The sequence below is a fragment of the Chenopodium album genome, chromosome 20, assembly GCF_948465745.1.
Source record: "Chenopodium album chromosome 20, dcCheAlbu1.1, whole genome shotgun sequence".
NCBI classification, from domain to species: domain Eukaryota; kingdom Viridiplantae; phylum Streptophyta; class Magnoliopsida; order Caryophyllales; family Amaranthaceae; genus Chenopodium; species Chenopodium album.
In genome coordinates this window covers 40,336,104-40,408,192 of record NC_137853.1, presented here as the reverse complement: position 1 = coordinate 40,408,192, position 72,089 = coordinate 40,336,104, and the positions used below count along the sequence as shown (strand labels likewise).

The following is a 72,089-nucleotide window of genomic DNA, read 5'->3' as shown; positions in this document are numbered from 1 at the left end:
TTTACAAACGAAACCAATTTTATATGACCATATATAATGATAGAATGTATTTATTCCTTTCGTCTCAGAATATAGAGTTGGTAGAACGTATTTTACGCACATGCTATCATTGGTTAACTACTAAAATCTTGTTTTGTTAACGATTTTGGTGAGCAAATAAGGTCGTATTCCATTCGTTTGAATTTTGGAACTAAACTTAGATATTATTACCCAATTTCCTTTTATTGTACGTAGTTCAAATAGATTATCATCACTTCATATTTCATAATCACACATACTCGGATCCGTACTACATGCTACATAAATACCCGTACACATTCATTTATTTAGTACTTATATAATTTGATGTGTACATATTATTTGCATGATTCATGCATTGCTTAACCCGCCGTTGGAGGACTAGTAACGATACCATCCGAATCAACGAATACGAAAACACGATAACAATTGTAGTTCAATGGCCTCCATCCTTTATCCCAAACAATGGGATCGACAAGAGGATTCTCTTGCTTAATTATTTCAGCTGCTTCTTCTCCATTCTTTCCGACCAATTCCGGCCAGCTTAGCTTCCCTGCAAAATCATATAATTCGTCATCATGGAGAATACCGTAAAGACTCAATCCAATCCCTAGATATTTACGTATGTTATGTTATGTAACTACGTACGTTATGTTATGTTATATTATATCATAATGAATATTACAACAATTAAATTAAGTCTAGTATAAATCTTACCAGGCGGGCATAAATAATCAGATTCCATCTCTCTCTCTCTTTTTCTAGTTGATATTTTGTTGGTAAATTGTTTGATTGCTTGTGTTGGTACAACGACGAAAACAGTGAACTTTATAGACGAGTCACATTTCATTAGTTCCGTACCAGAAAATTCAATATTACAACATTATTTACAAGTACATTGCATAAACAAGGCCATCATTTTCTCGTGCGTTCCTCGCGATCCCAAGCCTAAAAATATAAAATGTAGCATAAACGTGGGATAAGAATTTTGTGGTTGAGGTTGCGAGTATGTTTATTTATTTTATATTATAAAGGACAAATAATAATTTATTTTTTTGAAAATGGACGAATAATAATTACTCTAACTATTTAGCCTTATTATGCTTATCATCACTCATACACCCGTCCGTCCATATCATGCTCGTCGTTTTATTATAACAATTTTTTGGTGGAAAATTCGTCAATCCTTTCATTTCTAAAAAGATTGCTTAATTGCAAATTATCGGCTCAAATTTTTGAACCTTTGGCTATAGATTTCACTTTATTTACAGAATATAGAAATTAATATAGTAACACATACAAAAATAAAGATGTTTATAGTTTAAGACATGTCTTATATATATATGGACTGAAAAAATACACTGGCTTAATAGAAAGACATGATAATTAATCTACGTTTTTGTTTTTGAATCATTAGTATAAAAATGTATGATCATACATTCATACAGTACAGATATAATAATTAACCCGTCATAGGAGGACGAACAACGAGTCCATTGCAATCGACCCAAATCCAAACCCGATCACACCTAAAATTTTCAATAACAGCAGTTCCATCTGGTAAAACTGTTGCTTCAATAACATTTGGATTTTCTTTCTTTATAATTTCAGCAGCTTCATTCCCATTTTTTCCAACTAATTCAGGCCACACATTTTTCCCTACAAAATTACATGTATTAAACTTCGTTACATTATTGTTCATTAACAATATTGTACGTACGTACGTAAAACATTTGAAATACAATTTTGCAAATTAGGATTATAAATTGATCAATCGAAAAGTTGGATTATTACCTGGGCATTCAGAAGACATCTTTCTCGATCTAATTATATTTTCTTCTTTGATAATATGTTAGTATCCTTGCTTAATTAAATTCTCGAGTTTAATTAAGATGGTATATATAGACTTGATTATGCGCATGGATAATGCAAAATAAAGTTGCGTGGAGTAAAGGAAATGATGATGTGCTGCCTTAATTAGCTGCCATTGTCAAAGTTTGATCATAATTTTTTTGGTCAACGATCTTACGTACTTGCAGTTATTTAATCATCGATCTATTAGCATATTACCAACTATGATATATACAAGAAATTTATTAAGTTGATTTGTTAGTGGTTCTAATTATCATATCATCGAAGATTTTGATTAATCTGTTTTTAAATTAATGTTATGAGTGACTTGTAGATAGAGAATTTCAATTTGATACCAAAGTCCTAATTACTAGCTTACTCATATAATAGAGATCGAATAAATTGCATTTTCTTGTTGCTATGAATGATTGTAAGCTTTTGCCTAATTTTAAGATCAATTACGTATTGAATTCATTTTTCTATAATTTATATGTCAACGACTTTCTTGTTTATCAATATGCATGCATGAAATTTATTTAGACAATCAAAATGTTTGGGATATATACTTATAATGAATTATATATTACCGGGGTATTTTAGTGACATTTGATCTGTTGGAATTATAAACAATAAAGAGATGAAAAAGTGAAAAGAAAAACCTTTTTATGTATTCAATCCATTGAAAAATGTATTGTATATCAATATATACAGTCCAAAACTAAGCTAGAAGTAAGGATATAATCCCATGATCATGCCTAATATAAATCCACTAAACCACTAATATTTTTTTTTTTTGAAACCACTAAACCACTAATATTACGACTCCATAACACAAACTAATGAACTATACTTAAATTAGGATATCATATTCCTACAGATTAAGACGTAACTAACCACTAACAATTTGAAGCAAATTAAATATTACAACATCTTCCTCTTACTTTATGTTCTTCTTCTTTGATAATTAGTTATTACTCTTTCTCAATAATTAAATCGTCGTATTAATTAATTAAGGCGGTATATATTTACTTGATTATGCACGTAGATATAATGCAAAATTAAAGTTGCTTAGAATAATAAAGGAAACGATGTGCTGCCTCGCCTTAGCTGCCACTGTCAAAGTTTGAATTATTAGACACTTCTTAATTTGGTCAACTATCTTACCTAATTGTTTTTGTTAAATGATGTCAATCCTCAGGGCTTGTTCACATTTACTAAACTAAGGTGAACCACTACTAGAAAACAGGTCATTTCCGACGGAACGGTTCCGACGGACACTAAAATCCGTCGGAAAGTACGAAATTTCCGACGAATTTTATTTCAGTCAAAAATCCGTCGGAAATCTCCGACGGAATTGTAATCCGTCGGAAAATTATTCACTTCCGACGGATTTTCCGTCGGAAATGTTATATTTCCGACGAATATAATTTCCGTCGGAAATTTCCGACGGATTTAAATTCCGTCGGAAGCTACCGACGGAATTTACATCCGTTCCGACGGAATTTAAGTTAAAAAAAAAAGAAAAAGAAAACACCCAAAACCCTAATTATCACGGTGCCCCCTTACCCCATATTATTTTTTTAGAGTACGCTCTCTCTCCTCTCTCAGCCTCTCTTCTGCTTCTCTCTCCTCTCATCCTCTCATCTTCTCTTTAGATCTACTCCTCTCATCTCCTCTTCATCTCCTCTCTCTTCCCTCTTTTCTCTTCTTTCCTCATGGATCTCCTCTCTCTTTCCTCTCCTCTCTCTTTCCTCTTCTCTCTTCTTTCCTCACTTGTCTTTCTCATGGATCTCCTCTTTCTTCTGAAATCTGCCACGAGATGGCCGCCGGCGCCGATGGTTCTCTTTCACACGCCTCTCCTCTTTTTCCTTTGCTCATGGTCTTTTTGGTTCATATTAATGGTTTATATGGTTAAATATGACCATGAAATCCCTAGATCTAGAGGTTTCATGGCCGAATTTAGCCGTATGAAACCAAATTCGAGGAGAACTCAAGATCCAAGTTGGTGTTAAGGTATGTTATCCTGATTTTAGTTTTCTTTTTTTTTTTTTTAATTTTTTAGTCGAATTTTGGATTTTTTTTTAAAAAAATTCACTGGTTATTTGTTGGTTGTAATGGTGGTTTTCGGCAGTATTATGTTGTGGTTGTATTTTTTTTTTTTTCTTAATTTTTGGGTGGTCTTTTGGTTAGAACAGTAGATCTGGGTTTGGTTTGGGTGGTTGATGTGGATTTGGGTTGGTTAGGGTTAATTAAGTGGGTGGGTTATGGTGGTGGGTTTGTTTCGGTTAAGGTGGTTGCTGGGTTTTCTGGGTTCTTCGGGCAGTTGGGTAAGGCCGTTAGGGTAATGGGTGGTGGTTGGTGGTGGTGATACGCCGTGCCGGTGGTGCGCGACGTATTTTTTTTTTAATTTCTTAAAAGAAATTTCCGACGGAAATTCCGTCGTAAATTTCCAACGGAAGTGTATCCGTCGGAAATTTACGACGGATTTTTCCGGCACCGGAAATTCCACCTTCGACGGAAAATTCCGTCGGAAATCCGTGGAATTTCCGACGAAAAAGGTGCTTTTTCCTACGAAGCCATTTCCGACAACCAGTTCCGACCGAATTTCCGTCGGAAACGTGTTTTCCGACGGATTTCATGGTTTTTCCGACGGAATTTTTCCGTCGGAATTGGCCTGTTTTCTAGTAGTGAACTGAATTGATTAGAGCTGCACTGAATTAATTGGAGCTGAATTGAACTGAACTGAGCTGACTTGAATATTATATGAGAGAAGGAAATTAGAAGCTGAACTGAACAGAACTGATTGGAGCTGAACTGAACTGAAATTAAGCTGAAGTGAACAGACCCTGAGTAGTTGTAATATTTAATATACGAAGATGTGGCAATTGTGAGGTGATTTTCTATAATCCAATTGCAATGCCATACGTAAATTACTCTCGAGGGGTTCAATATTAGACCAACATGTATGTTCATGTGGATGTTTAGCTACTTGTTTAATTTATCGAATAAAAACCTGTTCACATTCACTTAATTTCAGTTCAGTTCAACTCCAACCAGTTCAGCTCAGTTCAGTTCAGCTCCTAATTTCCCTCTCTCATAAAATATTCATTTTAGCTCAGTTCAGTTCAGCTCCAATCAGTTTAGTTCAGCTCAGTTCAGTAAATGTGAACAGACCTAAGTATATATTGTGGTGGTATCTACAACAGATATACTAGCTACTAGATAGTATTGAATTTGGCTTAGATCATCGGTTTTTGGCTTCTTATAGACCAAAATCGCGTCTACATAACGATACCAACGGCACCAAGAAGGTTGTATAGATCACTAGAAACTTAGTTTTTGCTTAAAACTTGATTTGCATGTAAACATTGACGTTGGGAGATTAGCTGCAAGGTTTGAAGAAGAAGTCCAGCGTCTGAATGTTTAAGTTGTTTTTTTTTACTACTACCTCCGTTTCGTATTAGTTGCAACTTTGGGTATTATTTTTTTTTTTTTTTTGAGGGAACTTTGGGTATTATTTGTGAGATATATAATATTCCAAAGTTGCAACTAATACGAAACGGAGGTAGTATTAACGATTTCTACTAATTGGGTTCCCGACATAGGCGTTTTCAGTCATCCGAATTTGTTTAAGGCCCGAAAACAACATTCAAACATTTTCCGGATTTTTTTTTTGCTTAATTAAACTAACTTCACATTATAAATTAAACTAACTTCACATTATAAATTGATGAGAAAGGTGAATATACAGTAATTAAACTAACTTCACATTCTAGATTAAAACAATAGTACATGCAGCACAAATTAAATCAAAAGTCACTAAAGTTTTTGTTACATAGAAGCCTCAAATTAAAGCAATATAAACTTATTATTATTATTTGGATAACTTTATTGTACATAATTGAATTGAAGTAGCACAAAATGATTAAAAGGATACATCAATAATCGTAGGACAACTTAAATTTGGTACATACACGATATGTTACATATTACAAAGTACTCCGTATTATTTTTATGCAACAACATAAAACAAGTTAACCGATCATAGGAGGGCGAACCACATTGCCATGACAATCAACCCAAATCCAAACTCGATCACACCTGAAGTTAAGGATAACTGGTGTTCCATCTTTTAGAACGGAGGTCTGAGTAACATTTGGATTCTCTTCCCTTATAATTTCAGCAGCTTCCTCACCATTTTTCCCAACTAGTTCTGGCCACACATTCTTCCCTATAAATTAAATCAATAAATTTACAAGTCACTACGTATTAACGTGTATATTAATAAAATTGTATAATTAATGTACTGAATATAAAGTGTACATTTTTGCAATTTTAGATAAAAACTTAATAATTAGGAAGCTAAATTACCTGGGCATTCGGATGACATCTTTCTCGAGTTTTCGCTTTGTTTTGTCTTAATCTTCTGCGATGATGATCGATTAGTATATATGTGCCTTAAACTCCTAGGTTTTGAGGCTCTATATATACATGAAGAACTTGATTAAACACGTACATATTTAATAAAGTAAAGTTGCGTGAAGTAATTAAAAAGATGACTTAAATTAATCAAAGCTTGCTGCTATTGTCAAACTTTGAATTTAGAAACTTGTTCAATCACTCAATGTATAGCTTCCGCTTCTCAAGGATTCAAATAATATATTCTATATGTATATAATCATAATTATGGAAGCTTGTAATTATCTGTACACGTTTGAAGTAGTCATTTTGGTATCGACAATTTGACATTAAATATTAAAGTATAAGTGTCATCATTTTGACTTTTGGCACTGTTTTTTGCAATTACATTTGAGTCTCGTTAGATTTATCTCAAATTTCAAAATATAAATATTTATCAGTATAATTAGCTTTTATAATTACAAAAATAAAAATATTATGGATCAAAATTACACATTTTGATAAATGTGGTCAAAATAAACTAACTTAAAACCCTTCCAAAAAAAAAAAAAAAAAAAAAAGAGAGAAAGTTTTGAGTAAAAGCATAAGTGATTAGGTTAGATTTAAGATATTCCTAATAAAAAAAATAGGGGGTTAGATTATTTAAGATACGGTCAAATATTAGGAATATTTACAAAATATTCCCTAGATCAACATCATCACCATCATCTACCACAATTATTGTGATATTTTTAGATGCTAAGGTGATGTCGGTGATGATGTTAATGTCATAAGTTCATAACTTATAATGCTGATAAACTTTTCAATGAAGTACGGAGTAGTTCGACCACTAATCCGTACTAATTAAATTCCACAATATAAAAGGGTTATCTAAGTTTGATGTGGTAGAAGTAAGAAGTTCTTTGCCTCTTTGGCATCATGTTAGATTTGACTCATCATTCTTTCTTCGACTATAATTTAGTTAAGCAAAGGAAAATGTAATGGGGTTGATGAGTTGCCTAGGAAATAAAAGTTAGATGAAAATACTAGTAAAGGGACAAATCGGCAAGAAAACCGCAAGAACGGCCCTGAGAAAACCGAATTCTCCCCAACCTCGAATTCGGATTTTCGAAGGACGCGACCCCCACCCACGGGGGGAGCACAACCGAGTAGCGAAGCTACGACCTTGTGAGAAACTTCAAATAGGACAGATTTACATTGACTATAATAATTTGGTAGTTACTTTGTGTAGGGGTTAATTTAATCACGATCATGCAACTTTCATACTAAATGGACATCATTTATTTACATTTTTCCAATAATAAAAGGCAAAAGCTAACGAACGCCCCGGGGGCGTTGGATAAGCTAGCTTAAAGTAGAAATATTAAATTAAAATGAACATTAATTACACCGATCGATGCGTGATTTTGTCATGCTTTTACAAATTAATACCACTTTAGGTAATATTTTAAATGCTTATCTAAAGTCCCGGGGCATTCGTTAGCTAGATCCATAATAATATTGTTCATGATTGCAATACTTAATTTATTACTGTTAAATTAAAGGATTATTAAAGAGCTTATAATTTGGACGCAACATGAGCCTTCTCCTCATACCCAATGCAAAATATTACTTGAAAAGAGGAGTGGATGTGATTTGAACACATAACTTTTTTTTTGTTACATTGACTATCGATATCTTATTAAAGGACTAAGGGCCTGTTCTCATTGACTGAACTCAGCTGAATTGCACTGAACTGAACTGAACTCAGCTGAACTGAACTGAACTGAACTGAACTGAACTAAAATGAATATTTTATAAGAGAAGGAAATTAGGTGCTGAACTGAACTGAACTGAGTTAAGCTGAACTGAACTGAACTGAACTGAACTGAACTGAACTCAGCTGAACTAAACTGAACTGAACTGAATTTCAACGTAAGAGAACAGGCCCTAAGTCAACCAAAAACTTAAGCTTATAGTTGAATCTCATGATCGATTTATATAATCTATTAATTAGCTTTCCAAAAAAAAACATGGCCCCCCTCCTTGCATTTTCATGATCCCTCGAAAACTTCAAGCATTTTATAAGATATTATGGTTAAAAAAGTCTCTCATCTTTAGTTTTTTTATCCAAAAATTATACAATTCATTCAATATAGTGAATGTTACTACTTTCATGTTATATTAATCCTTTTGTATATAATCTTTCTCTTTAACACTAATAAGATTGTCACATACTCCATCCAATTTACCCTAGTATTTGACTACTTGTTCACACTCTTAAATGTGTGTCATTTTTTGTTTATGAATGTGAAAAAGATTTGATTTCTTATACGTAATTGGACCTTATGGATCTCTACTCTAATTATTTTTCCATGCATGGTTAAAAGTTGAAAACTCTTTTAGCAACATTGATATACTATATATGGATTTCCATCGTTTCAAAAAAAAAAAAAAAAAAAAAAAAATTATGGATTTCCATTGAATTATGTATAATTTGGCTTAGGGTTGGGACAGTTCGGCTTATTAGTTTTTAGAGCTAGCACATCTTATCATTAATCAAATAAAACATAAACTATATGGAGTTGATCCGAATTAGAATATCACCTAAGTAACCGACCGAGCGAGACATAGAAGCTAAGAAGAAAATTAGGGTGACATCAATAGATCATCATATAATATCTGTTGACAATTCAAAAATTAAACAACAGTACTGTCAAAGCTTTTTCACATTCAACCACGTACAATATAATGCTCTATAACATTATATTTGCATGCGTTTTAATATTATTTTACATAAAAGGCCCTGAGAAATTATTTTATTATACAAACGTATATATAGTACATTAACAAGCTGAAACCCTCGGAGGCTAGATCAAGTATTAGTATGTAGTAGCATGGCTTAACCAATTTTAGGAGTACGGATCACAACATCGTACGAATTGATCCAAACCCAAACCCGATCACACCTAAAGTCTTTTGTAGTAGGAGTGCCATCACGTAAAACGATCGCTTGCACGTAAGGATTCTCACTTTCTATTGTTGCAGCTGCCTCATTCCCATTTTTCCCAACTAGTTCTGGCCACTCATTCTTCCCTACATACAATAATTACAATAACATAAAAAGATCATTAATTGTAATAATAAGAAATTAATACAATGATATAAATTTAAAATTGTAGCTTAAAAGAAATTTAAGCTACATGTAAATGTATTAGATACCTTGGCATTCAGACATCTTTCTTTCTTAACCGGATGTATGTTCTAATTTGCGTTCTTCTTTATTTGATTATTTTTTTCGTGAATATGATCTTTGAATTTTTGGTGAGTTTTTAGGTTAAAGGAGTATATCTATATATAGTTGAGCAAGCTTAAGCTACAATTATTGTCAAACTTTGATTTAATAATATTTTGGTCTTTGTTAGCAACTTTGATACACAATATATACGGAAGCTTAATTAAATTGCCAATGTGAATAATAAAGATCTTTTGAATAAAGTATATAAGATTAACAATGGAGGTTCCCATGTAATTTTGGTCAACTATGGCATGCATTATATAATATTGGTTCATTTTATTGATTTCAATTGACTGTTCATACGTGAATTTTTGCATTCGTTGTTAAGATAATGTTGAGTTGGATTATAATGATGTACAGCTAACTAGCTAGCATTAGACCCGCTCAGATTTTCGTATTTATATATTTTTTGAAAAGAAAATTACACAAGATTAGCGTACATAGTCTTATCTCAACACCAAAATAAATAAATAAATAAATTTACGATTTTAAAAAGGATTTACATTCTGATGGATTTGACAAAAGGTAATGCATACGTAAATTATGTATAGTTGAAGTTGTACGAGTGTGAGAAAGATAGCATGATACGAAAAGTTCACTAATAACAATGAAATATAGATTGCATTGTGTAGTAGCTAAAGATCGATTGATCATGGGTGTGTTCGGTAAGGTAATTGTGTGAGTAGATGTTAATCGTGACTCGTGAGTGAACAATTAGACTGTTAGCTAGTATTTGTTTAGTGAAGTTCTTCAGGCCTCAGCACAACCTAGTTGTTGAAATATTAAATAAATGTTTTTGACAGGGAAATATTAAATATTAGTAATGGCTCTAATTTATTTCTTGTATTCGAGGCATTGGGAGTTCCTTTGTTATTCTGTTTTTTTTTTTTTTTCAATAAAATAACATAAAATAAAGAAGAAGAAGACAGGCCCAACTACCTTAGTTCATTGAAGCCCAAGTTTAAAACTTCTAACTGTGTGGCCATGGCCCAATAACTAAGTATTCAGTTTATATTCGACATAACCCAAAATTTGGAAGCTAAAAGTCTCAGAGACTCAAACCACCCTTCATCCATTCTTAATTTCATTTTATTACTACGTATAAAAAATAATACTTCGTAATACTCTGTATGATCTTTACTCGAGCTTCAAATAGAAAAAATTATAATATAATAAATAATAGTGCGTCTTGTGTGTGACCACTTATAAAAGAACAAAGTAAATCCTGTAACACTTATCCGGTAACTCCTGTATTACTGACCAAATAACCCCTTGTAATACTGACTAACCTTATAACACTTATGAAGTAGGAAAACTTTTGTATACACCCTGTTTTCAGTAATTTACTGTACATCGGGTACACTTTTGTCAGATTTAGTGTCACTTTTGTCAAATTTAGTGTCACTTTTGTCAAATTTATTAATGAAGCATAAATAACTCTTTTGTATGTTTGGGTAACTTTTGTGCGTATTAGTATAACTTTTACACATTTTATTGTCACTTTATAACAGATGTTCAGTAATTTACTGAACATCCGTTTTATGTAGTAAAAGTTTGTGTATGAAGTAACTTCTGTAATATTAAACGAGTAACCCCTATAAAACTAATGAAGTAACCCATGTAAAAGTCGTAATGAATTACCACACCGTGTGACCAACTATCGATAAGATTTTTTCCGTTACACGGATTTATTTATTTATTAAATTTAACGCAGACAGAGGTAAATGGACGGATTAAAAGGCCGAAGTCTTCACAGTTCAAAACTTATTCAGCACAGTTAGCGTGAATCCGAAGCTTAATAATTTTAGAAATAGTTATAGAGTTTTGCTTACTTTTAAAGCTACCTTAACATAACCAATCTCCCATATATATATATATATATATATATATATATATATATATATATATATATATGACGAATATAATTATACAAATCTTTCATATCAATCAATTTTAGAAAAAATTCTCGAGATATTACGGTTAGTTTTCATCCATTAAATTCGATTGTGCACTAATTCAATTATTCTTCTGATTAAATTTTCTTGGTTTATGTATAATTTCTGGCAAAACCCTTTACACAATTTGATTCATGTTCTAAATTCTGTAATGTTACATTATTTAAATGTTCTGCATGTGGGTAATTAGGGGAATATTCTGTTGATGATTTTGACTACTTTTTTTGCTCCAATTTTGCTTAATTGTTGATGTAAAAGTCACTATCAATTTGATTTTATACCCACAAAAAAATAAAATTTCCACTGATAATTTTACTGTTAAATTTCAAATTTTGATTTACTGTTAAATTCCAAATTTTGATTTACTGTTAAATTCCAAATTTTGATATAATAATGGTTTAACTTTTTGTATTTTGTTATAATTCCCTTTTGTATTTACACGTAATTTAAAAAAGTTAATGCATTTGTATGACCTTTGCAGGAGGTTTATATAGAAAGTTAGAAACTAGTTTAGTTCCCGTGCTTTACCTGGATTAGGTAGCTATTATATTCGAAAAAAGTGTAATCATAATCCACTAATTATTTTGAAAGAAGTATTGTTTTTGTTTATTTTTTTTTTTTTTTTTTGAGGAAAGTTTTTGTTTAGTTTTGGAATAGGTGAAAAAAAAAACAGGATATGTCAAAAATAGTTTGGGCGGGAAAATTTTTAATAAGAAATTGACATGTGCCTATTATTTTAGTAATAGTTAATAGATTTTAATGGCGCAATCTTATGTTTTATTATTATTTTTATTTAAAGTTTGTCTTGATTATTAATACAATATGAATTATCATCTTGCAGAAATATTCAATTATGGTGGTACCACCAGCTTTTATTTCACAACCCAACTCAACTCCATTTTCTGGTAAATTTCTTAATGTTTTATTCTCATTCAATTAGTTTGAATGTAAATTGATCCTTGTAATCGATTGTAATGAGCGTGCCGATTTTAGTTTAGTAACAATTTTTAACAAATTCCATAGACTCAAGGGAGGCCTTTAGACACCCTCAACCTGAATTTAAACCTTTTGGCTCGTTTGGTGAAGCATGTCGACATTTTTCTGGTTCACCATTCTCTTTTGATTCAAGCAATGGAGCATTTGGTCGAGTTGAAAGTCCTTTTGGTAAATCAAACACTGAAATTTTCAGCCAAACACCTAGGATATCAAATTCATGGGGTGCATTTGGATCATCAACGGCTGCACTTGGATCAACAGATGCGTCTCCATCTTCTTGTGGAGGTAACTAATATTAGTCTTCAAATCAGTATTCACATGTGTTGTGTTTTGTGTATATAATCATATGTTTGATTCAGAATTTTGATGTTCAAGTTCTTTGACTATAGTATAATTGTAGGTATTTTGATTGTTTAGCCTCTTGTGTTGTTTCCAGTGAAGTTTGATGATCATGGATGTAACTTTGTGTTGTTGGATATACATTAACTGTCCATATTTTGGTGTTCAGCTTGTACTACTGTTCGCAGCTTCAAACAGCAAGGAAGTTGCTCATATCCTTTCACTCCAACAGAGGATAAGCGGGAAAACGATTTTGGAATTTCACCAAAGCTGCTCATGTCAATATCAGCTATGACTGCTAACTGCAACAAGAGCCATGAAGAATTAAGATTAGAGGATTATGAGAAGGGAAACAAAGGTAACCTTTTCCGTTATCATCTTCTTTTCTACATACCTGTGTACTCACCTATATATATTATGTCCTCAGTTCCATTTAAGTACATTATCTAAGTTAACCCTTAAAAAAAAAAATGGGGAAAATGAAAAGGGAAGAAAGAACCAATAAGGTTTAGTTTATAATTTCTGTGACAAGGGAATAATTCTTCATCAAAGTTAATACTCTGTGTATACATTTACCTGTGTTATACTGTTATGTAACTACTAGCAAGTTATTTCATGCAATTATTTGTATTTGGACTGCCTCATGCAGGTAAAATGTCTACAAGCCCGTTTCAGCCTGCATCAAGTCAAGCTCCCTTCTCACTATTTGGGTATCCATCCAGTGAACCACCCCGCTCACCGTTTCAGCCTGCATCAAGTCAAGCTCCCTGCCACTATTTGGGTCTTCATCCAGTGTACTACCCCGCTCACCATTTCAGTCTGCATTCAGTCAAGCTCCTGGCGGCTCACTATTTGGGCCTCCATCCAGTGAACCACCCCGCTTTGGATTTGGGAAAACAACCTCTACATCACAACATGGATTTCAGAGTACAGGTATCATTCAATTTGGATTTATATATACTTGTTAATTTGTTATATTTCAAACAGGCTGTTATATGCCTTGTGTTCAACTATTCATCAAATTATCCAAAAATGTTTGTCTTTGCTTTTATGATTAATATTTTTTGCAACCTTTTTAATACGAGATTTTTCTTATGTGACTCTCTGTTTGAACATATTAGTCACATTATCCCAACCACTCATAGCTAGGACTGTGTTGTTACTCTCTGTTTTACTTAACTAACTTCTATTATAGGTGTCTACTTTCCATTGTTTTCCACAACTTCGGATACATTTGAGTCTGACAATAATGAATGAAAATCTAACCATAATCAATTTTATCTTTGAAGGTATTTCTAGCTCAATACCAGAAGCCGCGTCTGGTGGGGTTAGATGCTGTAATTGCAAATGCAACCAACCTAATGCCTTAGCTCAAATCTACCCAGCTGCCTTTCCAATAGTACATGGCAATACTAGTGAGGCAACTCAAGGCACAAATAATTTTATTAGTTACCCTGCCTTTGTCACTTTCATTCATCCAGCTGCAGCAGCAAATGGTGCTCATTCAACTGCTTTTACATCTATTGCAAGCCCTGGAATCCCAAGTACGAGTTCTTTCACCTTCGGGCCAAATGTAGTTTGTTCAACCCCTCCAAGTACATCAACCAACACAGCAACAGCTTCTTGCTTATTTCCTTCGTTGTCAAGTTGTCCCTCTCTTCGGTCTCCAGCACCATCATTCTTACATAACACACTAGCAGCTAATCAGGGCGTGGCTAGTGAACCTACCGTCTTTGGAAAGGCATGTTCGAACAAGATTAAGGTAGAAGAGACCAATTACTCTTCTCGCGTTCCAAAAGGTCTTGAAATCATCGTAGAAAAGTTGGGTTTCAACCCATGGTCAAAAGGAAAAGGTATTGCTAATGAGCAGGATTCCGAGAGCAAAGATATTCTTCCTTGTGAAGAAGCATATAAAGATGAAGATATTATAGCACTTGCTGAGTTTGCTGTTGAGCAACAAAACGCATTACAAAAGGTCCATAATTTACTCAAAACATTATCCTTTTCTTTACTTTGTGATTTTTATTTTCTGTAAAAACACTAACAAAGATTTACATTTTTAAGCAGATTCAAAAATTAAAGTTTGTAAGTGTGGTTGCTGCATGCTTGGAGGCAGTTGAAGGGGGAAGGTATCACATTGTCCTGGAAGCTACAAAGACTCTCATTAGTTTTACGAGCATGCCGGAAAGGTTCTATGCAGTGGTGTTGCGTAAGGGAACTGAACGTACCAATCAATTGACATTGCTCGAGAAATGGCTTGGTGCTGCACAGTACTTCCCAACATCGTTTTGATGTTAGGGATCCTGTTTTATTTTTTCTGCTTTTGGGCTTTTGCAGTTTATTTTTGCTGATTATATGTAGTAAGAAGCTGTTTGTAATATGTTAGTTTTTAAAATTTTTGTTTTATTTATATTTTTCTTTTAAGGTAAGGTAAACAACATAATAATCCCCCTCCTATAAATATAAGGTGCTTGAACATATATATGATCAACTATTCCATGGAAATCCTTTATTAATTATGTTGTGCCTAATTATGTTTGTAAGTGAGCTCACCATTGATCAACAATGGTGAACATTGCCCTAGTTATCAACTGATATCGCGACTACGAAAGGATAGAATAAGAAACAATGATACTCCATACATGTTTTGTTGATATATATCACATTCCAAAAACTTCAAATATTAGGTTAGGCTATGTTTAGCTTAGCTAATTAAGTTGCTATCAATTTACTTCATAAATAATCAAATCAAATTAGATTAGATCTTCTAATTTGTATGTAACTATCATTGACTATCCTATTATTTTCATAATTAGCTCAAAATTGAAAAGTTAGATCAAATTAGACTAGGTTTCATCATGTGAATTGAACAGGTCACTTTAAATAATCCAACCAAATTCGAGCTGTACATGTTGATGCCAATACTTTCTCCAACTCTTAATTTTATCTTAAGTGTTCGTGGCAAAAACACAACACTAAAAAAAGTTGATATATATATGATGCACAACTTATATTGGCCAAAGTTAATGCCTAGGGCCTGACATACACTTTTAACCAAGTCTAAGTAACATAGATTAATTGAACAAAAGTTGTAAGAAACATAACAAGACGATACCAATAACCATTAGTAATCACTACGATACCAACTTGTCAAGTGCTAATAGAATACTAATATAATGTGCACATTTATTTAGTATGTAGCACGAGGTTGCCTTAATTGAAGCACATACACATTGATCTACGTACTTTATTATATTACACTTGCATGCACGTAGCAATATTGTATGCATTACTACTAACGTAGCCTAGCTAGCCAACCGAGGGAACATAAGCGACGATGTTGTTTGAATCAACAAAAACAAAAACACGATCACATCTCAGATCAAACGGTATTTCTGAATCTTCACTTAGTACAATGGCCTTCACTGATGGGTTTTCATTCTCGATTATTTCTGCTGCCTTTTTCCCATCTTCCCCGAGGAGTTCCGGCCACTCTTGCTTGCCTATAGAAGATTTTTTTTAAAAAAAAAAAAAAAAAAAAAAAAAATTCATAATAAAAATAAAATAAATCAAGTAACATTATTGTTACAAATTTATGTACGGTAGGCTAGCTAATGATAGTACTTAGTAGATAATGAATACGACGAGTATATATTAGGATATTTTTTATATGTGTCGTTATGTTATGGTTACCTGTACGTACGAGTGTCAAGGCTCCCTAAGATGGCGAGCTACATAAAATATATATAGATAGATAGATAAAGCAAAGTAAACGTAAGTTTACCTGGGCATGACATCGATCTCTTGCTCTTGATTTATTTGTGATGGATTCTTCAAGATTTGATAGTGCAAAATAAAAAAGCACTAGATGTGTGTTTATATATAGAACTATAGAAGGAACTATTACAGTTGGAAATAAAAATAAATTAACCTTTCTGCTAACATTACTTAAGGGGCGTGAATTATTAGGAAATGAAGTAGGTATGAGTAGTAAATGCTTTCTTTATTTTACACTAGCAACTAGCTTGTTTTAGGCAAATGGCAAATGCTAAGCAAGGACCCCGGGGAGCTTGCTTTCTCAATTGTTTATTAGCCAAATGCTAACGAGTTTCTCGGAACGATTGCTTTCTCTATTGTATTTTTTATTTTAATTAATTGAAGTTTTCGGAATGAGAGATTCCTCAAGGCTCAAGTAGTTAGAGCTTTCCTCTCGGTTTTAGAAGATTTTGGAATCCAAATGTCTTAACTAGATTGTGTTGAATACACTCAAATATGACATTATGACATGTATCACATTAATACACTACACAATAAGTTTATCTCAATAAGTCATCTTAATAATTAAGTTCCTGACCTATTTATATACAATGCAAATTTTTAAAAAATCTTATTTTAGTGCAGAGGCAGGACTAAAAATGGTAACACTGAAAATGGCCCTGTGCAAATTTGTTAAATTGGGCTCTAAAATCATTTCTATAAGGAAAAATATTTAACTAAAATATAAATTTAATGATAAAATTGAAGAATAGATTATTGATTAACAAGTTCTCTTTACTTTGTACAAGTAAATTTCAAAAACTAGGCCCTTTTATAGTAATTTCACTCAGGGGCCCTGTGCAATCGACCACTCTACATATTCAAAACCATCCATGTCTTAGTGGTAAAAACGCAAATGTTCATCCCAGGACACAAACTAACATTACTATTGATGATTATCGATCACTACATGCATAGACAACATAGTGGTATAGTACTTTATTAGCGCTTACATGTGCACTTCCTAGCGAAGAGCTAGGCAGCTCCGAGTCATTAAAAAATACATGTATACATAGTTACATACGTGCACATTTTAAATCTGGCCGAATTTGAGCTATATTAATGCTTAATTCAATACCCTTTCTCCAAAAGAAGCTAACAAAACACTTTATAGTTTATAAGGGCGAAAGTTAAACAAAAATTTCATAAAGGAATCATGCCTAACACCTTTAGCCGAGTCTAAGTAATTACATAGATTGAAGGATTAAAGGTTTTACTGATCGATAAGAAACACAAAAAACATATACAACATATACCCTTAGCCGAGTCTAAGTAATAACATATGATACGAAGTAAGTACCATTCAATAATCACTACTCCTTAATACAATAAATGTGCACCTTTATTTAGTATTACGAGATCTCCTTAATTAAGTTGCACATCAATACATCATATCGATCTACATACTAATTAAAGTTGCATATAGCAATGTGATATGCATAATATAGCTTAGCCAACAGAAGGAACATCAACGACAATGTTGTTTGAATCAACAAAAACAAAAACACGATCACATCTCAGGTCAAATGGTATATCAGAATCTTCATCTAGTACAACGGCCTTCACCGAGGGGTTTTCTTTCTCGATTATTTCTGCTGCCTTATTTCCATCTTCGCCAACTAGTTCCGGCCACACTAGCTTACCTATTAAAAATGATTCATAACAATGCAAATATTATAGTATGTAACAATTTAACAAAATTTATGCACGAAACAATGATTGTTGTACAATAGATATGTACGCGTATTAGGATATTTTTAATGTATTGCGCTATAGTTATATATAAGTGTCAGGGCTCCCAAAGACGGGCGAGCCACTTAGAATATAAAGATTTAGGGCCTGTTCTGATGAGCTGAACTGAATTTAAGCTGAAGAGAACAGACCCTTAGCTATGTAAAAATAAGTTTACCTTGGCATGACATTTTCTTGCTCCCTTTTGTGATGACTTCTTCAAGCTCTAATACATAAACAAAAATCACATGATGTTGTGTTTATATAGAAGGAATTATCAACGTTGGAAAATTTTTATTTACTCTGCCAACATTTAAGGGGCACAAAGAGTGGGTGAACTATTAAGAAAAGAAGTAGGTGTGAATATTAAATAAGGCTTTTCTCTATTTTATATTATATGGCCAATTGAAGAATAAAGTGGTATGGTCCCTAATCTTAATTGAGTAGTACGTACTCATATTTAGCAATTTAAACTATTATTTGTCATAGGAATATTTATTACTCGCTCTCTCACTCTATTTTTATTTGTTCCATGATTCACTTATTTGTAAGAGCTTTATGAGTCATATAGGCAAAAAAATTAAGAGACAGAGAGAGTACTCCGTAGTTATTACCTACGGACTTTGACAATTACTAATTTTTCAATTTAAAAGAAAAAAATTGGTAATTACTACTTCGAACAATATTTGAAACCACCTACGCTTACCGTTGCAACCTTTATCAGTTTTAATTTCCGGCTATCCTACCAATAATTATACAATAACTTTTGTATACATCCAGTGTGCAATAATTATTTACTGTATATCCAGGGTCGCTTTTATCAAATTTAGGGTCACTTTTACAATTTTTTGGGTAAATTTTTAGGAAAATTTGTCAAAAATAAGTCAACCTTTGCCCGGTTAGCTTAAAATAAGTCAACCTTTTAATTAACTCAGAATAAGTCAAACTTTACTATATGACTAATTTTATTAAGTCACTTGACTGGTAATTAACCGGCTAAAAAAAAGAAAGGAGGTATTTTTACAATTTACTCTCTTTCCCTGCCAAACATTGATTAAGACCCTCCCTTTCACTCTGTCACCCGCCATTACTGAGCTTCAACCACAATAGTACCGCAAACGAAGAAGGAAAAAAAAAATAAAAAATTATGATTATGGTGATGTAGTGGGAAGATTAGACCTTTGTTTCGAAATTGGCTGTAGTACAAAATTGCTATTTGCTCTAATTTTCTATGGATATTAGCACTTTGTATTTGATTTTGGGATTGTAATTTGGCTGAATTGCAAACATGAAATTAGCACTTCGTATTATGATTTATGCATTTTATTATGTTTTGAATTGGGTTGAAAAAGTATGATGATTGTTGTCCTTAATTACTGACATAATTATATGCATTTTTTTGGTTAATGGTAGGGGAGATAGATGGGAGAATTTGATACAATATCTGTATGATTTTGGCATTGTGGAAGTTTTAAAATGTAGCTGATGGGGAATTAGTTTACATGGGCATTGTTCATGTAGATGAGCTTTGTTATTTTGATTTAATTGACTTAGCTAAGAAGTGTAGGGATTATATATTAATTGGTGGAGTTTGAAGATGAATGTTGCCGCATTTTCCTAATATTGAGATTAGATTACAATACAAGGATGTGAGAAGAGAAGGGTTGTAATTTTTCGGAATTTTCTTAGATTTATTCGAAGAACAATAAAGATCAGGGGAAGGGATGAATCGTAAAAAAATAATGAGCAGGGGAGGGAAATTTTTTTTGGATTTAATCGCAAATCAATACAGGGGAGGGAAAGGGGAAAGAGATAAATACAATAAACAAAATAAAAAAAATAATAAAAAAAAATAAAAAAACAGAAAACCTACAAAGGTTACATCCACATCAGCGTTTTACCTGTTGTTGTAGGTAATAAAGTCAAGTGACTTAATAAAATTAGTCGTATAGTAAAGCTTGACTTATTCTTAGTTAATTAAAAGGTCGGCTTATTTTAAGCTAATCGGGCAAAGGTTGGCTTATTTTTGGCAAATTTTCCAAATTTTTATTAATAAAGTATAAGTAATGTGTAACTTTTACTTATATCAAGGTAATTTTTATTCATGTTAGAGTAACTTTTGCTCATTTTAGAGTAACTTTATTTAAAAGTTTGTCATAACTATATCTAAGGAACATGTGGTTTGTAATTTGTAACTTAATACTTAGTAGGCATTGTACCCAGAAGCATTTAATTGAAAATCAGTGTGATAAAAAAAAAAAAACAAAAAAAAAAAATTTAGTACGTAAATTTTAATTGTGGCTTCTAGAGTCCAGACAAAGGACTATTGAATTTTTATTTCAAAAAAAAAAAAAAAAAAAAAAAGACTATTGAATTTATGAAATTATGAGAAGAGGGCCACTCGAACTTTATTTTATTGTATCATATAGAGGTACATACGTACTATGGTTAATTATTGATCTCAATGTTTTAGCTAGGCCCTTTTGAATGCACTCGAATATGACATTTATCCATGCTCTAGAAATATGACATTTATCATTACAAACACATTTGAGATGTTCATCTCAATAAGTATCCACTCCGTTTACAAAAAAAAAAAAAAAAAAAAAAAAAAAAATGGTGTAAGTTACGCAGATGTATGTTCATCCCACGATACAAACTAACATTATTATTGATGATATCGATCACAACATAGTGGTGATTATACTAATACATACAATTTATTAACGTGCACATATTATTTACTACTAGTATCACATATAGTGCACAATTACTAAGCTTGCACATAATACATTGTCTTAACAGCTTATGTAACAACGGGAGTTCGGACTACAATTCCTTTGGAATCAACAAATATCCAAACACGATCACATCTAAAGTCTCTAGTAGTAGGACTACCATCTGGTAAGATGATCGTCTTCACAAACGAGTTTTCAGACTCGATTATTTCTGCTGCCTTTTTTCCATCTTCTCCGACTAGTTCTGGCCAAGCTTGCTTCCCTGGAATAATCAAAATTATCACGTAATCAATAAAAATATAGACAGAGATTAATTAGTCGATGATGAGACTAAATAAATTTTCAATATTACCTGGGCAGGACATCTTTTCTGCTTCTCTTATTCTAGTATGAAGTTTTATTTAATAGTGTGTATGTAGTATGTACATGAGTTTATTATATATAGACTTGTTAAGATGACGTTGTTTGTTTGCAATGATAATTTTGTGGCTATTGTTACTTGCTTGATTGAATTTGTGCGTGCATAATTTGTATGGTTGGAAGCGGGGTCCAAGTAGATTTTTAGTAGGTTGAACATGTTCTAGAATTGAAGTCATTTGTATTTATTCTATGCATGGAAAACACGTGTTGTCCTACGTTTAAAAGCGAAAGAAAATTAAATTATGGAGTACTTTCTAATGATTTATGACTCTTTAGTAGAGTTATTAATTGAGGTATGTGGGTTAGGTTTGGTGAGGTCGAGTATATTTTAAATTTGAGTCATGTTAAATTATTTTGTTCATTTACATCGAAATTTGAATTGAATGTTTTTCGAATTAGATCAGATTAGGTCAATCGGCTCAGTTTTAATACCTCCACACTTTAAAACTTGTAGCCGGTTAGATATACTTTCTTATTAATTAAATGGGTACATCAAAAAAGTCAAAATCCACCAACTCTGCCACCTTAATTAATCAAATCCAATCATTCATACACAATATTTGCATTATCATGAGTCATGACTTTAGCTTCATGCAGCTTGTTCATTGTTTAGAGCTAGCTGCACATTTTTTTTTTTATTATTTTCAATTAGTTTTGTGATTAACTAGAATATTAATTACGCCAACCTTCACATGGTGAATATGCCATAGCATCTCTCCTCTCCAAACTCATCAGGCAACCAAGAGACATATAGTGTAAAAATTAGGAAGGACCTCTCAGATTTTGAGGATTATTTGATTATTTGTTCTTGCCATTTTGTCAATGAAATATGAGGTCTTAAATTTGTAACTTAGTACGTATTGCACCTTGCACCTATTAGTATTAAATTCATCATATGCCATAAAAAAGATTGTATGTATTCAAAATTTTGTTATTAGATAAAAAATAAATTTAGCTTCTTGAGTCTAAACCAAGGACTTATTATCGAATTTATGAAATTATGAGAAAAGGACCGTACCACACCCTCGAATTTTATTGTATTTTACATTCAATTATTGATCCTAATGTCTAAGCTATATGTAATATGTTGTGTTGATACTCTTACATATGTCATGTATCATATTCATACGCCACTCATTTGAAATGTACATTTCAATAATAAGGCTTGTTCTCATTGACTGAACTCAGTTGAACTAAACTGAACTGAATATTTTATAAGAGAAGGAAATTAGAAGTTGAGCTGAACTGAACTGAACTTATTAGAGCTGAACGGAATTGAAAATAATCGTGTGAGAACAGGCCCTAAGTCTCGGACCCATCTATATATACTCCATAAATTATTTTTTTTTTTAAAAAAATCTTAGCGATGAAAGTTACGCAAGGTTCAACCCGTGACACAAATGGATGTTATTATTGATGTTATCGTGCATACAAGCATGCACTACCTGGCAAAGAGCTCGGCAGCTTAAGTTCATTTAGCTAATACTTGTACAATTATATAACGTGCACATTTTATTTACTAATTGTATTATTTAATATATATAGTGCACATTTACGTCCTAAGCTTGCACATTATATTGTCTTAGCAACTTATCCAACAACAGGAGTTCGGACTACAATTCCTTTACAATCAACAAAAATATCCAAACACGATCACATCTGAAGTCTTGAGTAACAGGAGAGCCATCTGGTATTAATCATTAAACTAAACATATTTGCAATATTATTAATTTACCTGGGCAGGACATCTTTTCTGTCTCTCCTTTTCTAGTATGAAGTTTATTTTATAATGTGTACATGACTAATATGAGTTTATATAGCCTTGTTAGGATAACGTTGTTTGTTTGGAACGATATTTTGTGGCTATTTTTACTTGCTTGTTTGAATTCGTGCGTGCAAAATTTGTATGGTGAAGCAGGGTCCAAGTAGATTTTCATTAGGTTGAGTAGTTGTAGAATTGAAGTGCTATTTGTACCTAACCTATGCACAAAAAACATGTGTTATCCTAAGTTTGAAAATGAGAGAAAACTTAATTAATTTCTAGCGTAATGAGGTATGTACACTCCATGATTCGTAACTGGTTCGATTCACTTTCTCATTAATGGGTACATCTAAGTAGTCCATCAAAATAGGACTAGAATAACTTTATTAAAGTCAGAATGCAAATTATTAAGACAAATCCATAGATCTTTGCAGGTTTTTTTCGTTTAGCAACACAATACCGTGGGATAAACTATTGACTATTGAGTAGTATATATGTTAGTGCTAGGTTCTACCATAGTTTCAAAAATGTATGGCCCATAGTTTTTGGTTACTTTGAGATGCTGCACAGCTCTCTAACTTTCCTGTATGCTTTGATGTTTTTTAACATCAAAGTTTCTATCCTGTGATATAATATTATGTTCTTGTTTGTGTTAAAAAAAAGGTTCTACCATAGTTTCAAAAATGTATGGCCCAAAGTTTTTGGTTTACCATCAAAAAGGTTGCAAACTTGCAATTGATTATGTAATACTGTATCACTGTATGTCATTGGATATGATTTATGGTAGAAGGTGCTACATACGTTGTTTTTGAAAGCGAACTTTAATTCTTTATTTGGAGGATGAAAGCAGGTATCGTGATCGATGACATTGCATACAATAATCACTTGATCAAATTAATCTCAATCGAACTGATGCTAAACTATAAATTATTACTCCATTCAACAAACATTTTTGACTGCTTTTTACTAAATTGTACACTTTAAAAGTGCATTTTGTTTTACATGTACAAGTCAAACACATATAATCAAACCAAACTAAATTAAATCTCATATAATTACAAGTACTGAATATTATTCTATCTTAACAAATTCCTTGTAAAAAGTAATCCATCTTCGAAGTCAAAATCCACCAACTAAACTCAAACCAATCATACACAATATCTGCATTTTCATGACTTAAGCTTTTCATACAACTTGTTCATTCTTTAGAGCTGCACATATTTTTTTTTGTTACAATGCAACTTTACTTGTAACCTTACTAACTCAATATTAGACTCTTTCTTCAATCCTCACCGGCAAACCACCTTGCATCTTCGCCGTCAATTGAGGAACATACACAGGCTCAAACCCTTCTCCAACCACCGGAATCACTCGAAACCTCTCCAACACACCACCCACCACCCTCTTCATTTGCAAGAATGCCATTTCTTTCCCTAGACATATCCTAGGCCCGGCTTGAAACACCGGGTACGTATAAGGATCACGAGGTACAAACCTTCTTTTTGTTACATTTTCCTCGAACCTCTCAACTTCTAGCCACCTCTCTGGCTTATACTCCGCCCAATTCACCCCCCACAACTTCTCTAATCTCCCCATAGCGTACGGGTGGTAACTCACCCTAGTACCCTTCATTATCGGTATTTCACCTGGCAACATATCATCCATTGCAGCTTCTTTCATGTCAACCGCGACAGGTGGGTACAACCTCATGCTCTCACACAATGCAGCATGGATGTAAACCATGTCTTTAACTTCCTCGAAAACAGAACAATGCTCTTTCTTTAGTTCTCGCAATTGTGTTATCTCATGGACTATTTCTTCCTCGACTGACTCGTTCTTATTAAGTAACCAAAAGAACCATGTTAATGCAGCTGATGTTGTGTCTCGTCCTGCTAGAATAAAACTTATAACAATATCTGTCACAAATTTTTCGTCTGAATACCCTGATTTTAAAAACCTTGACAGCAAATCCTCTGTTTCAGGCTTCGAGGACATGTCTGATGTATTATTTCTCATCAGTTCTTGTTTCTTCTTTCGAACAAGGGAGTTAGCAAATCCTCGAATCTCTACTACAGCTTGCTTAAGCCTTCTTTCAGACCCGATATTTAGAAATCGAGTAATTTTCCATAAGACAGGAAATAAGGCCTGAAATCTGCTAGTACTGATTGTTACAGCTTCTTCGAATGCTGCTGCAAATTTCTCTTCTGGTAAAGAAGGTGATAGATACTCAGGGTCATACCCGAATCCAATCTTGCAGATATTATCGAAAGCAAATCTTCGGAGTATGTTTTGGAGATCAAGAATTGTCCCATTCTTAGCAGCCTCTGCTAGCATTGGCAGAAGCCGGGTTGTAAGCTCGTGTTCAACAACATCCTCAACAAATTTACGCAACGATTTAGTGTTGAATTCATAGCTAGCAACTTGTCTTTGGAACTTCCAAGTTTCACTATCAGCATTAAAAATTCCATCACCTAAAAGGTCCTTAAGAACACTCTTTTGAAAAGGGCCTTTTTGGTAGATTGGAAATCGAGTTTTGAGAATGTGTTCGACAACTGCAGGATCCGCGGTTTGTATACTCTTAACACCAAATGGACGATAAAAGATGAAGGTGGAATTCGGAGATTCGATTAAGAGCTTTGTAAGCCATTGGAATCTATCCTTTTGTTTGAGGGCCGCGAATAAATGGCCGATTATAGGGTATGATTTGGGGTGATCATGATCATTAGCCCGTGTTGTTCGTAACGAGGATGATTTGCTTTTGTAGAGTATAAGAACAAAGGATGGAAGGATGAGTAGTGATGAAAGTAGTAACAAATTTCCAAGCTCAAACATTGTGTGCTTCTTAATTAAGTATTAATTAGAGAGTTTAGAATGATTGTGAGAGTGTTTATTTTTGTATGTAATTGAATTTTAAAATGGACCTAAGTATTTATATAAAAGCCTAGGTTAAAAGGGGGAGGTTGCAAACTTGCAAATAAACTTTGCAGCCATCAAATTGGAAGAGACTTTATTAGACTTAGACAAGAAGCAAAAGAGAAAGAATGTAATACATGTAAAAACAATCTTGATTAGGAATTTGTTTAATTAAAGTGAATTGATTAATGGTTGACCAACAAGTGAGAATGTAATGAAAGTTCATATTGGTTTATGTTAGAGTTAATGGCAGACCTACTTATTTAATGTGGTTCATGTTTGGTGAAAATTTGAAATAACATAATATATGCAAGTGTGATGTATGTGTGAACTATCTTAGCCAACTACAAATTTGTCCTATTATTAGCTATTACTACCTTTTATAATCTTCGAACATGCAAGATGTTCCTTTTAAATTCTCTACTGTATAATTTTTTTTTTTTTTTAGTGCGAATGAGTTATAGAAAAAAAGAGTTACATAGACATTAAAAATTCCAAATAGGCCGAGAAAGAGGGAATTGAACACAGATATACAACCTAACCTATCATATGTAGGCATGCAAATTTTAAATCTCTTCCTAAGGCCAATACCTCACAAACCATTTCTATTTCAATATGCTTAGCTAGCTCACAAACCATTTCTATTTCAATATGCTTAGCTAGCTCACAAACCATTTCTATTTTCGCCGTCATGAAACCGCAGCCATAACCAGGCTGGCAGTATAAGGGATGGCAGTGGGTCTGGTTAAATGGGACACCCGCCACAGACGTTTATGACAACATATAATGATCATATATGGTTTCAAACGGCATTAGATGACCCCGAGATTTATCCCATAAGGTCTCAAGGCTTTTTTCCACAGCACCCCGAAACCTTAAAATTTCCTCAAAAAGCGTGGATTATAGTCTTCAATTTCATAATTTTTTGACCTTTTTTCGCCTGGAAATAAAAATTGCCGAGATGTTTACCATGGTCCCTAATACCCTCCACGAGTCCAATTGGGTCGGTGGAACCATCCAATATGTCCTGAAACGGTCATTTTACCCGTTCGCAACTTGCACCGATTTTGTAAACTCATTCCTACCACAGATGTTTATGACAACATATAATGATCATATATGGTTTCAAACGGCATTATATGACCCCGAGATGTATCCTTTAGGGTCTCAAGGCTATTTCCTCCGAGCCCCGAAACCTTAAAATTTCCTCAAAAGCATGGATTATAGCCTTCAATTTTGTAATTTTTTGACCATTTTTCGCCTGGAAATAAAAATTGACGAGATAGTTACCATGATCCCTAATACCCTCCGGGAATCCAATTGGGTCGTTGGAACCATCCAATATGCCCTTAAACGGTCATTTTATCCGTTCGCAACTTGCACCGATTTCGTAAACTCAAGCCTACCACAGACGTTTATGACAACATATAATGATCATAAATGGTTTCAAACGGCATTATATGACCTCGAGATTTATCCCATAAGGTCTCAAGGCTTTTTTCCACAGCGCCCCGAAACCTTAAAATTTTCTCAAAAAGCGTGGATTATAGTCTTCAATTTTATAATTTTTTGACCTTTTTTCGCCTGGAAATAAAATTGACGAGATGTTTACCATGGTCCCTAATACCCTCCGGGAGTCCAATTAGGTCGGTGGAGCCATCCAATATGCCCTTAAACGGTCATTTTACCCGTTCGCAACTTGCACCGATTTCGTAAACTCATGCCTACCACGGATGTTTATGACAACATATAATGATCATATATGGTTTCAAACGGCATTATATGACCCCGAGATGTATCCAATAGGGTCTCAAGGCTTTTTGCCACTGGGCCCCGAAACCTTAAAATTTCCTCAAAAAGCGTGGGTTATAGCCTTCAATTTTGTAATTTTTTGACCTTTTTTCGCCCAGAAATAAAAATTGTCCAGATCTTTACCTAGGTCCCTAATACCCTCTAGGAGTCCAATTGCGTCAAACCCTTAAACGGTCATTTTATCCGTTCACAACTTGCAATGATTTCGTAAACTCAAGCCTACCACAGACGTTTATGACAACATATAATGATCATATATGGTTTCAAACGGCATTATATGACCCCGAGATATATCCAATAGGGTCTCAAGGCTTTTTGCCATCGGGCCCCGAAACCTTAAAATTTCCTCAAAAAGTGTGGATTATAGCCTTCAATTTTGTAATTTTTTGAGCTTTTTTCGCCCGCAAATAAAAAATTCCGAGATATTTACCATGGTCCCTAATACCCTCCGGGAGTCCAATCGGGTCGGTGGAACTATCCAATATGCCCTTAAACGGTCATTTTACCCGTTCACAACTTATAGTGATTTCGTAAACTTAAACCTACCATGGACATTTATGACAACATATAATGATCTTATTCGGTTTCAAACGGCATTATATGACCCCAAGATTTATCCCTTAGGGTCTCAAGCCTTTTTGCCACCGGGCCCCGAAACCTTAAAATTTCCTCAAAAAGCGCGGACTTTGGCCTTCAATTTTGTAATGTTTTGACTTATTTTCGCCCGGAAATAAAATTTGTCGAGATGTTCACCATGGTCCCTAATACCCTCTGGGTGTCCAATTGGGTTGGTGGAACTATCCAATTTGCCTTAAACGATCATTTAACCCGTTCACAGCTTGCAGTGATTTCGTAAACTCAGCCTACCACGTACGTTTATGACAACATATAATGATCATGTATGGTTTCAAACGACATTATATGACCTTGAGATATATCCTCTAGGGGCTTAGAGGAAGCTTAAACAAATAATATAGCCCACCCATGAGACCATGACTCATTGCTGAAACTAACCCTATTACTATGTTGTTGTTATTATTATTTTTTTTAAAAACTTATTATATTATAATTTTTTTTTAAATTTTATGACACTTTCAAAACTTTGATTCAAAATTCTCATTATATAGAGTCGTAGTTTGAGATATTGTTTGATTTGTCTCAATGTGTGTTTTATAATAATAATTTTTCACTAAATGTTGTTAAAGGATTATATTAACCAAAAGTTTAACCTAATGAGTAATGATTGAAGTCCAGACCCGTGACCTTTGTATCATGTTGGCTCCAATACATACCATGTCAAAGGACCAAATCAGCTAATAGAAATTTAATTAATTTAAGCTAAATAGTTAAGATCCGGGAATATGTTTTATACTCCATCAAAAATATTTAAACTATATATATATTTAAAATTGATCCAAATGTAGTCTACATGTCGTGTGACACTCTCCCTAATTTGTTTCTCTTTTGATATCATCATCAATTTGTAATAAAGAAAAAGTCATTCATAAACACAGACATCCAATTCGAACACTATATATATACTAAACTACTACAAAAGCAAATCTAATTTGTTCAATGTTTGAAACAAGATTTTTTTTTTTTTACTCTTTTTGAGTTTAAAATTAAATCATCGGGGCAAATACTCAACTCTTAGAAAAAATTGAATGCATTATTATTGTTGTGTTGTCGCACCAAGTGTCATGCTATAAAAACCTCGAACATCCCAATTTTCAACGATAACGAGAAACTCTCATGCATGCAACCACATAAACTAAAATGATGAACTGTAAAGACGACCTTGTTGCTATTATTATTGCATGCAACATTATAATATACATGCAATGTATGCAGCTCGCTTAACGTCATTTATGGTCACTTTAATACCTTCAACTAACTTTTCCAGCACCGTTCATAATATATTCCTCTATAAAATGAGCTTGTATAACCCTAAGTTTTATCATCTCCTCCAAAAAAATAAATAAATAACCCATTTTACTAAAAGAGAGAAGAAATAAAATGGGTGTTAGGTCATTTTGGTGTGTGTTTTTAGTGTTAGCCCTAGTTGTAGTGTTGCATGCTAACGCAAGAGAAGTACCAAAACCTAAAATTGAGAATGAAAATAAGGAGGTAATAGTAGATCCTAAAAATGCTGGTGCTAGTGGTACGGGTACTAAACTAGTTGATACAGACACGAACACAGTTGATCCAACGAAAGAGGCTGCAAAAGGTGTACCTAAGGAGGGTGGTGATGTGAATAGTGATGAGAAAAACTTTATCTCATTTGCGGGAGTTGGAGCAGCTGGAGGAATTGGTGGAGTTGCCGGTGTTATCCCTATTGGTGGTTTAGGTGGTTTTGATAAGGGGTTCGGGGCTATGCCCTTTGGTGGCCTCGGTGGAAGTGGTGGTGGACTTGGCGGGCTCGGTGGTGCTGGTGGTGGTCTCGGTGGTGCAGGTGGTGGCCTTGGTGGTGCCGGTGGCGGCCTTGGTGGTGGGGGTGCTGGTGGTGGTTGTACTCCTAGTGCTGCAACTAGTGGACTTGTACCCCATCCTTGATGAATTAGTAGTTTTAAGGATGGATGTCTTAGGTGTTATACTATTATGTATCTCTAAATTAAAGTTGAAGGTTATGTTTTGAGGGTTAGTACGTGGGATGTTATGGTTGTTTTGGTGAAATTGTATGTTTTTGTTCAAGTTTATTTCTAATCTAGATATGTGTGTTTTTTCTATGCATGCATGTACGTACTCGATCTTTCGCATATGCATCTTTGATTTTGTTGTAGGAGTTTATAGGTACTACGCAGCGGATATAACATATATGAATCATATTCAATAAAGTACCTAATCCCAAGAATCACATGCATAACACACAAGACACATAATCATACCTTTGAAGCGTGAATTCCACGAAGCTATTCGACAGGCAAATCAGGGAGAGAATAGAGCCCCAAGTGTTGCTCCTCTACTTAGTCCACGAGATTCGAACGAGCCGTCCACCAATACTAGATTGGTCGAGTGATTGAGGAAAACCGCGATCACCACCTTTTCGGACAACCGACCACCGCACGAACCACCACCACCACGAGACACCACCGTGCGCCAGGAGGAGGAGAGAGCCGTGAGAGAGGGAGTATGAGAGGGGTTGGTTTCGTGTTTGCTAATTAGGGTTTGATCTAAATGATCAGTTAATTCCTTCTCACGTGCAAACCTAGGCACCTAGTCTATTTATAATCTCATTATAATTAGACTAGGGCACGAAGCCCAATAGCCTCTCAAAGCCCCATATGGCCGGCCACCTAGAGAGATGAGGCCCATGATGGGCCTCGTCCTCTAATGCTCGATCTAGCCCCTTTGTGTGACCTTATAGGATCCGTCCAATTGGGCTTTGGCCTATTTTACTAGTCCAAAGATCGTAAGTACCTCTAGCTATGGCAAAACGACGACCCAAATGTCCGGACTTAATTATCTCCATAATTTGATCCAATTATATATCTAGTAATTGCACACGACGAAGACATAACTCCTTCAATCTCCCACTTGTCTGAGACAAGGGTGCAATATTCAAATTCCTTAAGTCAATGTATATGTCGATTTGATAATATGATTGCATCACATGTCGAGATCATATTAATCTACAAATCGTTTCTTGAAATCTGAGTTAGAATTACAAAACCAAATGATTACTGAGTAATGCATTTGAACGCGGCCACGTATTTTCTGAATTCTCCCTCTTCAAGCGGCCATGACACATTTCCTAATTTAATAGGTAGACTCTATCCAATCTTGTGGCAACAAGCCTCCCACTCAACTTCTGAAATAACCAGGAAACACCCTTTATAATCTCCAGTTACGAGAAGACGTTTGAATGTACCACAGTTATAACATCCATTGAATGAAATCAATGTTCCACTCATGTCAAAGGAATCCACTAATATATACGGAAGCTCTATACTTGAACTTCAAAGTAGGTCAATAGTTCGATCATGCATCATTCATGCATATCCAAGTGATTGATCGAGCATCACTATGCCCCTATAGCCCATGAAACCGAGCTATCCAATCAATCTTACATGCTAGTCCATTTATTGAAATCATTTATGTCCACTTTAACGATTTCGAACTAGGAACTTAAATAATATACGGATTTTGTTCACCTGTGGAGTTTCATACACCAGGTCTCTATCTGATAGATAACCTGATGAGCCCATCAATCCATAATTATTTTGGACATTTTATTTAATTTCAAAACCATAATTAAATAAGAGAAATAATAATTTCTGTTTTAAACATAATTCTGCAAATTGATGTATTTTCTCATGTAATATGTTTCCACAAACATACACAACTTAAAATTACATAATTTGCTTCAATCCAAGACTTTAATATGACTTTCATACCTTTGTCTATGGAAGGGGTTTAGTGATTTCTCACTCATAATAAAACTTCGCAGAACGTGACCTTCCGCCGGTCAATGATCTCATAACTGAGGCGATATTTTATATCCATTTGTTTGGATTTGTAATGTGACCGTGGCTCCTTTGTTCTTGGGCAAAGGTGACCCTTTAGTCATATTACATTTCAATCCAAACTTCCTCTAAAACTATCCGACTATAGTTTAATACACATATTCTAACATTGAGCATGCAATAGTGCTCTGCTTTGAACTCTTCAAGCTCACTGTACTTCTCCATACTGACAAAATTGTGCGTCTAGATCAAAATCTAGAGTCATCTTGCCTGTTTGGAAAGAACTTGCATTCGTAAAACTTTTGACAAACTTGTTTACCTTTAACACCATAAACTAGACAAATTCCTTTAGTGCTTCTCAAGTACTCAAGGATTTGTTCTTGGTAACTTTCCGTATGCTTATTCTGTATTTGCTTGAAACTTACTACACATGCACAAGTCATATGTAACAACTTGCTTTGTACATTTCATGGTACATGTAATGGTCCCTTTTGCAAAAGCATTAGGTCCACTGCCTTTACAACTCAACTCAACTAGCTTTTAAGGCACTGAGTTTTACTGAGTGTAAAACCATGAAACATGGGAAGAGATCCTCTCTTAGAATCTTGCATCTTGAACTCGTCAAGAACCTTATCAACATAAGTCTCTTGATTTGGTCCAGTCATCCTTCAAGATTCACTTTGTGGATTTTGATTCCCAGTATGTACTCAACATCTCCTAAGTCTCCCATATAGAAACAATCTTTCTAACCATTGCTTGACTTATTCAAGCATTGATATATCGTTTCATATGAACTGTATGTCAACTACATACTAGACTAAGAAGACCAATTGCTCCCACTAAACTTCTTGTTTGTACAAGATTTCTTTTCATTCTTCCAAGGTAATCAAACTGTTTGATTTCCTAATGAATATTTCAACTCCTTAATGCTTATTTCAATCCATAAATGAATTTCTGAAGTTTGCAAAACTTTCTAGGAATTTCTGGAATTCAAAAACTTAAGTTGTATCATATACATCCCATCCGTCAAGAACATTTCATGAAGGTGATTTTGATTTCCATAACTAGAAATAATCCGAATAGGCTTACATGACTAATAGGTTTGACCCTATTTGTAAGACTATCATGGACTAGCACATCTTTACAGACATGGAGTCCATTCTGGATTTCTTAGCCTTAAGCCATTTCCTGAGTTGGCACTTGTCCAAAGCTTGCTTGTAGGTATGGATTCCAACCATTCCAATAGGAAAATTTTAGAATCCACCTTTTACTAGAATTCCAACAAACTGTTTGTTTTAATCCTAAGTAACCTACGATAGGTGTGAGCGACAATAGAATTATTCTCTTCAACTCTTTGAAGCCTTTCATTCTAGTAGGACGATAGAAGTCTCGCTAGTTGAATTAGCTTGCTTCGACACACGTTTTATCAAATTAGCTGATTTCATGCGCATTCGTCTCTAATGTAGTGTTATCTACATCCCTTTGTTGCTCGTCTCGAATCTCATCGAGATCTAACTTTACTCCCACTTGGCTTTGTAGGAAGACATTTCTTTCTATAAAGACACTATCGCGAGCAACAAACATTTTGTTTTTACGCGATTGTAGGAATAATACCTCTGATTTAGGGTTTATGATGTCATCTTTGTAAACATTTTACATAGATTTCATATTCCCTCAATCCTGTTTAGAAAAGATTATTTTGGAACATTTCCAGCCTTTCTATTGCTTTGGTTAAGTTTCTATTTAGTATATTCGCAATTGTTGTTGTTCTAATGCATATCCTCAAAATGATATTTGTAAATCATTAAATCTTGGATCGAACCATGGCAAGCAAAGTTTGATTCCTACTTTATACATACATTTTAATTGTAATGTTCCTGGATTGTGAACTAATTCAACAATTCCTTTAGATGATCATTTGTTTTGAGTTAAATATTTATTACAACAATCATATTGTGGTACTAAATTGTTTATCTCAAACTTGATTTTACATTTCATTTTGGAATTTTGAACATTTCAATGATTCCAACTTTTATTTCATTAAGTAATTATCGACATATTTACTTAAATCGTTAATAAGAGCAATGAAATAGTTAAATCCTTTTGCTATATCTTGAACTTATGGTACACACACATCATATGTTTGTGTTCCAAAAGGTCATTTTAGCTCTTTTACCCTTTCAACTAAAAGGTAACTTGGTCATTATACCTTATCAAGCATGACTTCTAATTCTTAAGTGATTCATAATCATATAAGAGTAAGAGTCCATCCAAAACTTTGGATGTGCAAATGGTTTATGTGACCTAACTTTACTTTGTTATAAGTATGTTTGCTTTGAATCATCTAAATTTACTTTGTGATCTACATATATCAATGTCATAAATAAAATTAACTCATATCTAGCAAAATGAAAACAATTTATTACCTTGGTCATGGATCAACATTTGTCCAAGCCAAGTAAAACAAATCAGTTATTCAAAACAAGAAAACCGAAATATTGTCTCATCAAAAACTGGAAATAGTTCTAAATGTCATGATAAACTAATCAGAAATTAAAACTATGAAGCTATCTCTGGCCACTCAAATACTCCTAGTGCACCTTCAAGCTCCATCTCCATGCTAGCTTCACTTGCTTGCAGTTCCTGTGCAACATCATAATGTTAAGCACTGCAACTTGGTATCACATACCTTAGTGAAAGTTAAAATGATTATAACTTAATACCTGAGGTTGATGCTCCATTCTTCTTCTTGAGGAAATCAAGGTATTTCTGGCAATTGCGTTTCCAATGCCCCTTCTTCTTGCAGTAAAAGCATTCACTCTCACTTGCAACTTTGGGTTTTGGATTCGCCTTAGGCTTTTCAGGAGCCTTGGCAACTTGCTTGCCTTTGCTCTTGGCACTAGCCTTTTGCCCCTTCTTCTTGAACCCCTTTCCCTTTTGAATCATAAGAACTTCCTTCTTAGGTTCCTTAGGGATTTGTTTCTCAGCACTAACCAGCATTGCATGCAATTGACTCATAGTCTTTGCATTCGCAGTCATGTTAAAGTTCATGATAAACTGGTTGAAACTTTCTGGAAGTGAATGGAGAATGATGTCTGTTGCCAAATCATCACTAATTGGGTACCCCAGTTTCTCCATACTTTGAATTAGGCCGATCATTTTGAAAACATGATCATGAACTGTGGCACCCTTCTCCATTCTACAATCCATAATCTCACGATGAAGCTCATACCTTTCAACTCTAGCTTGTTTCTTAAACAAAACTTTGAGCTCTTCCATGATTGAATAGGCATCCAGGTCCTCAAAACGCTTTTGAAGACTAGGTTCCATGGTAGCAATCATTAAGCAAGTGATAGGCATAGCTCTATCATGAGCTTCCTTGTGCTTCTTGATATCTGCCGTAGTTGGATTTTCTGGCAGAGGTCCTGGTAATGGGGTATCAATGATATCCTCCTTACCCTCAGATTTCAGAACAAGCCTTAGCATTCTTTCCCAGTTGGAAAAGTTTTCCCCTATCAACCTATCCTTTTCAAGGAATGGTCGCAAATTGTAAACGTTGTTGTCATTGTTATTACGGCTACCCATCTATGTCAAAATAAGGCAAAGTTTAAAATTATGTTTAATAAATTAAAGTACCATAAAAACATTTATTTGGTAACTTTAAAACACTTTATTCAATAATTAAATGATCCCAATTGAATTTTAAGTGATTCCAAGATCTTTTATTTGTGCAATAATTGACCGGACTGAGGCCCTGCCATCAACCATTACATTTTCAAGGTGAGTAAACTCTTTACTGATTACAACTCTTGTAATTCTTGGTTGAATAATTAACCATCACATGTTTAATTATTACCCTTAGCTTCAAGGTTCTAAACTGATCTTTAGGTAACCTTGTTGAATATAACCAATTAAAAGTGTAGAACGTGATCTACCCCCACTTCCCCAAGATATATTATGATGCTCTGCTGAGGCCGACCCACCACAAACGATCAAGGTTTTCATCGGGTTTTTAATTGGAAAAGCTGCATCAATATTGCTGGGATCTAGATTTATTATGTTGTGATTATTTAGTGAACTCTAGCGCATCATCAAACAACATAAATAAACCTAAACATGCATAATCTTCTAATGCAATAAAATAAGACATAGTATGGCCCCTTAGTCCTAGGAAAACTAGAAATAAAATGCTCCCACTTGAATCATCATGGATCTTCATCCACCTTGCTCCTTTGGGCCTTCACTTCATGGGCTTCTTTTGGGCTAACACCATTTAAATAACTATTCTATTTACATTAAATAAAAGTTATGAAAATACTCAACGGTACGCAGACCGTATTTAGATTACAAAAATACATCACGATACGCAGATCGTATTTAAGAATCTATGGGCCATACTAGTCTATATATAGCAACATAATATCATATATTAGAAAAGTGCCATATAATAAATCACTCAACATGCTTGTCTAAACTACAACATCGAATGTTCATAATAAAGTCAACGCATTTCCTAAAATATCTTATATTTTAATCATAATTAGATAATATCATATATTATTCATGACGGTTTATAAAATATCATATATTTAATTTAGTCATGAGATAGAATCAAATCATATTTTAATCTAGAAAGATAAAATCATATTTAATCTTCCATGATTATCCTAACTAATTTAGGAGATTCTATCCTAATTACTAGCCAATCAAATAATTTTAAAATCAATTACATCCTAATCTAATTATGGGATAATCACATTATTTAAATCAATTATTATCCTTTTGGAATATGCTCAGAATATCCTCATCAATCTTATCCTTAATTAACCACTTTAATTTAGGATAATTATCAAAATAACAAACTAAATATGGATAATATCAAATATAACAACTTTTGAATATTTGATTTTATCCTAAAACAAAAAAGATTTTATCCAAATAAAACCAACTTTATCTTTTAAAATAAAAGATCATATTTTGAAAATATTTTAACTTATCCAAAATAAAACCGATTTTATCCCAAAATAATTCGTAATTATCCTGAAATAAATTTTTATAAAACAGATTTTTTTTTTTTTTTTGAAATTCCGCAACCACCAAACGCCGGCCACCGTGGTTGGCTAGCCGAAGCTAGCCACGGTGGCTGGCTGCCGTGACAGCAGCCACTGCCGCAAAGGGCAGCAGCGTGGCAGCTGCTACTGCTGGGGTGCAGGCCACCGTGCGTGGCCAGCCAAGGCTAGCCACGGTGGCTGGCTGCCTTGCAGCAGCCACTGCCGCGCAAGGCAGCAGCACCCCGAGCTGGCAGCCGCGGCAGCAGCCGTGCAACGGTTGCACGCTGCTGCCCACAGCCCCCCTAGACCACCGCCCTCCCTTCCCCTCCCTCTTGGACGCCACCTGATCGGCAGCCGCCGTGGCTGCGCCACCCAGCCGCGGTTGCCGACCTTAAATTTTTTTTTTTTTGTGTTTTAATTTAATTAAAATAACATTTATCCTAATTAAATTAAATTAGTCCATAAGATTAAAATTAAATCATATTCAATTTTAAAATAGGGTTCATCATAAAATTAATCCCAATTTAATTTTAACGTTTAAAATTAAATCTATGATCATACATAAAACATTTTTATGCATGAATCAAACCAATTAAAATTATGAAACATAAAACAAATCGAATAAAACCAAAGTCAAGCACAAAAATCATATTTTAGGGCTTGAAATTTTCGAAATATAGGGTTAGGGTTTTCGAAATTTTCGAAAATATTAGGCATAATTCGGTCCTCTTTATGGCTATTTGAGCATAATTAAATCATATTTAACCGATTCCAAAAGTTTAATCACATTAAATATAATAATTGAACCATAATTAAATTAATTTCTCCCTCTTAATTGATTATAAAATTAACGTGGACATCAAATAATCGTATATTATGATCTAGCGCGTTAATGCAAGAGGCTAACTGATACCACTGTAGGAGTTTATAGGTACTACGCAGCGGATATAACATATATGAATCATATTCAATAAAGTACCTAATCCCAAGAATCACATGCATAACACACAAGACACATAATCATACCTTTGAAGCGTGAATTCCACGAAGCTATTCGACAGGCAAATCAGGGAGAGAATAGAGCCCCAAGTGTTGCTCCTCTACTTAGTCCACGAGATTCGAACGAGCCGTCCACCAATACTAGATTGGTCGAGTGATTGAGGAAAACCGCGATCACCACCTTTTCGGACAACCGACCACCGCACGAACCACCACCACCACGAGACACCACCGTGCGCCAGGAGGAGGAGAGAGCCGTGAGAGAGGGAGTATGAGAGGGGTTGGTTTCGTGTTTGCTAATTAGGGTTTGATCTAAATGATCAGTTAATTCCTTCTCACGTGCAAACCTAGGCACCTAGTCTATTTATAATCTCATTATAATTAGACTAGGGCACGAAGCCCAATAGCCTCTCAAAGCCCCATATGGCCGGCCACCTAGAGAGATGAGGCCCATGATGGGCCTCGTCCTCTAATGCTCGATCTAGCCCCTTTGTGTGACCTTATAGGATCCGTCCAATTGGGCTTTGGCCTATTTTACTAGTCCAAAGATCGTAAGTACCTCTAGCTATGGCAAAACGACGACCCAAATGTCCGGACTTAATTATCTCCATAATTTGATCCAATTATATATCTAGTAATTGCACACGACGAAGACATAACTCCTTCATTTGTTTCATGTAATTTCCATTTGTGATGTTGCATCATTGCATGTAAAATCAAGTACAATTAATTGGAATAAGAAAAACTTGTTTAGGTTTTTACTCTGTATGTCTCTTAATAGATGGGATATTTATTCTAGTTAAACTTAGTTATTGTGAATATATAAATTGATACAAATACATACAAAAATAAGATATAGTGAATATATAAATCGAGACAAATATATACAAAAAGTAGATATTGTGAATGTATAATTTGAGACGAATATGACAAGATTCAGGACTATATTTAATCCAACATATATTTAAATCAATAAACAAGGTCGTGTTGTGTATAGATGTGAATAATGTAAATCTAAGAATTGGTGCAAGACTTGCAACTAAAAGTGGACGAAATAAGTATAACTCGATGAATCATCAGTTACTATTCATTTCACTATTTCCCTCCCAATGGGCCAACGGGGCTGATTGGTAATCGACAGTTGGCTTTGGTTATTGGATGATTTGCTTGGCATTTTTGACCATATAAAAAGAATTAGTTATTTGAATTGGTTTTTTTAATTTGGCTATTCAAATTAATCATGACAATTAACTGTTTATTAGAGTAAAAGTGAGCCAATAAGTTAATACTACCTCTGTTACATATTATTTGCAACGATTTGACATTAAGTAGATTGAGAAAATATCTAATTGTTGCAAATAATATGTAACGGAGGTAGTAAAAATTAACTCATATTGGCTTTTAAAACCAACAAAAATCCTAGTAACGACTAATGAAATACTTCCTCCGTTTCTTTTTACTTGCAACACAGCCTTGTGGCACGTGTTTTGAGGTCGGGTTTATGTAATGTAAACGGATAAATTATTCATTATAATTTTTACAAATGATACTTAACCCTATTCTAATTTTCGTATAAAAATTATATTGATAAAATCGCTCGTTTACCCTCACTAATCATCTCCTAGAACTGCATGTCTAAAAGGTGTGTTGAAAGTAAAAGAAAACAGAGGAAGTATATTTTTGGCTATTTGACTAAATTAAAAAGTCAAAAGCCAAAAGTACAAAAAGCCATTTACCAAATACGAGGAATTTTAAAGGGAGGAATGTTAGGCATTTAGAAATGCATAACAAGGGGTATTCATGTAATTATACAAACGAATAAATATTTTGGTATCATTGGATGATCAAATGGTACCACTGAATATACAGTGATACTATATATGCATATAATGGTATTATATATGCATTCAGTTGTACTAAATTTATGCATAAATAGTACCACTGAGGATTCAATGGTACTATATAAACTTTCAGTGGAACAATCAGCATGTGGTCCCCATCACGTGATACAACCCGACCAAAAAAATAGGTGGGGTCCACCTACAAGTCTCTCTCTTCCTATCTCTCTCCTCTTTTCTCTCTCTACCATGTGTTTTTAAAATATTTTAATCAATGTTATGCATTTACAAATGCATAACTTTCCTCCATTTCATGTCATTTCCCTCGTTAATTGTTACTCCTTCACTGAAATTCACTCTTCGTCTTTCTTTTTTTGTTTTCCCGCAAAATTATCTTCATCTTTCATACTCAAAAGAAAAATATGATACCAAAAGCTAATTCCTCAGTATCTACGACTGCAAAAATCAATTTATTTTCCTAAGCATTCATCATCAATTGTAGCAAAAGAAGACGCCATTGTCATAGACTCATAGTATGTCTCAAATTCTTTCTAATCCTAGTATTTAATTATTGTTTAATGCAATTTATTTCTACACTGGCTTGATTTTGATTTTATCTTTGATTTTATTTCCGAGTTTTTTGTGAATTAATTGGCTTTATAATCTTCAAGGTTCACCCGAAATTTGGCTGAAAGGTGGATTAATTTCATTGTAATTGCAATTGAATGGCTGTTTAATCTGTTTATTGATTGATTGATTGCTGTTTGTTTTTAATTTCAATGCAAATTAGGTAATTTTGGTGATTGCTGAATGTTAATTACTCTTATGATTTTGGTTGATAAAAACGGAAACCCTAATCGGCCTAATGAGACCCAGAAACTCTTGTTAAATACCAATCAAACTCTAATCAAGAAATTAAATTGTTATTTGATTTGATATATCTACCAAAGTTACACTCATTTTTGCAGCTCAAAGTGGTATTTTTGTTGTCACAGGGTAATTAAATAAGAGTTTTGATTAGAATAAGAAGGGGAAATTTGAACAATAATTGTTTTGCATGCTATCTTTGATCTTTGATTGTTTTAGCATGCTTTTTATTTGTTGTAGTTGTTTACAGAAGAACTTAGATATTTGTACTAATTATTGATGTAGGGAGTAAAGTTATGATCACATTGGAGCTTGGTCAGATTGGCAACTATATGATTTCTGGGATCGCCTAATAAACGACCTGGACGGACTCATTGGATTGTGCATTAGATTGGGTAAGGCGAGACTTTGCAATGATCAGAGGGCAAAAATGGGTACTATTAGTCGCTACTCGCTAGAGAGTAAAATTTAGATTTTAGAATGAATGAGAAATAGAAATTTGATAGCAGTTTTACTATTTTAATGAGATTAAGTCCTCCTACCACAAATATTGACACCACCAGGTTATTTCCACATTTGGTTGAGAAGGGTCTAAAAGTAGACATTTGCTGAGGTTATGAGTATAAAGGGGTTGTACGCCTTGAATTGAAACTTAATATTCTGTGTATGAGCTAATGTGGCTATCAAGATGGTCCAGTTTTTAAGTATTTGAGGATACAGGTCCTTCTCTTGTGGCCTATGAATTCTCAGTGCTCATTGTGAGCAAATGGGGTCAATGAAGCATGCTGATGTTTATGATTTTGTATCATTAAAGGAATCTTGCTGTGGCAGTCCGTGAAAATTGTGGTGTTAGAATTTTTGTGGTCGTATTCTTTCAGTAGAAAAGGTTTACAAGAATACGGCCTTTGTGGTTTGATTATGAAAAAGAGTCATCGAGTGCCTGCAATTGCTAAGAGTTATTGTAGCTCTTGGGCAACTGTTCTTGATTGTGATAAAGGGATTTGTGATTGTAACATTTGGGGAAAAATGTTTTTGGAGCAATGCTTTTGTTAAGTGTGGCCATGTGATAGGAAGTGATTTCAGTACTAAGTTTAATGGAATATTACAGAACTTCTATAGGCCATGGATATTGGCAGAATCCTCTCTATTAATTGTCATATGCATGGATTTCATTTTTGAAGTTGCCTGTTTGGCACAAGTTGGGTGGCCAAGGACCGGTTTAGAAGGCAGGTCAGGATGGGTTTGGAGAAACTAGAATCAACCCACGAAGCAATGGGGCTGGGAGGCAGTCCACTTTATTAAGGAATAGAAGCTAATAATTAGCTGGGCTAATCTGGTTGGTGATTTGGGTTGACCCAGAACCCAAGCTGGATTTAGTTGAGCCCATCCCATTGCCCAATCCTTACCAGCGCATGCGCTTGCAGTGCAAATCTTTTCAGCCAGGTTAAACTTTTCTGTCTCACAAGTGTGCAGCCTGGGTCCTAGGAACAGTGGTATCTTGTCAATGTATCTCAAGCTAGCAGCAGGATTCATTTCAGATTTTCAGTGCTTCTGAAGGTTAGTTATCTGTTGCAACTTCTTGTTTTGAGCTTTATTTTCTTATTTTCTTCAGTGTTGTACTGTGGTTTCACCTCATATGTTGTTTAAGCATGGTCCATACTTTTCTTTTCATTGTAAGTGGACTGAAATTCAATCTATTAACTCATGTGAGATAGCCATATGACATGTGATGAAGCATTTATATTGGAGTAAAAATGATTGACATTTAAAGTAAGTAATTAAAAATAGCACAACTTCTTAGAATCTTCTTAATGTGCTTAAAGCCTTAAACTTAGAAATTCTCCTTGCTTACATGTTACATATTCCTTTCTTCAATCCTTACTGGAAAACCACCTTGCATCTTAGCGGTCAAATTCGCAACGTAAACTGGCTCAATTCTCTCTTCCACTGCTGGAACAACCCGAAACCTCTCCAAGATACCAGCCACCACCATCTTCATTTGCAAGAATGCCATTTCCTTTCCTAGGCAGACCCGGGGTCCAGCGTGAAAAACTGGGTAGGAATATGGGTCTCGAGGCACGAACTTCCACTTCCCTGCTCCTGTCTTTTCATCTTCCACTTCTAGCCACCTCTCTGGCCGGTATTCAGCCCAATCAAGGCCCCATATACCTTCAATTCTCCCCATAGCATAAGCGCTGTAAGTTACCCAAGTACCCTTTTTCACTTTCGTGCCATCTGGCAACACGTCGTTGGTGGCAGCCTCCTTGGTGTCTAATGCCACTGGTGGGTATAGCCTCATGCTCTCGCATAATGCAGCGTGAGTGTAAACCATGACTTTGACTTCATCAAAAAGAGAGGAATGTTCTGTTTTATTTTTCTGTTTTCCCCTGTTATTGTTGATCTCTCGTAAGATCTCTTCTTCAACATGTTTGTTCTTCTGGAGGAGCCAGTAAAACCATGTTAAAGCTGATGATGTGGTGTCTCGTCCTGCAAGGATAAAGCTGATAACGATATCAGTGACAAATTTCTCATCGGTGTGGCCTGATTTTAAAAACCTTGACAATAAGTCTTCTGGTTCTGATGATTCTGAATCCTTCACCACCCCTTGCTTTTTCTGCCTAACAATTGTTTTGGCAAAGTTCCGGATCTCTGTGACTGCTTCTTTAAGCTCTTTTTCTGACCCAATATTGAGAAATCTGCGGATTTTCCATAGAATTGGGAAAAAAGATCTGAATCTTTGGCTACTGATCGTCACAGCATCCTCAAAAGCAACCGCAAATTTTGCTTGTGGTAAAGAGGGTGACAAGTATTCTGGATCATATCCAAAAGCAATCTTGCAAATATTATCAAATGCAAACCTTTGGAGTATGTCTTGGAAATCTAGGACTGTTTGGTTCTTGGCTGCATCAGACAACAACGGGATCAGCCTATCTGAAAGCTCGGCATCAACCACCGTTTCAACAAACTTCCGCAAGGACCTGGTGTTGAATTCATAACTGGCAACTTGTCTTTGAAACTTCCACATCTCACCATCAATATTGAATATGCCATCACCTAGGAGGTCTTTGAGAATGGTCTTTTGGAAAGGGCCCTTTTGGTAAATTGGAAATTGATTCTTGAGCATGTGCTCCACCGTGGCAGGGTTTCCTGTAAGGATGCTCTGATGTCCAAACAGACGGTGGAGTACAAAGGTGGACGATGGAGAGTTGATTATCAGACTAGCGATCCACCTGAATCTTTCATCCTTCTTTTGCTTCAAGACCGTGATCAAATGGCCAATCAAAGGGTAAGCTTTGGGGAACTCGAAGTTAGTAGTTTGGCAGGTTTTTGATGTTTGGGTGGATAAAAACTTCTTGATGAAGTATAAGAGAAGCAATGGGAAGATCAGCAAAAACGGGGCTAACAACTTGCCAAGCTCAAACATGATTTATAATTTTTTCAACTTTTGAGTTTCTTTGGGAAAAGGACTGCAAGTCTGAAGGAGAAAACCCGAGTTTGTAGATGAGAAGAAAGGAGGTTTGTAGATCCTCTCTTATTGAGCATTTTTTAAATGTTTTGACGATTTGTTCAAGTAGTTTGGAATAGCACATGTTCAGAAGTTCTATATGAAGCAAGTTTAAAAATTCCAAGTAGCCTGACAATTAAAGATATAATATTGTACAACAAACAATAATCAAATGGCTCAACAATAACTAATCAAGTACTTGTATAAAATATAGTTCCCTAAAAAAATTTGTAAGGTTTTTTAAAAAAATGTAAAATATAGATAAACAGTATTGTATACTTACAAAAGTCTCACACTTGTACAGTTGTACTTGTACACGAAACTCGCATATGCAATGAGCGTGAAACATTTGACCACAACTTAACTTATCTATTTGCTCTGCACTATATATATTTGCCTCTTTGTCATTCATTATGTGATGTATTAGCAATTTTCACATGATAGATAGTTTGTTTCTGATTATAATACTCAAGAAATATAGTAAATTTTAGAATGATGAGAAATAGAGTGATGTATCATGTTTGTTCCCTATATATAATGATTTATGAGCCATTTGTTCTTTATTTATCAGAAACATAAGCAGTGTGAATAGCCAAAATAAACTATCATAAGAATTAAATTATATGATTGACTTGTTGCATATCTGCCAATGATATGATGATATCAAAATATTACTTCTTATGATTTTGTTAGGTCATTCAGATCTCACAAAATCTTTGATTCTAGTAGAACATACCTAAACTAAATTATTCGGTCAAAAGAACTAAATAATTAATCAAACACGGAGGGAGTAGTAATAGTTGTGTGATCAATATCTTGATGTTGACTTTGAACATCAACCAAAGCTACCCCAAAACAAATCACCTTTCTTCAATCCTTACTGGTAAACCACCTTGCATCTTTGCAGTGAGATTCGAAACAAAAACTGGCTCAAAACCACTTTCCAGCATTGGAACAACACGGAATCTCTTCGAAATACCAATCACCAACATCTTCATTTGCAAGAATGCCATCTCTTTTCCAAGACAAACCCTAGGTCCAGCTTGAAAAACTGGGTAAGAATATGGGTCTCGAGGCACAAACTTCCACTTCCCTCCTCCCACCTTTTCTTTATCCTCCACTTCTAGCCAACGTTCTGGCCGGAATTGAGCCCAATCAGGTCCCCATATAGCTTCCATTCTTCCCATTGCGTAAGGGTGGTATGTTACCCAAGTACCCTTTTTCACCTCCATACCATCTGGAAGTATGTCGTTGGCGACCGCCTCCTTGGTGTCTATTGCTATTGGTGGGTATAGCCTCATGCTCTCACATATTGCTGCATGGGTATAAACCATGTGTTTTACTTGCTCAAAAACAGAGGATTGCTCTGTTCTATTACTCTGTTCTATTATATTGTTGTTGATTTCTCGTATGATTTCTTCTTCAGCATGGCTGTTATTATGGATGAGCCAGTATAACCATGTTAAACCTGATGATGTTCCGTCTCGTCCTGCAAGGATAAAGCTAATAACGATATCAGTGACGAATTTCTCATCGGTGTGGCCTAATTTTAGAAACCTTGACAATAAGTCTTCTGGTTCTGATGACTCTGAATTCTTCACAATTCCCTGTTTTTTCTGACTAACTAGGGTTTTGGCAAAGTTCTGGATTTCCTTAACTGCTTCTTTAAGCTTTTTCTCCGACCCAATGTTGAGAAACCTATGGATTTTCCATAGAATTGGGAAAAATCCTCTGAATCTTTCGGTACTAATTCGTACAGCATCGTCAAAGGCAGCTGCAAATTTAGATTGTGGCAAAGAGGGTGACAGGTATTCTGGGTCATACCCAAAAGAAATCTTGCAAATATTGTCAAATGCAAACCTTTGGAGTATGTCCTGGAGATCAAGGACTGTTTGGTTCTTGGCTGCATTGGACAACAACGGGATCAGCCTATCAGAAAGTTCGGCATCAACAACAGTCTCGACAAACTTCCTTAAGGATTTGGTGTTGAATTCATGACTGGCAACTTGTCTTTGAAATTTCCACTTCTCACCATCAACATTGAATATACCATCCCCTAAGAGGTCTTTTAGAATGGTCTTAAATAAAGGGCCCTTTTGGTAAATTGGAAATTGATTCTTAAGGATGTGCTCTACCGTGGAGGGATTGCCAGTAACGATGTTCTTGCGTCCAAATGGACGCTGAACAACAAAGGTAGAGGTTGGAGAACTGACTACTAGATTTGTGAGCCATTGAAACCTCTCGTCCTTCCTTAGCTTCAAGACGGTGATCAAATGGCCAATCAAAGGGTAAGCTTTTGGGGAGTGGATGGTTGTAGTTTGGCAAGTGTTTGCTGTTTGGGTGGAGAAAAATTTGTTGATGAAGAACAAGAGAAGCAATGGGAAGGTTACCAAAAATGAAGTCAACAACTTGCCAAGCTCAAACATTATTTGTTATTAGTTTGCTGCTATTTAAGTAATTCAACGACAAATATGAAGGAGAAAATATTAATGTGTGTAAGACGAAAGATTGTATATGGAGGTCCTCTTTTTTTGATGCATATATATTGCACGAAGTGTGTTTGGCAATCTGTTCAAGGGAGTCAGCTTAAACCTTCCAACGTGCGTCATGGGTACTGCCGTACAAGAAAAAGATATGGTAGTTGATTTCAGCATGATTAGCTTGCTGGCAGAGTCAGAAGATGAGGAAGCTTGGTAGGAGATGCTTGGTCTTTGGGTATTGCCACGGTTAGGGAGTACAGGGGCTGTTGTGATGTGGCTGGTGAGGAGCAGGGATAGAGCAGGGTTGCTTGCTGATTTTGTAGTGAGGCAATGCGCCTGCTTGGTATTTTGATTGTGGGAGAGGCTAGGAGGTGAGTAAACATGTGCTTGTGTTGCTGTGGCATGGAGACAGCAAGGTCAACGGTTCGAACCCCATCGTAAGCATAAACATGTGCTTTTGACCTTGGGATTACACTAGAATGATCACCTACACATGCAATGAAAATAGGGGAACTTTTACTTAAATAAACTACAGTATAATAACAAAAATGAAATTAATAAGGACTTCGTATTTGATTACAGTTAACTACAGGTTACAGGTTGTTATTTCATATTATATCTGATGAAGTTTGAGTCATACATGAAGCAGCTTTTGATACAATCACATACTAGTTGGATAAAAATTTTGTTTACAGTACGTTTTGAGTGCTAATTCATAGGATTGAATATAATAGAGGTACTTGTGAGCTGTGACTGAAATTGATTACATGTTTAGTTGTCTCAATAAGAAATTTTATAATGTCATGTGGTTCTCCGTTATATACGTGAAATATTTTATACACTAATCTTTGTATGCCATGACATGCTAATATTTTAAATTGGTAACATTTTATACTGTCCTTTCTTCAATTCTTACAGGAAAACCACCTTGCATCTCCGACGTCAAGTGAGGAACAAAGACAGGCTCAAAACCTTCTTCCACTGCTGGAACCACCCGAAACCTCTCCAATATACAAGACACCACCCTCTTCATTTGCAAAAATGCCATCTCCTTTCCCAGACAAACCCGAGGCCCTGCTTGAAATACCGGATACGAATATGGATCCATTGTCACAAACTTCCACTTCCCTTTCCCAGAATTGTCTGCATCCTCCGCTTCTAGCCAACGTTCAGGCTTGTATTCAGCCCAATCAGAGCCCCATATGCTTTCCATTCTCCCCATAACATAAGGGATGTAACCCACCCACATTCCCTTTTTCACGGGTGTGCCATCCGGCAACAAGTCATTGGCGGCCGCCTCTTTCACGTCTACAGGCACTGGTGGGTAGAGCCTCATGCTCTCACATACTGCAGCATTAGTGTAAACCATGTCTTTTACTTGATCATAAACAGAAACATGCTCTGTCTTGTTTTTATGTTTTCCCCTGCCTTGGCTGATCTCTCTTAAGATCTCATCTTCTACGTGTTTATTCTTGTGGAGCAACCAGAAAAGCCATGTTAAAGCAGCTGATGTGGTGTCACGGCCAGCAAGGATAAAACTGATAACGATGTCAGTTACAAATTTCTCGTCAGAGTGCCCTGATTTAAGAAATCTTGACAGTAAGTCATCTGGTTCTGTTAAGTATGATTCCTGTGAATTCTGGAACATTTCCTGTTTTTTCTGTCTTACAATGGACTTTGCAAAACCTCGAATTTCACCTACTGCTTCTTTTAGCCTTTTCTCTGAACCAATATTAAGAAACCTATGGATTTTCCACAGGATTGATGAATATGATTTGGCTCTCGCACTACTAATCATCGCAGCATCCTCAAAAGCAACAGCAAATTTAGCCTGTGGCAAAGCAGGTGACAGATATTCTGGATCATAACCAAAAGCAATCCTGCAAACATTGTCAAATGCAAACCTTTTTAGTATATCCTGGAGATCAAGGACTGTCCGATTCCTGGCAGCCTCCGATAGGATTGGGATCATCCTTTCATAAAGCTCAGTGTCAACAACGGACTCTACAAACATTCGCAGAGACTTGGTATTGAATTCATAACTAGCAATCTGCCTTTGAAACTTCCACATTTCACCATCAGCATTGAATATGCCATCACCTAGGAGGTCTTTGAAAATAGACTTAAAGACTGGACCCTTTTGGTAAATTGGAAACTGATTCTTAAGAATGTGCTCCACCGTGGAGGGACTTCCAGTAACAATGCTCTTCCGTCCAAACGGATGGTGAATGACGAAGGTAGAGGTCGGAGAGCTGAGTACAAGACTTGTGAGCCATTGGAATCTTTCATCCTGATTTTGCTTCAAAATCGTGATCAAATGACCAATCAAGGGGTAAGCTTTTGGGAACTGGATGGCTGTAGTTTGGCAAATTTTTGCTGTTTTGCGGTTTTGGGTGGAGAAGAACTTCCTTTTGAAGAACAAGAGGCTCAATGGGAAGAACACCAAAAACGGGGTCAACAACTTATCAAGCTCAAACATGATTTGTGGTAAGACAATTTTGAATGTGTATTTTATTTAATCTTACTGCTGTCTTTAATAACATGTTTAGCAATCTCAAGGGAGTAAACTTAAAAAAATCTTACATGATTAACCTGTTTAACACAATGTAATTTAACGAACTTCACAGGTACAAGAAGGATAGAAATTCAGGTAGTACTAATATATACATGTTTATTTGTATTTTCTGTGTACACGATACTCAAGTGTGTAAAACTCATACTTATAATCACATACATTTTGTGACAAAAAATTGTTTACTTGCGTGCTAACTCATTGCAAATATTACTATAGTTAGATTAAAACTGCTCAAACTTATAATTAATCTTAGAAAGCTATAAAACATAAATATGAAAAGCAAAAGAATTGATCTAATAGTAAGTAATAAGTAACAAGGATACTTAATAACGGTTAATTGCTTAAAATTTGTAATGCTAATAGTTGACAGATTGACAGTCTTGACACAAGTTGAAAATTCTTTGACACAATAAACATGCATTTAAAATTTTCTAAGTACAAAAGGTCATTCAACTTCAACAACATCAACATATTTTACATGCTACTACTTCTAATTGGTAACATTTTATACTATCCTTTCTTCAATTCTTACTGGAAGACCACCTTGCATCTCAGATGTCAAGTGAGGAAGATAAACTGGCTTATAACCTTCTTCCACCGCCGGAACCACCCGAAACCTCTCCAATATACCAGCCACCACCCTCTTCATTTGCAAGAATGCCATCTCCTTACCTATACATACTCGAGGCCCGGCTTGAAACACTGGGTATGAATACGGATCCTTTGGCACAAACTTCCATTTCTCCTTCCCTGTCTTTTCTGCATCCTCCACTTCCAACCAACGTTCAGGCTTGTATTCAGCCCAATCAGTGCCCCATATGCTTTCCATTCTTCCCATAACATAAGGGATATAAAACACCCACATTCCCTTTTCGACGTGTGTGCCATCTGGCAACACGTCATTGGCGGCTGCCTCCTTCGCGTCTACAGGCACTGGTGGGTAGAGCCTCATGCTCTCACATACTGCAGCATGGGTATAAACCATGTCTTTTACCTGTTCAAAAACAGAGGATTTTTCTGTTTTTTCTTTCTTTTTTCCCTTGCCTTTGTTGATCTCTTTTAGGATCTCTTCTTCTACATGTTTGTTCTTGTGGATCAGCCAAAAAAACCATGCTAAAGCGGCTGATGTAGTGTCTCGGCCAGCAAGGATAAAGCTGATAACTATGTCAGAAACAAATTTTTCGTCAGAGTGACCTGAATTAAGAAATCTTGACAGTAAGTCTTCTGGTTCTGATGAAGAAAATTCCTGTGTTTTCTGCAGCATTGCCTGTTTTTTCTGTCTTACAATGGAAACTGCAAAATCCCGAATTTCACCTACAGCTTCTTTGAGCCTTTTCTCTGAACCAATACTAAGTAACCTGCGGACTTTCCACAGCATCGACCAATATGATCTCGCTCTCTGACCACTAATCATCACAGCATCCTCGAAAGCATCAGCAAATTTTGCCTTTGGTAAAGCAGGTGACAGATATTCTGGGTCGTAACCAAAAGCAATCTTGCAAATATTGTCAAACGCAAACCTTTTTAGTATGTCCTGCAGATCAAGGACAGTCTGATTCCTGGCAGCCTCCTGCAGGATTGGGATCAACCTACCAGAAAGCTCGGTATCAACCACCGTCTCTACAAAATTTTGCAGCGATTTGGTGTTAAATTCATAGCTAGCAATCTGCCTTTGAAACTTCCACATCTCACCATCAACATTGAATATGCCATCCCCTAGGAGGTCCTTCAGAATGGACTTCTGATAAGGCCCCTTTTGGTAAACGGGAAACTGAGTCTTGAGCATGTGTTCAACGTTGGCCGGGTTGCTAGTTTCGATGCTCCGCCATCCGAAAGGGTGGTGGATGACGATGGTCCCGGTTGGGGAGTTGAGTAGAAGGGATGAGAACCATTGGAACCTCTCATCCTTGTGTTGATAAATGGCTAGCAAGTGACCGATAATAGGGTAAGATTTTGGGAATGTAGTATTAGTAGATTGACAGTTTTTTCGTGTTTTTAAGGAGAAAAACTTGTTGATTATAAGTAGCAATGGGAGGATTAGCCATAATGAAGGAAGAAGTAATTTGCTAAGCTCAAACATGGTTGTAGAAAACATTTTCTGTGTTGACCAGTATTTGTTCATATAATTTGTAGCAAATAAATAAATAAATAAATAAATAAATAAATAAATAAATAAATAAAATGTCACTTTAAGTCCCAATCTAAGCTTTAAAATATCAAAACCTTTGGTATACATTGAATTATTGATGACAAGAAAAACACAATTTTGATTTTGCACGTGAAAGATCATCATATAAGTTTGGTCATTCATAATTACAATGAGACAATAGTACACTGTCCTATGATAATGAATTTTCAAATATTATTGGGAGTAATATTCCTACAAAGAACTTCGTATAATAGGTTAAATAGTGTTCTATAAAATCCGGTAAAAATAAAAAATTACAGAGTACAAAGTAATGGGTGGTACTAAATATAAATATTACAGTAAAAGTCGCAAACTTGCACATGCGTTTATATTAGAAACAATTACCTAAACAGTGTAAAAATAAAGAAACAAGAAAAGAAGCATCCGTGAAGATGTGAGAAACTAGACTCCAAATCATGTAGAACCCAGTGTCTTCAAAGTTCAGACTTGACGAAAATTGTCTACTTGATATGTAGTACTCCATATAAAACATGCGCGGTTTAACATAAACTAACCCATGTATGAATCCTAACTATGTTGCACAAAATAAAACGAGGAGATAGAAATGGAAATGTAAGAATGATGAACACAATATTGGTAGAATCAAAGTTTCACTAGTATTATGTACTCCGTACTACTTGCCCTGCAACTTTGTGCGATTTTGAAACCACTGCTTTGATTGTGGTAGCACAGAAAAATGCAAGTCATGACATAATATATGCATAGCATAACACCATGAGCAAAGTAAGACACTAAGTAAATTTTGCAGTTGGGAAAACAATGGTATTCCTAAGCTGTGAGAATTACAAGAAAACCAAATCAATGGGGTCAAAATTTACATAGGCAGATACAATCAGGTGCATGTTGGCCGATTGGATTCAGCCTCAAAACAATTGATAACATATCAAAGAGATGCATACTAGTATACAGTTTGATAATTCTGTTCTGAGAATATCCACAAGATATGCCACTGCTGCTGCTTCAATGACAACAATCGAATGTATACACACCTCAGACAAAAAATAATGATGCAAAAGACTAGCACAGGTTTTGGCAGACTTCGCTGATCATTTTCATCAAAGTATTGAGCTGATACCTTAATGAGAACTTTCTTTACGTAATCATCTCAGCATCTAAGCAGCTGCTGAAAGTTAGCATGGCCTCTCCTCAGAATCACTCGCAACAAGCTGATGCTTTCAATTTCTTTGTCCAGTTGTTTCCAGCAGGAATCTGTTTGCAGAAAAAAACTGAAGGTCAAATAACAAGATTCCTCCTTTGGTCCAATATAAATTTGGGGGTATAAAACTATAAATGTTATACAGAGTGCAAACTATTGCCGTCATACTTCCAACGTCAAAACACAGTAGCAAAGTAGCCTATAATGAAAAAATTCTTGTAAATATTTATAAACATAAACAATTATGTGGATGTCAACTAACATTGTTGGTTAGGGTCTTGGGGGTGGAAGTAAGACCCGGGATCAAATCTCATCTACATCATTTGCCATATGTGACTCTCTTTACACCAATAAAAAAAAATTAAAAAAAAAAAAAAAAAGCATACACAAATATGCTATCTCCATTCAGCTTCATCATTTTAACATTGGTAATAAACTAGGTATTAACTCAAAACCCTATCCAATTTGTTAGCCATCTGAGTATCTCAATCTACTTTTCAGAACCTCAGGAACAAGATAGTCAGCAAAAGTGTTAGCGGCTATAACCATTTTCCAGAGTCTGATAACATTTATGAAATCAACCTATACTGCATTGTCTAAAAAGAGAAACAGAAAGAACAACAAAGGGAGCAAGAAAGTAACCAGGAATTAATAAATATACCCTGCAAAGCTTCCAGATATTGTACGACATTCAAGGATGTGCAGTGTGATAATATCTTCAATTCTACGAACTCTTAACTTCAGTGCTTTCAAAGTAGGAGCCTTGTGCATCCTCTGCAAACAAAATTTCTTAATTCATTTCCGGAAAATCTTCTGGATACTTTATTCTAAAATAGTCAAGCTCTGCCTCCAATTCTTGTATTTCTTTATCCTTTTCAGCAATCATTTCATTAGCCTTTTCCAGCGCATCCACATCATACTCTGCTTGCTCTTCCATCATCCTCAGATATTGAAGAGCCTCCATGTTAAGAGCAGCCTTCTCCTCTTGCAACTTAGTTATCATAGCCATAGCTTGATTCGCAGCAATTGCAGACGCATTTCTCTCTTCATCTAGTTCCTTGTGCAAATTGTTTATGCATCTCTTATCATATTCAACCTGTCGTCTCAACTTGTCAACAAGACTTTCACCTTCAATTTCACTTACACTTTCTTCTAGAGATTCAAGGGACTGAGACCTCTCCATACTTGTTGGAGATTTTGGAGGGATCAGAGTATCATTGGAACTAGGATTTTGAATCTTCTGTGGTTCATCAGAGAGACCATTCACTGAAGGGGATGTATTGCTTGATGATGAATCTGTTTGGGGGTCTGATACTTTTGAAACAGATGGTTCCTCAGCTGATTCAATACCATTGCAAGCGGTACTGTCAATTTGTTCTGATAAAAGGTTCAAAGCTTTAACATCCTTAATAGTAATAGGAGCAAGGTCTCTTGCACCAATGACAGAATTGTTATTAGGCACAAATGCAGCATCCTTTCTTGAAGAAAGAATTGAGGTGCTATTCAAACCAATAGATTCCCAATTATTCATGGCAGAGGTAAGTCCCGTGTCACCAATTTCCTTAGTTTCGATACCTGGAAGTAGTTTATATAAATTAACAAACAGTAATCAAGATATTAGGGGCTTGGATAAACACCACAAGCCTATAAACCAAATGAAATTGCAACAATTAAACGAGCTAAACCAAAAAGAATGAGGTACAAGCACTATGAACTTACAATTCTCTTTTGATAGTCTAGCTGGTGGTTGCAAGTTTTTGGATGACAAAGCAGTTTTGTGAGAAATATAATCTGTATAACCAGAAGCATCGAGCGTATTTGAGAGAGAAACTCTGTCACCTTCATCTGCTGATATAGCTGGTGAACCCTTTGGAGCACTGTATGATAAAGGAATATCATCCAAAGACACAAGCTCAGGTGCTAAAGGACTTGCTTTTTTTATAAGTTGTTGCCAGTTTAGCTCTCCAAGGCCCTTCCTTAAATCACCATTAGAAATGAACCTTGGAGTGGTTGTTTCTCCTTTTTCAGGCTCAAGATGTGGTGACATTAAATTGCTAGTGGCAGGAGTTGATTTCTGGTGTTGCACTGCTGGGAAAACATCAGCATACTGAGTCTTCGGGGTGAACTTGGAGCCCTGTCGTGATAAAAATTCATTCATTTTCCGGTTCCGAGGCACATTGATCAGATCATCATCATCAGAAAATGGGAAATCTGAGTCAGAGTCTGAACTGATCTTCACTTCAGTATATCCAACATGAGACAAGGAATCATGATCTTTACTTCCTAAGACAAGAGGTTTAATTGGCAACGAAAACCTATCCCTTCTATTCTTCAAGCCCTGTTGACTGTTTAGGCATCTATGTCCAGGTGATTTTGGTGGAGGAATCTCAGGAATAGAAACAGGTGATGAAGGTAATTTCGACTGAACCATCTTCTGCACACTTGGCCTAGATCTCCATGGTTTAGAACAACATGAGCAGAACTTTGTGGTCAAAGAACCAGAATTAATATCCAAATTTACTAATGGTTTCTGAATACATTCTGATCCCAACTTACCTACCAAAATTTTGTATGCTTCTTCCCTTGATTCGTTTTTTGCAAACGACAACAGACATTCTTCACACATTCCATGAACATCAACAAGTTTACCATGGTTATGACAAGAAACCAAAGAGGATATTTCTGACTTATGATTATTACAAAGCAAATTTACATAAAAGTCCGACTTTTCTTTTCCTAAAATATGATCAAGCCTTGAACACAATATGCAAGGTAATTGCAGCTCACAATATTGAGCAAACTTTGTTAGGAAATACGAAAATGCTGCATCAAGTAACAAGAGAAACAGCAACAACCACTCGCACGCAGCTGATTTTAACACGCGGGCAAATCCATGTAAGTTACTATCCACTTTAATTGGGAAGGATCCTTTTACAGCCATATAATTTGAATTACAAGGGTTTCCTACAATAAACCAATGACTTCAATTGGGAAAACCAAATGAAAATCCAGCTTATGTAAACAACCTGAACTCCAACGTTCCGAAATCGATAAAGATGATCCCATCCCAAAATCAGACCCTAAAACCAACAAAAATGCCACAATTCATAATCCATAAATCAGTTTCAAAAGCCAACATAATCATCATCATCAAAATTTAGCTACATTAACATAAATAATCAATCAACTAACCAAATAAATAATTCTAATGACAAACACCCAAATTATATAAATCCCACCTCAATCACAATTCACCCATCAAAACAAGAAATTTACAAAAACCCAATTATTCCCAAGTACTAAAAGTCAATATAACATTGCCCAATTCCTCAAACATTCCAAAAAAAATATACCCATTACATAATTTCCAATTTCAAATGAAACCCAGATAATAATATCAAGAAAATCCTAATAGTAAGTGATTTATTTCTCAAAATGCCAACAAATTTCAGATATCAAAGGTAGAAATCCTGCTAACTTAGAAATAAAAATGCAATAAAATTTCGATAAAAGCTAAGATTTTGGGAAAGAGGAGGAACCAGAAAGAAGAGGAGAGAGAAAAAGAGAGTACCTTGATTGAATGGAGAAATTCAGATGGATCAAAGGTGAAGAACGAAAAAGAAGGAAGAAGAGGGAAGAAGAATAAAAATGGAAGGTTTTGAAGATTAAAAATGAAGAAATTTGTTGGTGGGGTGGAATGACAAAGACATCCTTTGGGCTATGTGAAATCGACTGACCGTTAAACCTCAACCAACACCAAAACTGTTGGCCCAAATATAAGATAAAATAATTAAATTAAATCTACTACTTGTATTTGCTTGGTTTTTAATTTTTCTAATGTCCATATTTTTAATACACAAAAAAAAAAAAATAAATAAATAAATAAAAAAAAGTTTGATTTTTAAGGAATTAATAATTCGTACTTCGGGTAATAAATGAGGCTCGTAATATCTGATATTAAATTTAATTGTATTCTAGTACAGTACATAAAATATAAAACGTCATAAAAATTATTGATATAGATGAAATTCAATATTTAATTCAAATAAGTATTCATTAAGAACTTTCTTTCTTACTTGGCTAGTATTGACATACTTAAATTTTGATTGTTGACTATATATAATCAATTATACAAAGTCATAATGACAAAAATTTATACCTGTCTTTTATCATAGAGAGGAAATCTTCCATTATACTCCGTACATTGTTATTATCCGGTGTTCCGGTGACATTTGTTATTGCGTTGGTATATTTTTTTTTTAATCAAAAAAACCAACCAAACTTTCTAGATTGAAATATGCTTAAGATTATCAAGAACATGGCTAGGATTAGGACACCCAAATGGTTGATATAATTAGAATTGGACAAGGTTTAACTTTTCTTTGGATTGTACCATGTCCTTGTCACATGGCTATCTCTATATAAAATGTAGGAAATTTTGACTTTTACCACCCAAAAAAATCAAATAATTGTTTTTTACCACCAAAACTTCTAAAATTTTTATTTTACCACCAAAAAAATTTCTAAAAATTGTTTTTTACCACCAAACGGCAAGAAAACCGTTAAATCTAACGGCTTAAAAAAATTTCCTTCGAATTTCGTGCGCAAAATATGTTTTTCATGGGTTTAGGGGGGCACTTTGGCCCTATGGATTCAATTTGAAGTCAAAATTGACAAAAAATGATCGGAAATGCCTCGTTTTGCGTGTTCATGCAAATCGAGGTTTTTATAAACAAGCAAAACGAGGCATTTCCGATCACTTTTTGTCAATTCTGACCTCAAATTGGACCCATAGGACCAAAGTGCCCCCCAAAACCCCTAAAGAGCATGTGTTTGACACGAAAATCGAAGAATTTAAAAAATTCCGTTAGGTTTTTGACGACAGGTGGTAAAAAACAACTTTTAATTTTTTATTTGGTGGTAAAATAAAAGTTTTAGAAGTTTTGGTGGTAAAAAACATTTTTTTGATTTTTTTTTTGTGGTAAAAGTGAAAAAATCCTAAAATGTATGTATAAAGTAAACACTAAACCTAACTTTCTTCTCAAATTGCTAACTTAATTTATTCCCCAAATTTAATATTCTTAGAATTGATAGATAAAGGTCCCCAATTGTTTTTATTAGTACAACTATACTTACCCATGATTCTACCCATATCTCTCCATATGCATGCCATGAATGAGAACTTTATATAGCACCATTAGTTTAGGCGTGGCACGTTTTAGTTCACTATATATATATTTACAATAACCAAATTAGATATTGGAAATTAATGCTTACATTACTCCATTTGCAAAATAAATAATAACTAGCCTTTTGGCCCGTTTGATGGACGGGTTCTTACCTAAGTTATTTCATATGTAGGTATGTTTTTCAATAGTTGAAACTTTTGATATGAAATACGAAGTAATTGTTTCATTGCTAAAACTTAAAGGGAAAAAAAGAATGAGGGTAGAACAATGGAAAATGACAATGAAATTTAATTACGTATATATACATGAAGATTGTAGGATATGAAATGACATATTAGTTTAAGTTATCTTTTAAGTCTAGGAATTAAAAAGAAATTTTTATATAATTCAATTCATATGTTTATGTGAAGTATATTAATTGGTTCAACTTTATTTTATTATGATGGAAATGAAACACTTCATTTTCTTAATTGAATATGTAAGTTATGGAATACATTAAGACTTAAACAAAAAGATTAAAAGGGGTGACATGTGTCATATATGGTATTGAGTGACTTGTGATGACATATGTCATATGAAAAATTATGGTTTGTGTTTTTAAATACTAAGTATAGATATAGATATAGATATAGATATAGATTATAGAAATATAAATTAATGTGGATTGAGATAGATGTTGAGGAAGCAATCATGGCTAGGAATGCTTTTAAGTACAATTATCATGTTATCAACCATATAATTCTCCAGCTTTTAATTTCGTACCAATCAATGATGATAACAAGTGTATTTGTAGACTTGTAGTTGTAGCCATTATTTAAACTTTAGTTTCCACAGCCCATGAGCTGAGCATGCCCAAGTCCTTATGGGGTGTTGTTACTGTCGCCCGAGCCGAGGCACATCTAGGCATGGGGGCTGGCCACGAGGGATGTGCCCGAGGACAGCTTATAAAATTTATTGGGTGTGAGCCGTGTGGTCCAAATTTATAGGCCTGTTGTTTGGTGGAGTATTTGTGCCTATTCTAAAATCTTTCGAAAAATCAGGCAAAGTTTGTATTTGCTCATGATTCTCTAGAATTATCTATTTGAACGTTATAGAAAAGTATTGACATTGTAAGCAATTAGAAATATGGTTCGTAAACAATCTAGAATATTTTGGTTACAAGAATAATGAAGGAAGTTCAGAGTTCTGGAGTGTTCCGGTCATTTTTCCAAGCACCACCTTCAACTATAAATATATATAAGTCATGGGCTTTCAATAAGACATACATATACATAAATAAGCCATATCTATGCATAAGAGTTTGCATAATTGCATGTATTACATACTCATCACCGTTTCAAAGATTCTCCTATTTTTCATATAGTAATCTACTTGTTGCCCATAATCTTTGAAAACCTAAATATGTCAAACTTATTAATTCAATAAAAAAAAATGTACCATTGTTCTTGTCAAAATTTGCCAATAATTATATTATTCATTATCATAGACTCATCAATATAATCTTCACACATTTATTAACTTTAACCTATATTGGAAGAGACACTATTATCAAAGCTTTATTAATCTATCAATATAAGCTGCTTCTAAATTAACTATGGAGTATTCTTGAATATGGGCTCCCTAAAAGGAAGATGCATCTTGTTGATATGAGTAGTATATCAAACTCTTTTAAAGCAATCATGAGGGGTATTACATACACCCCCACTTGAAAACAGCAACGCCCTCGTTGCGCCTGGAAAGCTAGGGACTCCAGTATTACGCCTAATGGCAACTGGGTAGCCAAAGTGTTACATCCAGTCTGGCTATGGCCATATGGCCCTAGAATTCTCCCCCGCTAGGCGACTGACATAGGATCAATTGTCCATGGTCAGCACGCGGTCGCAAGGTTGCTCTGATACCATTTGTAACACCCCGACCCCAAACAAATTAGGGAGGGGCCTATTGTCACGAAATGCACATCGAGGGCCAACAACTGTCCCCACAAACCAACACGAGTCCTTCCGGCGCATTTTGTCCTCACTCATGCGCACCCCGGAAAAACTTCCCAGGAGGTCACCCATCCCAAGACTACTCCCAACCAAGCACGCTTAACTATGGAGTATTCTTGAATATGGGCTCCCTAAAAGAAAGATGCATCTTGTTGATATATCAAGTCCATGATTAGCTTGTTGCCATTAGTAAAGGTATTTTCATGTTATTTTAATACTTACCGCAAAACAGTTGTATGTGAATATATGTAGCATCAATTCAGACAATGAATAAGAACAAATTAAACATGAATGTTGAATATATTTCATCTAGATTTTAGATCCTAGTCACTCATGATTTGGTACATGTGGGAATCAAACAATTTGGTTGTTATTAGCAATAAAATATTATAAAAAAATTACAAAATATTTTTTTGTACTAATAAGTTTAACATAATGTCAATATTTTCACATATTTATTTTAATGCCTATTAGGCATTTAAGGTTAATGTATTTGTATTGCTTCAATGTCAAATTAAAACAAAGCAATTCAAGGCTTGTGAAAACTGAAATGCCTGGAAACAATAAGAAAAAGAAAGCTAAAACTAATTTGAATTGCATTGAATACATAGCTGTTAAAATCCACTGTGATTGCTTTAAAAAAAAGTTATTGAGTTTTATACTCGATCATTATATATATGGTTAATTAAACAGAAGTGATACAAATTTTTTTTTTTTTAAGTAAACGATATAACAACATAATATAAAAAAAATCTAGATTTTGATAATGAATTTCATTCATAATTATTGTAACACATGTAATAACCGGTTGTCGTCCAACCCTAAATAAAAACTAGTTTCCTATTTTCTATTTAAATTAATGCAATCAAACAACTTGTTTATTGATAGGGAGGTTTTAGACTCATTGTAAAAATAAGCTATCTATGAACAATGGATTAATGATCGCGTATAAATGTATAATACTCCCTCCATCCTTAAATTACATTCCTGGTTTCTATTTTGGGTATTCCTCTCTTTTTCAGTTGTATATTTAATGTTTTCTCACTCTTATTTTCTCTTTCCATCGTTTTTCTCAAGTTTGCACTTCCCATAACTAACCTAATGAATATGATTGGTTCTTAATTTTCAATAATAAGCATGTTATTGGTCTTTTTTTTTTTTTTTTTTTTTTTTTTTTTTTTTTGCAAAGGATTGATGACATTACATCATTAATCTATCTTTGTTTTATTCAAAGACTTCATTTAATGTTTTGTATTTCCCATTGAAATATTTCATTATTGTTATTTGTCTTATTCTTTCTTCTTAATTCTCGTGTAATTTCACAAACAGGAATGTAATTTAGTGACGGAGGGAGTAATATAATACATTTAAATTACTCCCTCTGTTTTTTTTTTTTTTAATTTGGATCAGTTTAACCGGCACATTTGCCGATACGCAACTTTGACCATTACTATCTTTAATTGTCTACTAGTAAAAATTGTAACAAAATTATATTATGAAACTAAACATTATGACTAATCTAATGATATATATATATTTTTGAAGGAATCTAATGATATATAATATATAATAACATTTATTTATTTTACAAAGAAAAAAAAATTAAATAAATTATGGTATGTGAATAGTACAAAAATCAAAGTGAGGTATTTAGAAAAAAAAACGTAGGGAATAATACGAGGTAACTTAATTACGTAGTATTTATAATCCCGTCCAGACGTACTATCAACACCACATAAAAAAAAAAATGAATTAGCAATTGAACATTTATTCCCGAAATTAAATGTTGGCATTTCGATCACCACGTCCATCCAACAAGCAACAAGTTTAGCATTATCAATCAACAAGTACGTCACAAATCAATGATCTTTACGACAATGTTCCGAGGATTTGTTGCGGTCTTGAAGAATTCTTCTAGTTCATCATCACGTTTAGCATTGATTGTACTATATTTCAAACCTCCATTATTTATGATTGTCACTTTCTCTAAGCAATGCCGCCAACATCTAACTGGAAGAGATTCACAGTAACCACACTTCTCTAGTGCATTATCGTCCTCCTTGTACTCAAACTAGTCACAAATCATTGAAACAATACTATTATCAGATATTTAAGCTAAAACAACAAGATGTAAACAAAGAAATTAAACATACATATTTACTAACTAGCTCATACTCAAACTTTTTAACGCGTAATTTTATTCTTTTTACAATATTAATAGAACGGAGGAAGTATACTTTAGTGTTCATACCTCAAACTTCTTTGATGCATTGAGATCGAAGTCGATAGTAATCGTCTCTGGACCATATGCAGAAAGCCAAAATAGACTATCAATAACTTGATTGATATTGGTGTTCCTCTTATAAAAGTACACAACATAGTTGAGTTTCTGGTCCTTGACAACAAGGGGAGGGTTCAGTAACTTTCTTATATTTGAAGGAACCACAATACCCTGCACAATCGAAAAACAATAACAAGTATTACAAGTACATCAAGCTAAGTCCATCTTTGACCATTAATATTTTTAATTACTCGATCATACAAAATTTCAATATGAGAAGAGGATTTTAAAAAAGATAACTAACCCCGAAAAAATATAGTTTCAATCTTCTCCAGACATTAAAATTGCCCAGAAACTTAACTAGCTTCTCACACTCAAGAGCCTTATCGGTGTAGTTGTACCCTCGCAACCAAAGATTAGACATTGCTGAAGCACGAGTAGCATCATTAAACACAAAAGATGGGGTAGGAAGAGATCGATTGACACACCAACACCAGAACTTTAGGTACAGCAATCTTGGGACATAAACAATCTTGAGTTCCTCTAACCCATTACTAGATAGATAAATAGTATCAAGAGATTTACTTGATATTCTAACACGCTTAAGATTATGACAACTACCCAAGTTGAGTCGCTTTAGCTTGGAGAGATTATCAATACCAATGTGATTCAACCATTCATCCGTTATTCTAGCATTACAGATTATCTTTAAACTCTTTAATCTTTTGCTTACTGCAAGATTGCGAATAATGCAAGATCCAGTTGATTCTATAGTCCGTCCATCAATACTATGTAAGGTGTATATATTCTCAAGTTTAGGGGCATCTATCTGAATCATCTTGAAATAATTACGTCGATCATATATGTATAGAGTGACAAGTCTTTTGAGATTCAAGGCGTTTAGTGTGTCAAATTCACCAATGCAATCGACAATGCTCAATGATTTTATCAGACGACAATGAGCCATGACACTGTCAAGTAGCTGCTGATGGACCAAGTTGACGCGTTTCAAATACAAAATCCTAATGGTAGACCAACTGGTTTCGAGGCAAGAGTTGAGTACACATCCACTTAGCTTCACCATGAGAAACAGGGAATTTCCCCTGCTAATTCTTTCCAAGAAGCCACGGTGGGTGATATGTCGCTGTTTCGAGGAAGCCATAGCCCTTTGTAGCTATCTTGACGATAACCAAGAGCAAAATCAATCTTCTTCACTTGGAATTCGACGACTACCCAAACAAGAAATCGGTTCAATAGCGAAATTGTTGATTCAGGAAGATTATCGCCACCTCTAAAATTCAATCTAGGAATATGAAGTAGGAGGTGGTTGAGCATAATGTTATTATTATGAACGCGGCGTCTTTTAAAGATTTGATGATCAATGAAAGTGAGAATATGTTCATGGGAATTTTTAAGGTCAGGGTGAGTAAGGAGGATGTGTTGGAAGAATGGTTTATCGATGCGTAACCAAGGTAGGGTGAGCCACACATCGGTCCACAAAGTCGATAACACTGAAGTTGCAGCAGCCTCTTTGATAGAGAGGTAGTACAAAATTTGGTGCTTTAGATCTAGTGGTAATTTTGAAATCCGATCTTCATCCTCTCTTCTCAGTTTCTTCTCCATTATCCTACAATTATTAGGGTTTATGTATTACGGAGTATCAATCATGATTTATGAATTAACATAACATCTAATCACATATTGTGAAGTTTTAGATTGCAACCATTATTTATCTAATTACGAGTTAATAAATTGGAAAACTTACCTGCTTAACACCGCCGCTGCCGTATGCTCGATTGCCAACTGCCAAGCCAAAAGATGAACGTCCCTCACCTCTATTTTTTTTTTTTTTTTTTTTTAATAAACTTCTCCTCTACCTTAACTAGAGTGTACCCGTTAATTGAGTGATATAGGTAGTTATGAGTAAAAGTGGTGGTTATTAGTTTTTTTTCCCAAAAAAAAAAAAAAAATAGAAGGGCTAGAATTGCAAAGATGAGAATTTGGAGTGCTGTGAATGAACGTTGAGAAAAAAAAAAACTACAATTATATATAAGATTAGCAGTCATTATGAGTAATTAAAAACAATATATATATTTCTAGCAAGAGTCTGACACATAGGGCCTGTTCACATTTACTTAATTTCAGTTCAGTTCAGTTCAGCTCCAATCAGTTCAGTTCAGTTCCAATCAGTTCAGTTCAGTTCAGCTCTTAATTTCTCTCTCACATAAAATATTCATTTCCGCTCAATTCAGTTCAGTTCAGTTCCAATCAGTTCAGTTCAGTTCAGTTCCAATCAGTTCAGTTCAGTTCAACTCAATTCAGTAAATATGAACAGGCCCATAATAAAACACTTATCGGCTAATAGTCTGACACACAATAAAACACTAAACGAGTAAACCTACCCGTCCGAGTAACCCTGATCACATATGAAACTTTACCTAAATTATTATATACTTTTAGCTCTATATTATATGCAATTAATTATAAGAGTTGAATATACTATATCGTTTTTCATTAAAGAATGAGAACAAGTATAATTTAACAAGAACAAGTATTTCACTTTAACCTCAAAAAACATGAAAATTGAAAAATATCAAAATATATCGATTATGTATGTTGTATAACGTTATATTATATAGCATGAAATAATCTTCATACATAATAATGTACAATTTTCCATGTGTTCCTGCTATTGGAGTACAGTACAAATTTGTCTATATTGAGTTTCTCATATTGTTTTCAGATATTACATTAAATTTACCCTGTACAAATGATCGTTCAACTGATGATGACGCTTGCCTCTCGCTATTCAACCTACATGCGGCCCAAATATACATAATTAGTCTTAAAGGGAAGTTCATTGTAAATTCATAAAAAAAAATACATACTAAAAATTATTTTATACACCTGGGTGTACGGTAAGTCGGTAAGTCCAAGAGTATTTTTTATTTTTTACTCATTTTGATGATTATTGCTCATTATATCATCAAATGAACAAACAAATACCCTTGGATGTATCGTACACCCGGGGTCAAAATATACTCCATACATGTTATCTTAACACACGCACACACAGAAATAAAAAATAAAAATAAAATAAAAAGACAGAGGAAATAAACATACCAGCTAACATCAAGGAGACGTATAACTTTGAACAACTCTCCATTCTTTTTGCTAAACTTTTCCTCTAGCAAAGGACATCCTCTAACTTGAAAATACTTCAAGTTGTTGAGAGATTGCATAACATCTTGTGAAGGAAGACACTTCAACTTCGGCAATGAAACAAGCATCAACCTTTCAAGTGATGTTAGTTTCCCTAGCCAATCCGGTAACGTTTTGAGGCATTCGAACTCGGTTATTTCCAAGGTTTGCAGTGCCTCTAAATGCTGAAGTTGTACAGGAAGTGTTTCCCTACCATCATACAAATAATCTCTACATGCCAACTCCAATATCCGAAGCGATTCGCAAAGGGGACTATCTTTCACCAAGTCTGTAGGTAACAATTCATCAGTGTACAATTTTTTTAAACAGGGGAGACTAGCTAACCCTGCTAGCTCTAATTTGTACTTTCTTCTTCCATGACATGATGTAATGCCTAGTGCTCGAAGCCGGGTTAATGGCGAAAGGTTTGGAAGATTTTCAATGTTACAACCATCTAGCATCAGTACTTCTAGCAGTCTGCAGCATTGGAACCCATGTTTTGGAAATGTAACAGTTATCATGTAACACTGTTTTATTGACAAAAATCTTAGTGACCTAAGATTTTCGACATTGAGATTTCCCTCTGCGTATATAAAATGAGTCAATCTTAGGGAGACGAGGTTGTATAGTGGTGATCCTCCTACGCCTTTCATCTCCATCAACCACCTAGGAAGTCTTGTACCGCCGTAAAATCCAACCTCAAGAGTGGACAGACTCTCATGGGGCTGCAGGGTTTCTAGGATTTCATTATTCATATGGTATGATTGGTCTTGAATTCTAGACCACTTTAGGATCAACCTATCAACATTTAACTTGGTTCCTAAATTAAGAACTCGAGCCTCGTCTAAACAATGGATACATTCTAAACCTTGGATGTTCAATGTACCCTTAAGGTTAACCAATGGACCTAGCTCACTTAATCTACCACCCCAATCTTCTCTTAAATCGATTATCGGTATAGTTTGCAAAGCAGTTAAATGACACAAGCCTAAGGGTATACCAATTTCTTGGTATTTACTAGCACAAATGTGCCTCAAATTTACCAAACTGCTAAATTCCTTGGAAAGAATTGGAAAGTGTTTTCTTCCATATACCTTACCAAGCGATAATACTCTCAATGTTTGCAAATGGTAAATTTTGGTGATCACTTTCGGAAGTATCCCAAACTCATTCCCAGAGATATCTAGGTACCTCAAATGTTTTAAGCAACCAACCGACTCAGGCAACTCCTTTAGTCCTAGATTAGACAAACATAACACTCTTAAGTTCATAGAATGCGCCAAGAATTTTAAACTCATGTACACCCTTAGATAAAATGACCGTGGATTGTAATAGTATGTACGAAATTGCTTACAATATGTAGCCGTGATCTCTCCTTCAAAGAGTGTAGTTGATTGGTGTCGAACCCCACTTGAAGTATCATTGATCTTTATCTTCTCTTCTAGATTCAAAAACTTCAAGTCACTTGAAACAACGCGTGCAAGAGACAATACAAGATCATGTATCTTGAACGTCTCCACATTTCCAAGCTCATCCAATTCGGCTTCTTGAAAAAGAGAACTATTCAACAAAATGTTCAAGTATTTTTCCCCTGTTAACTCCATTTTATCACATGGTTGCAAGAAGCCTTGTGCCATCCACAGTTGAATTAATTTATCCTTTTCAATGACTTCGTCTTCTCCAAAAATGGCACAATACGAAAAACATTTTCTCAAAGCCGTATTTGGCAAGTAAATGAAACTTAATTTTAAGGAAGGCAAAATACCATATTTATCTTCTTTCTCCCATACATCACTTTTCTCAATTTCTTTCCATGCCTTAATACTTTGTTCCCTTAACAAGTCTCCAAGTGCTCTTATGGCCAGAGGAACGCCGCCACATTTCTTTATCATCCTTCTTGCTATCACGTATGCCTCATCACCGGCACCCTTTAGAGTGTCACCACTCATCCTCGCCATGAATAAAGACCAACTATCGTCTTCACTCAACCCTTGTAACTGATAGATATAAGCCTTTTGTATGATGTTTCCACCATGGTTGTCACAACTATATGTGTCCATCTTCGCCACCACATTTTTGCCTCGCGAGGTTACTAGAAGGCTAGTACCTTTGCATCCACCAATTTCTAGCAAAGCACATCTAAATGGTTCCCAATCAAATGTATCCCACACATCATCTAGAACGAGTAAGTACCTCTTCCCATTGAGCTTGTCTCGAAGCTTCTTTACTATGGCTTGACTTTCCGACAAATTTGAAGCCTCTCCGTAAAGAATCTCAACCATTTTCTTCAAAATATCGATTTGATCAAAGCTATGAGAGACCACAAGCCAAATAACATGAGAATTGAAGCATCCCATCACTTCTTGTGCTTTAGTAACTCGTTTGCTCAATGCCGTCTTTCCTAAGCCTATCATGATCATATAAAAGGTGTAAGTGTTCAAGTAGTTATTTTTCTTACCAAACGTTGAAAATATAGAAACACTAGCTTCTGTGAAAGATTATCATCTTCAATTTTAAGCATTTTTACTTATTTTTTATTCACAACAAAATGATTAGAATGATTTATTTATGTGTCAATAAAAGTATAAAACCCCTATTTATAGCTACTAACATATAATAAGAAATAACCAAAATTATCGTTTCCAAATTTATTTAAGTACATTTAATTTGTTAAAAGACATTCACTGTCTTGGATTAATCACTCTGTTCTATCTTGCTTGTTTGACCGATGCTAGGACCGATTAAGATCATGTCAAAAATTCAGCATTTGATCCTAAGTCCTAACAAGTTCTAAGGAAAAACTGTAATATTTAACATGGTAAGGCAATATTTAGAACATAAAGAAACAAAGTGATCAAATGTTCTGTTTTAAATCAAAGAAAACAGAACATTTGATCACTTTGTATAAATCTTAGCTTGGAGATAATAAACTTACCAGCCAAGCCCACAATTCCAACAACATTTAAATCTGTCGCGGTGTTTCTAGGGTCACATAACAGCTTAACAAGCCGTGTTATGTCCTCGTCTCTTCCTACAAGAAACCGATCATCCACCCACTGTCGCCGGTTTTGTTGTGTCCTGTTTTCAACCTCATCACCCTGACTTCTTGACGTGCTATTATTACCACTAGCTACTTTTATTGGTTTAAGGCCAATAACCTTAGCATCACTATATATTTTACCTATCAATTTCCTCAACTTCCTCACCCTACGTGCCATATGATAGCGCGAAATTGTAGAAGTAACTCCATCTTTGAGCTTGTCTCTAGCCTTTCTAGTCCAGTCTCTACGCTTCAAAGCATCATACGAACACTCATCGAGTAAATCGTCTGCTTCGTAGGCTGCATCGTCTACTTTGTTGAGCCAATCATGTACTAGGGTATTGTTGTTGTAGGTTTGAAAGGAAGCATTAGCACCCTCTAATAATAAACTTAGGGTAGTGAACTGACTTTGTAGCTCCTTTAACTCTTTCGTGTAATCCAATCCTAGCTTGATTTCGTCGGCGATACGTGACAGTAGTAGTGCAAGCATTCCATGAGTTTCTGATGCTATTAGTCCACCTACTGCATTTTCCATAATTCCACTCATTTTGCTCCTTCAACAACTCTTCCAAGTTCATTTGTGATCGATCGATCACCTAGCAGTCGGTTTTCGCAGTCGCTAATCACGGGTTCTTGTAATGGTTAATTAGTGATTTAAATTGTCGCATCAAAGGGGAAGATTAAGGATTTAAGTTGTGGTGAGAAATTGAAAATGGTGTGAAGGGAACAAGCTAAGGGAGGCAAATAACTAGTGAGGGAGACTTTTGGAGTCATAGTGTGTTGAATAATATTATTTGAATATTGTGATTTGTGAATAATTGATCATTAGTGCTAGAAATCAAAGTTGGGAAGTTGAAAATCATAGTGTGTTGAATAATACTTCGTATTATTTAAATTGTCAATTGTTGACTTTATGGCTTACTTTATTTAATGGTTAGTTTGATTTTACACGTCTATTCCGAGCTAAGTGGTCAATTACATATCACTAATCAAATAACTCATACGTAGTACTCCCTCCGTCCCCTTTTGATAGTCCCTTATGGGCATAAATCACTGGAATTAAGAAACTTAAATAAAAGTAGTAAAATGTAATATCTAATGGGGAGTTTTTCCCAGAGATTTTAGAGAGCCACGTAGGATCTAATTTTCTCAGCGCGCCATGTAGAATTATAAATCTTAGTAGTAGCCAATTAAATAAGAGATTATTAATTTCTTTTAGAATTAAATAATTCAAATGTCACGCAAGCAAAATTGACAAATGAGAATTTTAAGTTTAAATTAATTAAATATTAAATATTATCTTTTGATATTAGGATTTTATCTAAATGTATAACCAATTTTAGCACATAAATTAAAAAAATATATATTTTAAAAAAATTCAAACAAACCGTGCATTGTACGGATTCATCGAGTTTTAATCAAAAGAGGAACAATAAAACTTGTTGAACAAGGTGAAAAAAAATTGGAGGGTTCATAACCATACATGATTTATTTATATCTTGACATGGGCCTCAGCTTTATTAATGTCTTAAGAAAAATGTTCATAACCAATTAACCATACATATATTATGAGAAATTGTTGTTAGTTCTACATTGATTGTAGTGGTTGTATGGTATCAAGTACTACATTTTTTTTTTTTTAATTCTACTTCCTATCTTAAAAGCTTCTAATAATAAGAAAATAAGAAATGCTTCATTTTTTTTTTTTTTTTGGGGGGGGGGGGGGGGGGGGGGGCGGTTGCATGCTTATAAATAAAATTGGAAGTTGTTTATTCTAGTAATAATAAAATTAATGTATGTGACAATTATGTTACCATGTTTTAAAAATATATACTGTATAAGAATTATGTAACTCGATAGGTAAGTACTCTTTCTGTCCCAAAATAACTGACACAGTCAAATTTTGCACACATGCTGATGCACTCTTATGACCTCATATAAAATATTTCATGATAAAATAAATATGCTTTTATTATGTTAGTAAATAAATATAGTCAAAGTTAATATATAAATAGTGAAAAAAGTTCAACGTGTCCGTTATTGTGTGACGGAGGGAGTACATAGTAGTGTGCTTTTATAAGCTTTAATTTAAATTGTATTATTAGATTTAGGTTAAAAGGAAAAAAAAGGTTACAAGCTCACAGGAGAACGAAGCTAGGTGGCTCGATATCACACCCATTATATTGACCTTATTAATACTGTTGATGTTAGTGTTGCATATACATTAATTATAATGGTTGAATGTTAAATCAACTTTTGTTTTGGAGTGCAATGTTACATCAAATACCTACGTGAAAGCTAAACTTTTTCCCCATTCTACAAAGTGTGAAAGCAAAGGCTAACGACTATTATTTCTGAATTAAAGAGTATTCATGCAAACAGCAAACCTAACAATGCAATTGATCATGTCTATTATACTTTATAGTTTATACATTTATTCAAGTGTACCTAGATATAGGTGCATATGTATTTTCTTAAATATAACTAAATTATTCTAAAAAGGATTAATCCTAACATCAATTGCAACTTTTGCAAGTAGAATTAAATTTGATAAACATCAATCAATATATTATTCTCTTTACATGAATACGAGATAAATACAAAGGTTGTTATATACATCAATCGTAATGTTTTCTTAAGAGTGATAAGACTGTAAAAGCAACAATCTAATATACATATATAAAGGGGAGTTTTTTTTCAAGATTTTAGAGCGCTATGTAGGATTTTTATTTTTAAAAAATTATTAGAACGCCACATAGGATTAATATTTTTAAAACGCTACAATAGGATTATGCCACCTAATATAAGATTAGTTAACGTGCCACGTATGATTATAAATTATAGTTTATCCAATAAATAATTCAAGTGCCACATAAGCATAATTGACCAATGAGATTTTAATGGTTACATTAATTAAATATGAAATACTATCTTTTGAGATTAGGAATTTTATCTAATATTTTAAAACAAATACGGAGAAAAAAAGATATATTACGTACAACTAATAAAATAACAAATGTAATCATATATGAAAAATATTTTTTTAAAAAAAAAAATAGATCGACCCGTGCATCGCACGGGCTTCATCTAGTTACATTGGAAAGATAAATTTACATTGGGTATATAAAATAGTAGAGAGAGAAAGTAATAAAAGTACATTGAAAAACAAAATTTTTATAGAAAAGATAAATTTGCACAAA

At 34.5% G+C, this 72,089-nt stretch overlaps 4 protein-coding genes, 2 long non-coding RNA genes, 1 other non-coding gene and 4 pseudogenes across 7 annotated transcripts; 2 read left to right on the top strand and 9 right to left on the bottom strand.

Moving 5' to 3' along the window:
* Positions 1-301: 301 nt before the first annotated feature.
* On the bottom strand, positions 302-811 carry LOC145599470 (uncharacterized). The gene is made up of 2 exons (XR_014103768.1): positions 736-811; positions 302-571 (listed from the first exon to the last, which is right to left on the bottom strand). It is a non-coding gene; the product is annotated as an uncharacterized LOC145599470 (long non-coding RNA).
* Positions 812-3,153: 2,342 nt separating this feature from the next.
* On the top strand, positions 3,154-3,298 carry LOC145599987 (small nucleolar RNA ceN39). Its single transcript, XR_014104226.1, has one exon. It is a non-coding gene; the product is annotated as a small nucleolar RNA ceN39 (small nucleolar RNA).
* A 2,420-nt stretch (positions 3,299-5,718) lies between these two features.
* On the bottom strand, positions 5,719-6,347 carry LOC145599452 (uncharacterized). Its single transcript, XR_014103756.1, has 2 exons — positions 6,241-6,347; positions 5,719-6,100 (listed from the first exon to the last, which is right to left on the bottom strand). It is a non-coding gene; the product is annotated as an uncharacterized LOC145599452 (long non-coding RNA).
* Positions 6,348-24,284: 17,937 nt separating this feature from the next.
* LOC145599065 (cytochrome P450 94A2 pseudogene) lies at positions 24,285-26,154 on the bottom strand (annotated as a pseudogene).
* Positions 26,155-30,025: 3,871 nt separating this feature from the next.
* LOC145599402 (uncharacterized) lies at positions 30,026-30,606 on the top strand. The gene has a single exon (XM_081655791.1). It carries the CDS (start codon positions 30,064-30,066, stop codon positions 30,598-30,600), a length of 537 nt encoding a protein of 178 aa, XP_081511917.1. The 5' UTR covers positions 30,026-30,063; the 3' UTR covers positions 30,601-30,606.
* Positions 30,607-42,659: 12,053 nt separating this feature from the next.
* On the bottom strand, positions 42,660-44,986 carry LOC145597446 (cytochrome P450 94A2-like). Its single transcript, XM_081653611.1, has one exon. The coding sequence runs from the start codon at positions 44,687-44,689 to the stop codon at positions 43,121-43,123; it is 1,569 nt and encodes a 522-aa protein (XP_081509737.1). The 5' UTR covers positions 44,690-44,986; the 3' UTR covers positions 42,660-43,120.
* Positions 44,987-45,630: 644 nt separating this feature from the next.
* Positions 45,631-47,196, bottom strand: LOC145599324 (cytochrome P450 94A1 pseudogene; annotated as a pseudogene).
* Positions 47,197-48,139: 943 nt separating this feature from the next.
* LOC145597445 (cytochrome P450 94A2 pseudogene) lies at positions 48,140-49,729 on the bottom strand (annotated as a pseudogene).
* A 416-nt stretch (positions 49,730-50,145) lies between these two features.
* Positions 50,146-51,944, bottom strand: LOC145597947 (cytochrome P450 94A2 pseudogene; annotated as a pseudogene).
* An 838-nt stretch (positions 51,945-52,782) lies between these two features.
* On the bottom strand, positions 52,783-56,878 carry LOC145597946 (putative myosin-binding protein 4). Its single transcript, XM_081654228.1, has 4 exons — positions 56,762-56,878; positions 54,910-56,270; positions 53,852-54,765; positions 52,783-53,243 (listed from the first exon to the last, which is right to left on the bottom strand). The coding sequence occupies exons 2-3, from the start codon at positions 56,129-56,131 to the stop codon at positions 53,981-53,983; spliced, it is 2,007 nt and encodes a 668-aa protein (XP_081510354.1). The 5' UTR covers positions 56,132-56,270; positions 56,762-56,878; the 3' UTR covers positions 52,783-53,243; positions 53,852-53,980.
* Positions 56,879-65,274: 8,396 nt separating this feature from the next.
* Positions 65,275-69,719, bottom strand: LOC145599269 (putative disease resistance protein RGA4). Its single transcript, XM_081655669.1, has 3 exons — positions 68,785-69,719; positions 65,772-68,256; positions 65,275-65,462 (listed from the first exon to the last, which is right to left on the bottom strand). Exons 1-3 carry the CDS (start codon positions 69,434-69,436, stop codon positions 65,363-65,365), a joined length of 3,237 nt encoding a protein of 1,078 aa, XP_081511795.1. The 5' UTR covers positions 69,437-69,719; the 3' UTR covers positions 65,275-65,362.
* Positions 69,720-72,089: the final 2,370 nt, after the last annotated feature.

What these genes read in the sequence shown, in the direction of transcription:
- LOC145599402 (XM_081655791.1), top strand. Translation starts at nt 30,064, where the DNA reads ATGGGTGTTAGGTCATTTTGGTGTGTGTTTTTAGTGTTAGCCCTAGTT.
- LOC145597446 (XM_081653611.1), bottom strand. Translation starts at nt 44,689, where the DNA reads ATGTTTGAGCTTGGCAAGTTGTTAGCCCCGTTTTTGCTGATCTTCCCA.
- LOC145597946 (XM_081654228.1), bottom strand. Translation starts at nt 56,131, where the DNA reads ATGGCTGTAAAAGGATCCTTCCCAATTAAAGTGGATAGTAACTTACAT. An exon ending in TAGACTATCAAAAGAGAATT is followed by an intron (nt 54,766 to 54,909) that starts GTAAGTTCATAG and finishes AACTACTTCCAG; the next exon opens with GTATCGAAACTAAGGAAATT.
- LOC145599269 (XM_081655669.1), bottom strand. Translation starts at nt 69,436, where the DNA reads ATGAGTGGAATTATGGAAAATGCAGTAGGTGGACTAATAGCATCAGAA. An exon ending in TGGAATTGTGGGCTTGGCTG is followed by an intron (nt 68,257 to 68,784) that starts GTAAGTTTATTA and finishes TGATCATGATAG; the next exon opens with GCTTAGGAAAGACGGCATTG. An exon ending in CGTCTCCTTGATGTTAGCTG is followed by an intron (nt 65,463 to 65,771) that starts GTATGTTTATTT and finishes GGCCGCATGTAG; the next exon opens with GTTGAATAGCGAGAGGCAAG.